At 42.2% G+C, this 72,089-nt stretch overlaps 1 pseudogene; it reads left to right on the forward strand.

The window, feature by feature from the left end:
• The first annotated feature begins 48,837 nt into the window (after nucleotides 1-48,837).
• Gapdh-ps93 (Glyceraldehyde-3-phosphate dehydrogenase, pseudogene 93) lies at nucleotides 48,838-49,800 on the forward strand (annotated as a pseudogene).
• The last annotated feature ends 22,289 nt before the right edge of the window (nucleotides 49,801-72,089 follow it).

Below are 72,089 nucleotides of genomic sequence, written 5' to 3' on the forward strand. Positions count from 1 at the left end.
ATATCTCTCAACATCAATGGACTCAATTCACCAATTCCCACAGATTCACAGATTGGATATGTAATGAGGACCCAGCATTCTGCTGCCTACAGGAAACACACTTCACAGACAAAGACAGACACTACCTCAAAGTAAATGGCTGGAAAACCACGTTCTAATCAAATGGTCTGAAAAATCAAGCTGGAGTAGCCATTCTAATATTGAATAAAATCGACTTTCAACCAAAAGTCATCAAAAAAGATAAGGAAGGACACTTCATATTCATCAAAGGAAAAATCCACCAAGATGAACTCTCAATCCTAAACATCTATACTCCAAATACAAGGGCACCTACATACGTAAAAGAAACCTTACTAAAGCTCAAAGCACACATTGTACCTCACAAAATAATAGTAGGAGATTTCAACACCACACTCTCATCAATGGACAGATCATGGAAACAGAAATTAAACAGAGACATAGAGAGACTAACAGAAGTTATGAACCAAATGGACTTAATGAATATTTATAGAATATTCGATCCTAAAACAAAAGGATATTCCTTCTTCTCACCACCTCATGGTACCTTCTCCAAAATTGACCATATAATCTGTAAAAAACAGGCCTCAACAGATACAGAAAGATAGAAATAATACCATGTGTCCTATCAGACCACCACAGACTAAGGCTGGTTTTCAATAAGACAGCACAGCTAAAAGCTCTAGAACAAAAAGAAGCAAATATACCCAAGAGAAGTAGAAGGCAGGAAATAATCAAACTCAGAGCTGAAATCAACCAAGTAGAAACAAAAAGGACTATACAAAGAATCAACAAAACCAGGAGCTGGTTCTTTGAAAAAAATCAACAAGATAGATAAACCCTTAGCCAGACTAATCAGAGGTCACAGAGTATATCCAAATTAACAAAGTCAGAAATGAAAATAACATAGAGACATAACAACAGAATCTGAGGAAATTCAAAAAATCATCAGATCCTACTACAAAAGCCTATATTCAACAAAATTGAAAATCTGGAGGAAATGGACAATTTTCTAGACAAATACAAGGTATCAAAGTTAAATCAGGAACAGATAAACTGGTTAAATAACACCATAACTCTTAAAGAAATAGAAGCAGTCATTAAAAGTCTCCCGGCCAAAAAGAGCCCAGAACCAGATGGGTTTAGTGCAGAATTCTACCAGAACTTCATAGAAGACCTCACACCAATATTATCCAAACTATTCCACAAAATTGAAACAGATGGAGCACTACCGAATTCCTTCTATAAAGTCACAATTACTCTTATACCTAAACCACATAAAGACCCAACAAAGAAAGAAAACTTCAGACCAATTTCCCTTATGAATACCAATGCAAAAATACTCAATAAAAATCTTGCAAACTGAATCCAAGAACACATCAAAACAATCATCCATCATGATCAAGTAGGCTTCATCCCAGGTATGCAGAGATGGTTCAATATACAGAAAACCATCAACATAATCCATTATATAAACAAACTGAAAGAACAAAACCACATGATCATGTCATTAGATGCTGAGAAAGCATTTGACAAAATTCAACACCCCTTTAGGATAAAAGTCCTGGAAAGAACAGGAATTCAAGGCCCATACCTAAACATAGTAAAAGCCATATACAGCAAACCAGTAGCTAACATTAAACTAAATGGAGAGAAACTTGAAGCAATCCCACTAAAATCAGGGATTAGACAATATTACCCATTCTCCACTCTCTCCCTACTAATTCAATATAGTTCTCAAAGTCCTAGCCAGAGCTATCAGAAAACAAAAGGAGGTCAAAGGGATACAAATTGGAAAGGAAGAAGTCAAAATATCACTATTTGCAGATAATATGATAGCATACTTAAGTGACCCTAAAAGTTCCACCAGAGAAATACTAAGCCTGATAAACAACTTCAGCGAAGTGACTGGGTATATAAGAAATATGGGAAAGGACACCCTTCATAATAGTCCCAAATAGTATAAAATATCTTGGTGTAACTTTAACCAAGCAAGTGAGAGATCTGTATGATAAGAACTTTAAGTCTCTGAAGAAAGAAATTGAAGAAGATCTCAGAAGATGGAAAGATCTCCCATGCTCATGGATTGGCAGGATTAATATAGTCAAAATGGTCATTTTACCAAAAGCGATCTACAGATTCAATGCAATCCCCATCAAAATTCCAATCCAATTCTTCATAGAGATAGAAAGAACAATTTGCAAATTCATTTGGAATAACAAAAAACTCAGGATAGCTAAACTATCTTCATCTATAAAAGGACTTCTGGGGGAATCACCATCCCTGACCTCAAGCAATATTACAGAGCAATAATGATAAAAACTGTATGGTATTGGTACAGAGACAAGCAGGTAGACCAGTAGAATAGAATTGAAGACCCAAAAATGAACCCAGAGACCTATGGTTACTTGATTTTTGACAAAGGAGCCAAAAAGATAGCATTTTCAACAAATGGTGCTGGTTTAACTGGAGGTCAGCATGTAGAAGAATGCAAATCGATCCATTCTTATTGCCCTGTACAAAGCTTAAGTCCAAGTGAATCAAAAACCTCCACATCAAACCAGACACACTCAAACTAATAGAAGAAAAAGTGGGGAAGAGTCTCCACTCCACTCCAATAATGGGCACTGGAGAAAATTTCCTGAACAGAACACCAATGGCTCATGCTCTAAGATCAAGAATTGACAAATGGGACCTCATAAAACTTCAAAGCTTCTATAAGGCAAAGGACACTGTCATTAGGACAAAACAGCAACCAACAGATTGGGAAAAGATCTTTACCAATCCTACATCCGATAGAGGGCTAATATCCAAAATATACAAAGGACTCATGAAGTTAGATTCCAGAGAGCCAAATAACCCTACTAAAAATGGGGTACAGAACTAAACAAAGAATTCACAGCTGAGGAATATCAAATGGATGAGAAGCACCTAAGGAAATGTTCAATATCCTTAGTATATCAGGGAAATGCAAATCAAAACAACCCTGAGATTCCACCTCACACCAGTCAGAATGGCTAAGATCAAAAACTCAGACGACAGCAGATGCTGGCAAGGATGTGGAGAATGAGGAACATTGCTCCATTGTTGGTGGGATTGCAAACTGGTACAACCACTCTGGAAATCAGCCTGGAGGTTCCTCAGAAAATTGGATGTTGCACTACCTGTGGACCCAGCTATACCTACCTCTCCTAGACATATACCCAAAAGATGCTCCAACATACAACAAAGACACATGTTCCACTATGTTCATAGCAGCCTTATTTATAATAGCCAGAAGCTGGAAAGAACCCAGATGTCCTTCAACAGAGGAATGGATACAGAAAATGTGGTACATTTACACAATGGAGTACTACTCAGCTATCAAAAACAACGGCTTCATGAAATTCATAGGCAAATGGATGGAACTAGAAAATATCATCCTGAGTGAGGTAACCCAATCACAGAAAAACACACATGGTATGCACTCATTGATAAGTGGATATTAGCCCAAATGCTTGAATTACCCAAGATGCACAGAGCACATGAAACTCAAGAAGGATGACCAAAATGTGAATGCTTCACTCCTTCTTTAAAAGGGAAACTAAAAATTCATAGGAGGGAATAAAGAGGCAAAGTTTGGAGCAGAGACTGAAGGAACGACCATTCAGAGCCTGCCCCACATGTGGCCCATATATATGCAGCCACCAAAACTAGATTAGATGGATGATGCTAAGAAGTATTTGCTGACGGGAACCGGAGATAGAGCTCTCCTGAGAGACACAGCCAGAACATGTCAAATACATAGGCAAATGCCAGCAGCAAACCACTGAACTGAGAATGGCACCCCCATTGGAGGAATTAGAGAAAGGTCTGAAGGAGCTGAGGGGGCTTGTGACCCCATAAGAAGAACAATGCCACCCAACCAGAGCTTCCAGGGACTAAACCACTACCCAAAGACTATATATGGATGGACCTGTGCTCCAACTGCATAAGTAGCAGTGAATAGCCTTGTTGGAGCATCAGTGGAAGGGGAAGCCCTAGGTCCTGCCAAGGTTGAACCCCCAGTGTAGGGGATTTGGGGGGCAGTAATGTGGGTGGATGGGGAGGGGAACACCCAGCTAGAAGGGGAGTGGGAGGGGTTAGGGGGCTGATGGACAGGAAACCGGGAAAGGGAATAACATTTGAAATGTAAACAAGAAATACCTAATTTAATAAAAGTGGAAGAATAAAAAAGAAAAAAGCTGTGTAAAAAGAGTGCCCTCCAAGTTTCTTCAAGAGAGACAGTGGTAATGGGAGAAATTAGAGCTCTGGTCACCAGGACAGTTGAGCAGTAGGTGGGAAAATTATAGAGCTCTTGTCATGGGTTTATTCCAAAGTACTGAGGAGGCCTGTGGCCTTGGGGAGGAATTAAATTGGGGGGAAGGAATCAAGAAGGAAGGATAGAAGGAAGGGAGGAAGGGAGGAAGGGAGGGAGGGAGGGAAGGAGGGAGGGAGGGAGGGAGAGAAGAAAGAGAGATGACAGTGAGAGCAGGAGGAAACATGCGGTACTCTGCTCAGGGTTGGTGACACTCGGGCAACCAAAGCAAAAGTCAGTGTGTGTGCAGAGCGGGGGCCAAAGTGTCATCCGAGTGATTCTGAGAACACTGTCAAAATGAAGTCAAAGGGGTGTGTCTGGGGCCTTGTCATGAATCGACTCATTTCTTGTGGGCCCAGAGGACTGACTCTCTCAGCGTCGCTCTGTATTCTACAGAGACAGTGTCTGTCTTTTCTCTTCATTCATGTGTTAGGACAGAAGACAGACTAGCTGCAAGAACAGCAAGAACATGAAGGACGCTCCTATTCAGGGGTCTTTCCTGTCTGGATTCCCAACTCTTACATGTCAAATTCTGTCCCGCTGCTTCTGGGCATGATGGGCCACCTGCAGATTGAATCTCAGGAAGGATCCCCTAAAATCATGGCTTCCGAGACTTCAAAGGATTGCTTGAAACAACATCTTAGAACATGGCCTCGGCAGCAGGGAATCCAGGCCACCTTGTGATGACTCTAACATCTGTCCTGGGTTGTTCCAGCTGCTAAATAGCCTTATACCCAGACCTTTCAATATAGTTCTTCCCCCTTAATTTTCTTACAAATGACACATCTGTGCCTTAACCTATTCTATAGGGGATTTAAGATGAATTCTTGACTGAATTGAGCAGGAAATTAAGCCTTCGGCCTTTATTTGAGCAGCAGCAAAAGCTCATCTGTGACGTTGTTTTTGTGGTACTGCAGTGCTTATTGTAGCCCAAAGTGCTGTCCTTATGTAAAGACCCTAGAAGACGCTTTGCCTTTCCACAGAGAAGCACTGGGCTTTTCTGTCACTGGTGGTTTTGACAGACACTGACTCAATAACTGACTGTGTTCATTTGTGTCCTCTCCATGCATAAAGCCAGCCTGGGGCTCTTGTTTATCCATTATACAAACCGCCTCACTCTGTGTTATGGGGAGTTCCTTCTGAGTGAATCATTCTTCCTTCAGTCCTGTTTTCTCTGTACCCAAATATCCCCACTCTGTAAATGTCGAATTAGTCAGTGTAGGTAGTACACTAAATTAAAAAAAAAATGTTAGTTTGGGGTAACAGCTCTCTTCCCTAAGCTAAGAGAGATGAGGCGTTTGGGATTGGACAAGAATCCAGAAAGGATATTGAACCCATTTTCTAATAGAGAAGGAATATGGCCAAACTGCAGACCAGTCATAACACTTTCATCCCTGATAGGGTTAACTTTTAGAGAATATTCTGGAGTGCTTTGTACTCTTATTATTCATATGTATCTTAAAACTAAAAGGCCCCACATCCCTGGCAATCTTCAGTCTCAAGCGAGCAGGGATGATTGGTCATACATTAGTCATATACAAAATTGATGACACACAAAATCCTACTTATTAGTTTATATACTGTTATATAATATGGTGATATATTTACATGTTTTTCTATATTATATTAATATCTTTGCATACTCTACTCCTTTAAACATTACATCTGTAGCATAACATCAGAGAAAATGAGTAATATATGCTTAAAAACACATTTGAATGATCATGTATTTATGGAACAGTTGTTTGTCCTTTTGGTTTCAGGGGATGGGGGTAGTTAGGACAAGGTCTCACTAGCTGACTGGGAACTCATTATACAGACCAGGCTGATTTTGCCTCTAAAGTCCTGGGATTAAAGGTCTGTGCAAGTTTAGGGTGCAAGATTTTAAAAGGTAGGATCATAAACAAATATCAGAGAACTGGGTTATGCTTCATTTCATTTTCTTCCCTTGTAGTTCTACCTGATTCACAGATGCCTGTGCTGCTGATGGGTAGACCTCTCACTTGTGTGTGCAAGATCTTGGGTTCAATGCCCAACACTGGGGCGGGGGACGACTGCTTCATTCCAATGTGTACTCAACCAATAGAGCGTCCAAAATTCCTCCAAAGAACTAAAAGAACAAATTCAGAATTATCTAATTTTATCAAATCTACATCTCCTTTCTCCATGTAGCAAAAAAAGTCAAGAATTTTCTATGAATCATTTTCAGAAAGCAATGGCAGGGGCAATCTCCCCCCCAAAAAAAGACCTAAACAACAACAAAAGACCCCAGCTCTGGTCACAATAAAACCCCTAGTTTTACAAACTAGGTGACCAGATTTTCAACGATCACTGCTGAAACCTTGATGAGCAGGTGAGAGGTTCTGGAAGCATGGAAGGTCTGTGTCGGAAGGACTCGCACCTCACACATCAATCGTTGCTCCTTGTGAAGTCTCTCATTCAGAACACGTGTATATACAGAGATCTACCACCTAGTGAATGTACAGCTTCTGAGAAATCAGTGGGGCAGCCTCTCCTTTGAGCTCACTAAGATGCCTCTGAATGAAGCATTTCCCCTTACACTGTGCCTTAAGGGTCTATACTGAAGGAAGACTTACACCATCTACTGGTGTGGAGTCAGGTAACTCAATGCAGCCCAGAGACAGCCATGCACCTAACGCTAAGAACGGTATGTTCACACGTCCATATGGTGAACACCTAGACAGATCCTGAGATTTTAAGAGACTCTCAAGTCCACCATCAACACCAGTGGCGCTCAACTTTCTTAATGCTGCAACCCTCTAATTACAGTTCCTCATGTTGTGGTGGCTTCTCAACCATAAAATTATGGTCATTGCTACCTCATAACTGTAATTTTGCTGCTGTCATGAATTGCAATGTAAGTATCTGATATGCAGGATATCTGATATGTGATTCCTCTGAAAGGGTCATTTGATCCCCAAAAGGTTCAAGACCCACAGATGGAGAAGCACTGGTCTAGTCTATTCTTGCAAATATTCAGGAGTCTAAATAAAAATGATCCTGAGTATCTGCACTGCAAGACTTAGCTGGGAAATCATCTGCAGGAAAACAGCTTCAAAGCAAGAGCACTGTAATTAATCATGTGTTCGCATTATCTAGGCATAGAAGACCGACAGCGACCAAGCTTTAAAATAATGACAGGGAGAGAAATAAGAAAGCCCCAGATCTGGGAGCAACAATTTATTACAGACATTTGTGAGGAAGGAGAAAAGGTGTCATTTTTCTTAAGCGAGAACTACAGCTATAAATCAGACATGACAAAATGTGTTAGCACTGAGAATGTTGTGCCAATTTAAAAGGAACCACACATTTAAAAAATGGCTTAGTATTTTGAGCTTGAGGGTAAAAGAGATGGCTCAGTGAACGTGCTGGCTAATTTTATGTCAACTTGACACAAGCTATAGTCAGTCATCTGAGAGGAGGGAACCCCAATTGAGAAAAATGCCTCCAACAGATCAGGCTGCAGACAACCCTGTAAGGCATTTTCTTAACTAATGATTGATGGGGAAGGGACCAGCCCACTGTGGGCGGTGCCATCCCTAGGCTGGTGGTCCTGGGTTCTCTAAACCAGCAGGCTGAGCAAGCCAGTAAGCCCCACCCCTCCACGGCCTCCGCATCAGCTCCTGCCTCCAGGTTCCTACCCTGTTTGAATTCCTTCAGTGAAGGACTACAATGTGAAAGATAAGCCAAATAAACTCCTTTCCTCTCCAACCAAATTTTGGTGTTTCATCACAGTAATAGAAACCCTAACTAAGGCAGTAGGTAAAGGTGTTTGGACCTGAGTCTCAGGACCTGAGCTTGATACTTGAAGCCCACACCATAGATGGAAAGATCTGCCTGAGGCGAGTTGTTCTCTGACCTCCATGTGCAGATGCAAACATACACACAATAAATAAATAAGCCAATAGATATAGTTCAGTGTTTTGAGCATTTTTTAATAATTCCCAGAAAAACAGAACTAAAAGCATCAAGATTTACATGTATCCTCTGCCCCACAGAGGCAGAGACAATTTCCCCTTTATTAACCCCCTCAACGCACACGCGCCCACGCACGCACACGCGCGCGCGCACGCACACACACACACACACACACACACACACACACACACGTGAGCGCATGCGCACATGCACGTGAGTAATACATGTTTTATAACTGCTGAGTCTGCACTGACATATCATCATCACCAAAAGGGCAAGCCTTACTTTGTGGGGTTCACCTTTGATGTTCATTCCATGACTTTTTAACAGCGTCTAATGACGCAGACCCACCAGGACAATACCACACGGAGGTGCTTCACGGCCCAAAATTCATTTCTCTCTCTACAGCTCATTTCTGTCCTGTGCCCATGTATAGAAAATACAAAGAAAAATAAGCAGAGATGCGTGTGCAAACGTATGCTACATCTGCTACCTATATGTAAGACCCTAATGGTAGCTTGAGCTAAGAAAATATAGTAGCTTATTTGGGGGTAGTAATTATAACTGTACTATGCAGAGCTTCAGCAGAAAACAAACAGAACTCTTCAACTAAGTAATTTGAGAAGTGTATTAAGGGGCACATTTGCAAGGTTTTGCTAGAGAACACTACAGGTGCTGGGGTGGACCCTGCCAGCCATTGGGGCCATCAATGCCTAGAATGGGAAGCTGCATGGACAGAGTTATGCACAGAAGACTGCTAGACGCAGGCTGGGGCTTCATTCAACAAGTGCCACTAGCCGTCAGCCACCCCATGAGGGAGGAAGTGGGGCATAAACAACTGGAACTCATACACTGACTTAACTCAAGGGGCAATCAGAAGGCAGGGGTGGCGCTCTGGATACAAGCAGCCTCACCAGCTATTCACAAAGATGAAGAAAGATGGACTTGAAGAGACAAATGGGGTGACTTAACTTTTCTCTTTATTTTATTTGAATTTTCTATAATTTTTTCCCAATGATCACAAAACCAAGTAGATAGATCTCATCCAGGGCATCCCATTTCTGCCACTTTTGCAGAGAGTTTGGATAAAAATAAAATGTAGCTGAGAGTCCAAACGCCATTAAAATAAGCAAAGGGCATAGGGGTTGATAAATGTATAGCGGTCAGAGCGGAGGAAGTGGTTGTGGGGAGGAAAGTCATGTTGGTGGCTAAAGCAAATAGCCCCCCAAGTCGATCTGTCCCCCTCCACAACATTTGCACATGGAAGACTTACAAGGGAATAATGATAACTTCTGAAGAAATGTTTAATGTATGTCTCTGGGTCTGCTCAGACATAAACCATCCGCCCTCAGTGAAACACTCTTGCCACGGTCTTTCTCCGCATTCTGCAAACAGTTGGTCTTCTCGTGTCTCTGATCTAAATATATCTTCTCTCAAACCCCAAATGTGATTTATCTTGCAACTGTGCAAAATCGAGTCGAACCCACATCTGGCATATCTCACAGATGTGACCCATTCCAGCACAAGCAAAGGTCAGAACAAGCAACACATGGTCACCAGCTAATTGCCTGCAGGTGATGGGAAGAGTAAGCCGTCTCCACATTCCCAGAGCTGGACTCCAGAGTCTTCATCAGCTGCCCCACTGTGCTGCTCAGGCATGCACACTGATCCAGTAGAGGGCAGTGACAGACCCAGGAGCCTAGCCCTAGGTTAAGAACTGGTGAAGGTGTCTCTCCCTAATGCTTTCTATATGCAAAGCAGGAGAGTCACCTGAGTTCATTTCTCCCAGCATGCTCTGCTCTATGGCTGCTCCCTCAGGAGCCCTGCAGCCATTATCAGCAGTCATGAGAACAGAAATTATGACCTTCACCTCAAGCTGCAGCCCTAAAAACAAACCCAGCAGCTGCTGCTACAACAAGGCTCGATATATGGCTTAGCTGTATATTTCAAGCTTAAGGCACTCTTGGGTGAGAGAGGCAGGAGGTTGAGGGCGGGGTTGGGGGCGGGGATGAGGGGGTGGGGCTGGAGGTGGAGGAGCATTGCTGTTAAAGGGACAGTGAGAGAGTCCCTTAAACCCAAAGAAGATGTCCAAATCTAAATAAGAGGTTAATCTGAAGTAGGAGATAATCTATATTGGTCCTTAGCAAGCCTGCGGCTCTTTAATTAAACAGACCAACACGGTTAACATAAGAGAGATGAACTCAATTACGAACAGGCAAAAGCATGTTTCACTCTGCAAGCGTCGAATAAGCTGTGCGAATTATTTGCATGGCTTATCATTTGGGAGACACCTCTGGAGACTTCGAGCTCTAAGAATCTCTGAACTAATTGATTTAAGACAAGCTGGAGACAAGCATTGTGCAAGAGGCTCCCTAATGAAACTAACTTTTCTGCTGAGGAAAACAGCTTAAGTAATTTGAATTGCACCATGTAGATGCAATCAGGAGTTAGTCCTTACAACGACAGCTAAAAATAGAGAGAGCATTATAAATATAGGAGCTGAAAGAGACTTTCGACACTACTGCTTTTTAATTTGTTTAAGCAGTGGAAACCTTTTAAAAAAATCCTATGTGTATCCTCAACATATCGTAAACATTTGAAAAAAGTCTTAATATAAATGTTTTAGTAAACTAAGTTTTGGTTAAATGCTATAAGCCAATGACTCGGAACAAGGAGAAAGGATAAGATGAAGGTTTGTAGACGACTTGTAAACAAGGTCAGTCAAAATCCAATTTTAGTGACTTTTTTTTTTACAACTACATTTGTAGATGATATCAGTGGTCGCTTCAGCTAATTCACAATAAATGCAGCTAGCTGCCTTGTAATGGTTTTTCTGGAAACCTTGGGATATTCTTGAAGTTTTAATTAGAGACCAAAATGGTTAATTCTACAATATACACTGAAATGAGCTTTTAGTGCTCACGGCCTAGGCTATCTCGAGTTAAAATCGTGTTTGAAACGATTGTGGTCAAGATCATAGATGCACGCAGTGACAAGAGACGGAATAAAGCCCGCCTCCTCTACTTCCTGGATACAAAACTCAACCCTATTTGTCCAGTTGCCTTCTCTGTGAGCATCTGTCAAACCTCCAGCCAATGAACGCCTTCCGGACCCAGTATCTGCAAACCTCCCACAGGCAGTCCCCCAACCCTCTCCTCCACAGCTGACTGGATATAAGGACTCTGGGCGTTTAAACAGGAGCAGAACATTAAAGAGGAGAGAGTTCGTGAAGGCCTGCAGTTCATGGAGAAAGACCATCCACAAAAGACCATCCACAGGAACATCCTTAAATGTTTGGAGAACCAAGACGTAAACCTGGCCTGTTTCAGCAACCAAGGCTTGGGAGTTTGTTATGGTGGCAGTATTAGCTACACTTACTAATTAATATAATATTCAAAGCAACTACAAAAGCACCATCTACTCAAATGTTTGCTAAGCACCTGGATCTTCTATCCCAAAGCCAGTCTTTAAAAACAGAAGAGCTTTGATTCAAACTTCTTGCTACACTCAAAGTCACCCAAAAGGAAGTCTTTGAGGAACCCATCAGGACAATCAAACATAATCAAAACAGCCTCCATTTTTATGCTTCTTATGTAACTGTGTGAGAGGCTGCTTGTGCCCCACTCCCAGCCCACCACCCCTGCTTCCAACCAACAAGTGTGATCACCCTGGCACAGTCCCGTTCCAAAACCTTGGGACACTCAGTCGTTGAACCTGCGGATCCCGAGGGCATAGAGCAGAGCAGATGGGCTCCCTGCTTTCAGTCACTACCTACAAAGGGCAGCTTGCCTGTGTTTCATTCCTGGTGAATTCGCTAAGGTCAGGACAGAAGTTGTGAGTTAGCAGAGAGACCAACAGATTGAGCCAGCACATGCGAATCCAAGCCTGACACTGACTTCTTTCCAGCTCTATGAACGAGGCAAAATAACCAAACCTCGTGTGGAAAATGAAGAAAGGAGGCCACCTCGTGTGGAAAATGAAGAACGGAGGCCGTTGCAAAGCATTGTAAACCATAATAAATAGGACCAGATCACTGTAACCAAGTGAGATCACTGTGGCCAGATGTGTAGGTTTTCGTGCACGTGTGTGCAGGTATGTGAGCATGTGGAGGCCAGAGGAGGACATTGGGTGTTCTATCTGTCTGCCTTATTCTCTTGGGACACTGTCTCTCAGTGAACCCCGAGATTGCTGTCTATTGGGTCGGCTGGTTCCCATGAAGCTCCAGGAAGCCGTCTGGTCTCTGCCTCCTGATCCCTCAGTCCTGGGCGCATAGTCAAGTGTGGCAGAGGCACCTGGCTTTTTAAATAGGGGTTGAGGATCCCCACTCGGTATTAAAGGTGAGAGGTCCGGTATAGGAACACACTGCTTGGAATTGGTTGAATTAGGTTTTTGTGCAAGCGACAAGAATTTGATTTGGCTTAGCTTCCTCATGCGTAAAATCACTGGGAGTCCTCCTGAGGGCTGATATGGCTTCTGTGTGGGGTCTGGAACAGAATGGAAGACAAATCACAGAGCATTCAATAGCATTTGAACTTAAGATAAACCTCGATAATATTTCATTCTCATCACGTCCCATGCAAGTTATTACTAAGCCCGACGGCTCTAACCCAGGCTTCTCTGAATCTATCTGCTCACTTTCCAAATGGTAACATTCATATTCCACACAACATCTACATTTCCAGGAAACATAGATAAAACAGATAATAAAATGCACCTTAAGCCAAAGCTATCATGCTCTATTTACACACTGCTCAGATTTATAACTTAATCCTATGGCTGTGTAGATGCAAGGGGAGAGACACAATGGTGTCTTTATTCTAGGCAGTGCATGCGGTGGAAGTTGTATACTCTGAAAGTAGGAAGGTTAAACAGCAAACTACTAGAGTTAAGTGTAGGTTGGATACGTCTGTTCCTGGTGTTAGAACAAAACGCCATAAACTGATTAGTTTCGAGATAAAAGAACTTTTGTGCGGTTCAGAAACCTAGAAACGCCAAGGTCAAGACCCTTGGAGATGAGTGTCTGGTGAGGGCTTTCATGCTGTGTCCTCCACGGGACAATGGTATACCATCACATGGTCCAGGAACAAAGCTCAGGGTGTGAGACTTCAGTCTATGACCAGGTTGGCCCTGCTGAGCAAACGCAGTATAGCATTGTGGGAGCACATAGCAGAGTATCATACCGAAGACCAAGCTTTAACACAAGGACTCTTGGGGGACATTCCACACCTAACCTGTAGCAGAGATGAGGACGGTTCCTTCTACCTCGCTTGCAATAATCCTTACCCCACTCAGGAGGGCTAACGGTAAAGACTTACCCTCTTCCCAAAAGCTCTCACCCTTAATATGGGTACCTTGGACGTTAAATCCTAACACATGGACTGTCATGACGGATGTTGATGAGCCCCTCACTAAGTGAATGCCTTGGAGAGACACTGGTAGTCTCCAGCCACTCGTTAAGAGACCTACTGGGCAGCTCAGGACTTTCTGTAGCCTTCTCCCAGGTACCCACCCCAATGAGGGGCCTAGCTGTTTCTGCCTTAGGCAATGTGAACCTTGAGGGTCCAGTAGGTCTAAAGGAGGTCTTGACTCCCTGAAAGGCCTAGGGAACTTCAGAATTTCCTTCCTTGCAGCCTGGGGTCATCATCTCAAACCAAGCAGAATTTTGGGGGTCATTGGTGTGCAGAATAGATGTTTTTGAGAAAGTGGTCTAAGATGTGAATTTGCTGGGATGATGGAGAGGCTGGTTGTCCCAGGCTAAGGAACAGAGAAGAAATCCACCCCTTCTTTACTGCATACTACATTTCAGGCATCTGTTGCTATGGACTGTGTATGATTTCTTTCCAACTTAAGAGAGATAGGCATTATTTCATATATAATATATAATTTCATATATAATGTATAATATATATGTTCTTCTGATGCTTGGGATTAATACTCCAGCATTATAGATACAAAAAAGAAATCCTGGTGTTATATAAGGAGAGAGGAATCTGCATTCTAAATTGTTGGGGACCATTCCTCCTAGGAGAAATAGTTTTTACAAGAAGTCAGAAGTCTTGTTCTTGACACAGGTACTTCTAAAGAACAGAAACTGTCCCCTGAGGGTGTCCCCACGAGGTGTCTTAGAAGATATTAAAATTCGCTCAATATTGATAAAAATAATGAGCGTCCTTCTACACCCTCAAATGGTGGGCACCCATTAGATGGAAAGATTTTATATGTCCATGGATCAAAAAGATTCCAGTGTGGGATTTCTTTTTGAACAAGATCATAATGAGAATCGGTGGCCACTTTACTATGGGACCCCCTTCCTCGGTACACAGCGACGCCTGGAAGCAACTGGCGGAGAAGTTGGTGGCTACAGGTGACACTGCTATTACTCAGTAGATGTATAACTATGCAAATATAAAACAACTCGTGAGCCCAAGGCCCTCTGGGTTCACACTTCTGCAGAGGCTAATTCTTTAACCTGGTTGGAAGGGACAGTTTTGGAACCATCACAAGATAAACTTCAGAACCATTCGACTTCAAAAGGAATATTATAATTAGATGGACTGAATACCGATGGAGGTTTTTCTCAACAAATTGCCATTAGAAACGGTGTTTGATATGGGAAAGTACAGTCAGCTCTGATGAGGAGAGTGTTTTCCATTGAGAAATTGAAGTCTGGATAAATTAGGCTTCACTTCAAACATTTAGTCAATTGGAAGTGGTACACAATATGAAGAGTGTTTTACTATAGATGACTTTGGTGCAATTAGAAGTGTTTCTGTACTTACTCTTTGCACTGATGTCTAATTCATCTGACTGTCTCCTGTGCAGTGTGGTAAAACCCTGGTGCATGTGAAAGGAGTTGTATTTAGATCAATAAAATGTGACTGAGCAGTTTCGTTGTGGAACACTGTTCACTCCTTCCCAGTTCACACAGTCCGCCTTGAGCACTGCAGGGTCCACCAGTTACAGTGTCTTCAGCAATGACTTCACTTGTTAAGATTAACAATGGAAAGTGCTATGGGTTTCTTCAGTTTTGCATGCAGTTGTGCTCCATGCATGTGTGTGCACATGTGCACTTAGCATGTACGTGCCTGTGGAGGCCAGAGGTCAGTTTTGAGTATCTTTTACTGCCTCGAGATATAGTCTCTACTGAATTTGGAGCTGGCCATTTGGAAAAGACAGGTTGGCCAGGGAGCCCTTGGGTCCACCTGTCTCTGCTCTTGCCAGCCCAGGGTTACAGGATTGTGCTGCTGTGCCTGGCCTTTATAGAAGGTCCTAGAGATCCAAAAATCAGGTCCTAATGATTGTGCAGCCATTTCCCTACCTCAGTTACTTGAAATATTAATCCAGTTCTATTTATTCAAATCTGTTCTTTTGATATACAGAAAGGAATTATCGGTGAGCCAGTGATAGCTAATCTAACCTTTGGGTTAGTCTCCGTTTTCATGGAAGGAGAAATGAGATGTCCGAAAGTTAAGAAGCTTGCTCCAGATAACAAACTGACCTGAGATTTCAGCTTCAGCTTCCCTTCTCCAGAGTTAGTGTCTATGAGGTTCGGGGGTAGCGCCTGAGTGGGTCCAAGGCCCACAGTTATTAGGCAGCTGAAACCATAGAAAGGTAGGCTTCAGAGCGATGCATTCCTCTCTTAGCTATCAATCTAAAAACTGAGACGTGCAGTGTTCAGAAGTGTTCGGGATCACAATGTCATCACGTGCAGCTTTCCAAGCCATAGGGTGGCATTATTTTATCCTGGCAAGGAGACTTGATATATTGAAGGAGAGACAGGAAAAGTTCAAGTCAAGCCTTAAGATCATAGCTGCCTATAAAAAGCAAAACGAAAACCCCAAGTTTACATTCTCCACAGATGTTCAAGATTCAGATGACCAGCCATAAAGATATAAAGGGAACTAAAGAAAGCTTATATGAGCAATAAAGGGGGTGAGAGTAGACCAAACAACACAGAAATAAAAGTTATGGACTCAGTCTCCTCTCTGCTAGGAGAAAAAACTCAGCTTGAGCACACTGAACATTAGATAACAGCTGTTACCAAAGGCAATAAAAAACAACAATAATAATTACATTGGTAATTGGTGCTTGAAGAGCTGACTTGTCTGTTGTCTGGCTTGAAGTGCATATGGCACACATATTTGTAAAACGAGGGACAACTTTTCTTTTTTTAAGTGACTAGGCTTAAGAAGGGATGCTAGCTTGCTCTCTGTTGCTATGATAAAATACTGACCAGAAGCAGTTCAGGGATGAAAGGGTTAATTTCATCTTACCCTTCCAGACCACAGCCTATCACTGAGGGAAATCAGGGCAGGAACTCAAGCAGAAGCAGAGACAGGAACCAGGAAGGAAACCTGCTTGCTGCTTTGCTGTCTCTAGTTCATGCTCAGCTTGCTTTCTTAGATAAGCCAGGGCCACCTTGTCGGAGGTTGGCACTGCCCACACTGGGCTGAGATCTCCCACATCAATCAAGAACCAAGACATTTCCCTATAGACATGGACACAGGCCAATTTGGTCTAGGGAATCATCCAATTGAGACTCTCTCTCCCCCCTGGTCTCTCTGGGTTGTGTTAAGTTGACAATAAAAACCGAGGACAGAAAGGTTACCCTAGAATGCTCTTGATAACGGTCTCTGTCCAAGATAGACATCTTGAAGTCAAATCGCCACCAGTCGTTCCACACATATATTCCTTCTCTGTCATATGTTGTTATTGTTATTTCTGTTTTGTTTTGTTTTGTATAGGCTCCTATAGTTTTAAGATTTGATGGTAAATATTTCTCCCTTTCAGAAGCAGGCCAGCTTAAGGTACTTTGATTCCTTGAGGCTGTCAGGTTCTATCAATGTATGCCTAGCCCTTCATTTTGGCTCCTTTACCTCTGGGCTGGAAGAAGCATTCATTCTGTTCTTTCTAATGAAGATTGCCTCAGATCAATCAATGAAACCTGGAGGCTCCTGCATCCCTTGCTGAGAGTCCTTGTTCCTGACCCAGATAGCTCTGGCCTTGGAGCAGTAGTGGCGAGGCAGATGGGGCAGGAGATTCTGAGGAGGCCATTCAAATAGAGGAGGCAGTGGATAGGACTATACTCCCAAGGGGTCATCCGTGGTCCCTCAGTTAAAATGGGGAAGACAGGGTTTCATTCTAACATTTATTTCTGAGATAGCCCTAGTGAGAAAAGAATTCAAGCACACCCCAAATTCTCGACTTCTCTGGCATCAGTGACAGGGAAAACAGGAGGCAAGATGTTGAATTTTGGCCGATGCTGCTTCTTTTCTATTAAATCGGAAAGTTCTTTTACCAGAATAAATTGTCGATATTAAACATGCATGGTTATTCTTTTATACAACTATGCCCAATAAAGCTGGCAATGGAAAGAGTCTCTCAGATGCACCAGTAGCCACCTCAGCGAGAGACTCTTCCTCAAACTTCCCCAGCCATTTCTTGGACTCTTTTTCCCACCATGGAAACCACTGACTTGGAAACCACTTTTCTGATTAGAACCAAGATGGCAGTCTGAAAGCACCTGCTTCCTCCAGATCCTATATTTAAGATTTATTTCCAAATGGCTTTTCAGAGGAAAAAAAAAGAAAAGAGCAGAACAGCCTACGCACACGCACACGCACACGCACACGCACACGCACACGCACACGCACACGCACACGCACCTCCATGCTCACCCCAGTGCAGAAACAAATCACAGCTGAGGAGTCCATTGACCCGGCTTCCGAACATTACCGAAAGGAACTGATTCTGCTTGTGATGAGGCAGAGGAGACGCCCAGGAGAGATTCCGATGAGACTCACTGCTGTGCAGCTGGCAAAGTGAGCTTACACAGGCAGATGCTGACCTATGAATAAGTAATGGTCATCGCCACCACGCCAGAGGTGTTTCTGTGAGATATGGGGCTCTCTTTATTTGGCTCCCATGAGTTTTGAAGGGACTCAGTACTACATTTTAAAGGGAAATGAGAAAATAGACTTTGTTGTAGAAATATTAAATCCCGACTGGAGTTTCTACCTCGCCTTTGACCATTTAGTTCCTGGATAAAAGACACACACAACCTTTATATTTACAACAAGCCTTAGATAGCACAAGATCTGGGCAGATCTCTCTCCTCTATGCTATTAGAATCTACTTTCCTATCGATAACCTCAAATTTTTACTTACTATGTTTCATCTGAGCTGCTCTTAACTCCAATTGGCCAGCCCTTAGGGCTTATGTCTCACCTAACCCATGGTGGCTTCCCTTCCTCCTCTAGCACCTTCTTCTCCTCGTGGTCCTCCTCTGACCCCAAGTCCAGGAAACCTAAACCCCACCTATGTCTCTTCTTCCCAGCTATTGGCTGTTGGAATCTTTATTTACCAATCAGAAATAACTTGGGGGCAGGGTCACTTAGAGTCTATGTGCAGACTCCAGGTCTGGGGGTCAGCACTTAGCATTGTAATAGACAGACCGAACCTCAACAGATTTGATCAGGGACATGATAGAAACTCCAGCCTCAAAGATGGCTCTGTGGAACTCATCAGCCCCTGCCATTAAAACAGTTTCTAATACAAAAAAAAAAAAAAAATAGGAGGAGGAGGTATAGTGAGAATTTTGGTTTCTCTAAAATCTGTTATGTTATGTAAATATGTTTTGTTTTAGTCCCAGGTGTGGGATAGAGGGCTGCTTCAGATTGTCCACAGCTGCTAACAAAAATTGCCTTGAGCTCTAGGAGGGGTATGACTTTTGCCAGCTGCAGAGAGTTTGGAATTCTGGGAACTCTTGAGAGGCTATAAATGCAAGAGCCCCAGGAGGGCATGTGGTGGCTGCTGCTTTCCTGCTGGCGGTTCCTGTTGCTGCATTTGCTATTGCTTGATTGCTGGATTGCTATTGCTGGGTTGCTGGATTGCTGGATTGCTGGTTGATTGATAGTTTGCTGGTTTGTTGGTTTGCTGGATTGCTGGATTGATGATTGGAGATATCCTGAGAACAAAGATTGGGCTTGTCCCAAGGAACTTGATGCCCCAATCAGCAAAAAGTAGTCTTATGCCCCCTTTCTCCTCTGTGATGGTTTGATTATACTTGGCCCAGAAGAAAACATTTAACAAAACATATAACACATGTGTGTGTGTATGCATGCATATATATATATATATGTGTGTGTGTGTGTGTGTGTGTGTGTGTGTGTGTGTGTGTGTGTAGTTCAAATGAAGTTATAACACTTGAGCTGACATTACTCCCACCAAGAGCCACAGACTACCCAATGAAAAATCCCAGAAACAGGCACGAGAAACCCCCTTTCCAGTCCAGGAGACTCCCAAAACAATACAGGTGATTGTCATTTTCCTAGGATGCCTCCTAGAGGTTAAAGGTAAGCCCCTATTGCTGAAGACACCGTTCAGTTTGAACATAAGACTTGAAGGGTTCACACTGTATCTGATGTAACAGCTACTTTTAGGACTAGCTTTCAAAGTACTGGAGAGTACTATGTACACTCCTAAGAGAGGAAAGCAGCAATAGTCCTACCCAACTGTGATACCAATGATCCACAACAAAAATCAGCATGGAGGGATATCCTTAAGGGTTCGATGGTGGAGCTCCTGTCTTGGTGTTAACCAACAACAGTCTAATTGGTCTGCTAAATAAGAAGGAAATCACACCTGGTACTAGAAATCCAACTTGTAAGTCATGAATCTTTTACAGACATGGGTCTTAGACGGAACCTTTTACTACCACTCTACTATACCAACAGACTTCCTAACTAGTTTCTGAATACTTACCCTTATACCTACAAATAAGTGTAGCCCTCGCTCCTCATCGAAGAATCTTTTCTCTTTGCAATAGATGGAACCATTACAGAAAACCACCTCTGGTGAAAATTCAGAGATCATGGGGAGTCCAGCCCGAGGGAATAAATCTACAACACAGTTTCTGCACCTCTAAGCCTTGGGGAATGTTGCAGAAAGGGCAATGGAAAGAATGTAAGAGCTCTAAGACTAAGAAATCTGGCATGAAATTTTGTTTCATAGGAATGACCAAGAAGCCCCATCCATGATACCTTAGCATATGGCTGCCCACAACACCAATAATAAGCCTACATAAGGGAGAGAGACCATGAATCCTCACCCCTAACAAAGAACTACAGGCATCTAAGAAATGCTGACAGTGGAAGAAATAGCCTTCTCCAGGGATGAGCCCCTCATCATCACCCCAGTTAATCATGCAATGGTAACCAGTCAGTCCTGGTCAGACTGAGCAAGTTGTTTTTATATATTTATGCACATATGTGTGTATAACAATAATTAGAAAAAACAATAATTACAGAATAAACAAGGTTGGGGAACTATATGTACCTGGTGGCGCTGATACTAAGGTCCTGTTCCCCAATTGGTTCTTGATCTATTAATAAAGATGTTAGGGGCCAATTACTGGGTGGAAGGAAAGAGGCAGGACTTCTGGGTCCCTGTAGGAGAGTGAGAAAAAGAATTTTCACCATGCTTCAGAGGAAGAAAAGGTGACCAGCCATGTGAGATCTTGGGCAGAGCACACTTAGACCTCTTCTCCAGACAGGAGGTTAGGATGTTGAACTGGGACTAAAAGTAACTGAGCAACAAAAGCTAGGGGCAGATTTAGGATGCTGAGCTAAGAGTATTGGTTAGGACACACTTGCTGTGGTAGATTAGAAGTGCTCAGCAATTGAGCCAGTGAGGTTGAAATTGAGCAATGAGTGTGTGTGTGTGTGTGTGTGTGTGTGTGTGTGTGTGTTTGTGTGTGTTTTATCCATGAATCCAAGGGAACCTGGACAGGGGTCTGGTAGCAAGGCCTGTACCCAGAGCTTAAGGAGAGGTAGCAAAACCTAATGCAACAGCTATGGGAGGGGTTAGAAGAAGGAAAAGAAAAAAAAAGATGTAATTACATTTTAACTTTAAAAAAATTATTCCTTGGTATGAATAATTGGAATGTAAAAATCAACACTTGGCCTGAGAATGACTGTTTTCAATGCTAATCAACAGAACATACGAAATAACATTAAAAGGAAAAAGACAAAGATGAAAACCTTTTGGGAAATATTGGCAAGAAAGTCTTCTTAAACATTTTCCATGGTGTAAAATCATATGTCAACAATATTTTCATAATTGTTAGACTAGATTGTGTATTTAAGTCAGATATTTGCATGCTGACAGCAATCTGCTTTCTGGAAAGTTCTATTACAAGGAAAATTTGTATCTATCCCCAGTTTTACCATCAATCAAAGCAGAAGGTGAGTCACTGACAACTGATTTCCCTCAGCCTTAAATATCATACTTTACAGGATAAAAACAGATCTCTGACTCAAAAAGTACATTCAGGATCTGAATATCAGACAACTGAAAACCTAAGGAAATTGCACTCTGTTCAGTAGCATTTTATTATAGCTATCTTAATGTTAGCCGATCAATTATATCTTTATAAATGGCACCTCCCTTTTCAATAAATATTTGATGGACACTACATATAAATGTCTCTTCCAGACACTGAGGTTAAGACAGCTAATGAAATGAATATGTTTTCTCTTCCCAAGGCTTTACAATCTAAACTGGAGGTAGAACTTGGAAAGATGTGAGAAAGCCATATTGACATTTGAGATAAAACAATTATTTGTAGTGGGGACCATACCTGCTCATGAGAGGTAAAAGCCAAGAAAAACTAGTCAGATGTAATAAACTAAACTATTTCTACACAGTCCCAAGTCTTCTCAGGAGTAGAGATGTCTTCAAAGTGCTTGGCTAAGGAAAAGAAGCTCTCTGTGTAGAGTATGCACTTTCTGGGAAGGTCGGCTAAAGCCAAGGCCACTGCAGACTTCAGACACAACCCCAACCTACAGTGAGTGAGTGTAAGAGAAAGGAAGGAAAAGAGAGAAAGAAGGGGGTGGGAAGGAGGGAGGGACAGATGAACAAAAAGAGGGAAAGGAGATAGGGAAAAGGAAGGAGGGGAGGGAAGGAGGGAGAAAGGGAGAGAGGAAAGGGAAAGAAGACAGGGAGAAGGAAGGAGGGAAGGGAGGGAGGGAGATAGGAAGAAGGAAAGAGGGAAGGGAGGGAGGGAGGGAGACAGGGAGAGGAGTTAGGGAGAAGGAAGGAAGGGAGGGAAGAAGGGAGAAAGGGAGGGAGGAAAGGGAGAAGGAAGGAGGGAAGGGAGGGAGGAAGGGAGAAAGGGAGGGAGGAAAGGGAAAGAAGACAGGGAGAAGGAAGGAGGAAAGGGAGGGAGGGAGATAGGGAGAAGGAAGGAGGAAAGAGGGAAGGGAGGGAGGGAGATAGGGAGAAGGAAAGAGGGAAGGGAGGGAGGGAGGGAGACAGGGAGAGGAGACAGGGAGAAGGATGGAAGGGAGGGAGGAAAGGGAGGAGGAAAGGGAGGGAGGGAAGACGGGAAGTAGGGAGAGAAGTAAGGAGCATGGCACTTTTCTGCATGCTTTTCTTATAATCACTCACTCATTCTCCTTCTTTGCTCCATTTCAGGAGTCAAGATGACTGGCATAAAGACTGATTTCCATGCTAAGAACTCCTGAAAGGTAGCAGCTTGCCAATTAGTGTAAATTCAACTTCAGATCCATAGTTGCTTTTATTTGACCTCTGTTTATACATAGCAATTCCTACAAGACTCTTGGAAATGCAGGTAGCAGAATGATGGGTTGGAGTTAAAGAAGTATGTAAACTGTATGTGTACTCCCCCACTCCCCCTGTGTGTTCAAAGGTTCCCAGGCCCAGGCATACAGACACGATAGTCTTATTCCCATGAGGTCCCTCATGCAGAGAGCTGGGCCTCTCCATTGTTCACCTCAGCCGGCAGCCAGAAAACCTACCATCTCCTGCCTCCTGCCTCCTGCCTCCTGCCTCCTGCCTCTTCCTCCCCCTCCTCTTCCTCCTCCTCCTCCTCCTTCCCCTTCTCCTCCTTCCCCTTTTCCTCTTTGCCCTCCTCCTCTTCCTTCTCCTCCTCCTTCCCCTCCTCCTCTTCCTCCTCCTATTTCCCCTCCTCCTAGACTCTCAGCTCTGAAGTTACTGGAGTGTGCCACATCTTTTTCTGTTTGTTTGTTTGTTTAATGTGGGTTCTGGAGATCTGAATTCAGGTTGATCTGAGTTTAATCTGAACTTAAAATGAAGAAATTACATTGTAAATCATTTTGATTCATCTAACTCTTCAGAGCTAACTATTTATTGTGAGCATAAACTAGAAAGCTGGTCTCCTGTACCCTTTTCTCCCTTTCCCCACAGAGGCACACTGGGCTTACATTTACAATTTTGATTTTGTTTTGTTTTGAAATGGTCTCGTTAAATTATCCAGGCTGGCCTCGAACTCACCAGGAAGCCCAAGCTGGACCTTAACTTGTGCTCAGTTCTGCCTCAGCTCTAAGAGCGAAATTACAAGCCTATACCTCCAGCCCAGCTGCTGCTTTGATATCTGACCTAAAAAAAGAAAAGAAAAGCAAAAGGGAAAAAAAGAAAAAGAAAAAGAAAAAGAAAAAGAAAGGGCTGGAGAGATGGCTCAGTGGTTAAGAGCACTGACTGCTCTTCCAGAGGTCCTGAGTTCAATTCCCAGCAACCACATGGTGGTTCACAACCATCTGTAATGAGATCTGATGCCCTCTTCTGGTGTGTCTGAAGACAGCTACAGTGTACTTATATATAATAAATAAATAAATAAATATTTTTTTTTTAAACGGGAAAAAAAGAAAAAGAAAAAGAAAATAATCAGTATCCCCCAAGTCAAACCCTAGCCTTGTAATTAGTTTTTAATATCTGAAAATAATTTACTTGTCCGTTTAAAAAAAAGTAGATCATTTTATTCTTAAAACATGTTTCTGATCAACAACAGTGTTTGTTAAGCTCAGAAGCTGATGTTTTTGTTTTGTCTTTTAAGAATTCTCATTCATTATTCATTACTTAGTACTGGTGAAAACATCCACATTAGAGTGTCTTTTGAGAGTCATAGAACTCGGTTTTTCTTTATCTGCAGTCTCTCTGCCGTGTGATGGGACGCACAGCTTAGCTCTCCACTGTGGTCTAGATGTTCATTTTGTTAAGAAATGCACGACTCAGAGCTTTGTCTGAGAATTCTTTGACACTTTGCCTTTTAGACCTTACATGTCATTACTCCCTCACCCTTGAGGATGGACTGAACCAAATGGCTAAATTGAGTGAAAATACCACGTGCCCAAAATAACTATGTACTTTTCCAGAATAAATCATAAAAGATTATGTGACTTCCTCTCGTTTCTTCCTCTTGGTTCAGTCTCTCTAAGGGAAGCCAGATGTCACGGCATGTGGAGATGGGAGCACTCCTAGTGAGAGGTGCATGTGGCAGGGGCTCAAGGCCTCCTGCTAACAGCTATGCGTACGCCATCTTGGAGGTGAGTCCTGCCACTCTGAAGCCTTCAGATGTCTGAAGTCCTTAAGGAAATCTTAAGTGAAACTTTATGAATTATCCTGAGCCAGATAAATTACCCTGGCCAAACCTCTTCCCCATTCAGACCCGGTTTCTGTGAGCCACAAATGTTTATTGTTTGAAGCCACAACATTTTGACATAATTAGTTTCTTGGAAACAAGTTCATGTTCTTTAAAACATTGCATTTGCAACGTTCTGCATTGCAATTGAATGCAATCCGGACTTCCGTGGGTGCTTTAGGACACCTAGGTATAATTGACTCTACCTGACCAACCGGCTCTACAACTCCATTGGGTGGTGCTGACCTGGACACTAAATATTGACTCTTTCCTTCTCTACATCTTCTTGCCGTGTAGAGGTGTCAACGAGTACTTTCTAGACAAACACAGTCTTCTCTTTTACATGAACTACACAGGTGCAGCGGCAACTATTTTATCAGACTTCAATGTGTGGACTTAATAATCGCAGGATTAGACAGACTGCATTCAGCCTCTCCCAAACACTGACGCATTCCGTGGAGCATCCTTATTCTTCCTACCAGTGGCTAATATGTGCACCAAGCAACTTCTAAGATGACGCCTTTACTTCCCGCTCTCCACAGCCTCGAGTCACATATGCCTTGAGTGTGGGCTTCCTAGCAACCTGTATCTAACAAACAAAAAGTGACAAATACGATGGGATAGTCATTGGAGACGTGGTTACGTAAGGCCGGCTTCCATCTTACCAACCCTTTCTTGTTCCCCCACCTGTTTACATGATGAAAGCCAGTGGCCATGATGTTAAGCTGCCTTACGAGAGAAGGTCCCAGTAAGGAAGGACGGAGTGAGCCTCCCTGCCAGTGGCTGGGAAGCTACTCAAGGCCCCTCTGCAATGGTCACAAGCAACTAAATCCTGCCAATAAGCACTTGCATGAACTTGGGAAAGGAGCCTCCCTGTTGAGCCTGAAGTAACTGACAGCTCCTGTCAATACTTAGGGTGCAGCCCTGTGACAGGCCCTGGGCCAGAGGAGCCAGCTAAACCATGCCCCAGCTCCTGTGAAACAATAAGGTTTATTGTTTGAGCTATTAAATCTGGGGATAATTTTTTATATATAATAGATAAGAAATACAAGGTGGAAATTATCTCTGAAAATACATTAGAGACAAATGTTAGCATGCTCAGAACTGTCAAATAAGACTTGAGCAAGGCTTAATAACATCAGATTTATCCTAACATGCACCCGCTCTATGATGTTAGACCCTTGATTCATCTTTGTTCTCTTCATAACTTATAAGTAATAAGCATGGAAATATAAATAGTATCTTAATTAAACAGAAGTATGTCTAGTTTTTACGTGCTAAACTTCTGCTACACTGAAGTACATATGGAAAGGTAAACTGGGAGGTTCTTTGCTCAAACTATTTGTTTTAAATACCCAATGTAAAGGACAAAAAAATAGCAGAGTTTGAATTTTTCTGCAAATCAACATTTCTCTAGACAAAGCCCATGAAAGGCCAATATTACAGCCTATAACTTTATAGCCTATTTTGAGGTAGTATATATATTTTTTTCAGTTTTCATTGTCAACTTGGTCTGAGAAAAGCTAGGCAAAAACTCAATTAAACTTCCTGGTTGCTGCCGCTGCAGAGAGCCCGTGGGGAGCACCCCACGAGCGAACCTGAGCCTCGGGACCACAGGTAAGACCAAATTTTCTGCTGCAAGAAAGCTGCCTGGTGAGCTTGGGACACAGGAAAGCAGAATTTCTCTAGGACCGGGCACGTTCTGTGTTTACCGGAAGTCCCACACCCGCGGATCCCGGCCCGCAGCAGCTCTCTGCTCCCAGACCCGGTGAGAGAGAGACCCAACCGCCTGGTCAGGTGGGCACTCCTGAGGCTGCAGAGCGGAAGAGACCACCAACACTGCTCACCCCTGCCCACATCCCTGGCCCAAGAGGAAACTGTATAAGGCCTCTGGGCTCCCGTGGGGAAGGGCCCAGGAGCGGCAGGACCCCTGTGCCTGAGACACCGCCGGAACCTGAAAGAAACAGACCGGATAAACAGTTCTCTGCACCCAAATCCCGTGGGAGGGAGAGCTAAACCTTCAGAGAGGCAGACAAGCCTGGGAAACCAGAAGTGACTGCTCCCTGCACACACATCTCGGACGCCAGAAGAAAAAGCCAAAGACCATCTGGAACCCTGGTGCACTGAAGTTCCCGGAAGGGGCGGCACAGGTCTTCCTGGTTGCTGCCGCTGCAGAGAGCCCGTGGGCAGCACCCCACGAGCGAACCTGAGCCTCGGGACCACAGGTAAGACCAAATTTTCTGCTGCAAGAAAGCTGCCTGGTGAACTCAAGACACAGGCCCACAGGAACAGCTGAAGACCTGTAGAGAGGAAAAACTACACGCCAGAAAGCAGAACACTCTGTCCCCATAACTGACTGAAAGAGAGGAAAACAGGTCTACAGCACTCCTGTCACACAGGCTTATAGGACAGTCTAGCCACTGTCAGAAATAGCAGAACAAAGTAACACTAGAGATAATCTGATGGCGAGAGGCAAGCGCAGGAACCCAAGCAACAGAAACCAAGACTACATGCCATCATCGGAGCCCAATTCTCCCACCAAAACAAACATGGAATATCCAAACACACCAGAAAAGCAAGATCTAGTTTCAAAATCATATTTGATCATGATGCTGGAGGACTTCAAGAAAGACATGAACACACTTAGGGAAGCACAGGAAAACATTAATAAACAAGTAAAAGCCTACAGAGAGGAATCGCAAAAATCCCTGAAAGAATTCCAGGAAAACACAATCAAACAGTTGAAGGAATTAAAAATGGAAATAGAAGCAATCAAGAAAGAACACATGGAAAGAACCCTGGATATAGAAAACCAAAAGAAGAGACAAGGAGCTGTAGATACAAGCCTCACCAACAGAATTCAAGAGATGGAAGAGAGAATCTCAGGAGCAGAAGATTCCATAGAAATCATTGACTCAACTGTCAAAGATAATGTAAAGCGGAAAAAGCTACTGGTCCAAAACATACAGGAAATCCAGGACTCAATGAGAAGATCAAACCTAAGGATAATAGGTATAGAAGAGAGTGAAGACTCCCAGCTCAAAGGACCAGTAAATATCTTCAACAAAATCATAGAAGAAAACTTCCCTAACCTAAAAAAAGAGATACCCATAGACATACAAGAAGCCTACAGAACTCCAAATAGATTGGACCAGAAAAGAAACACCTCCCGTCACATAATTGTCAAAACACCAAACGCACAAAATAAAGAAAGAATATTAAAAGCAGTAAGGGAAAAAGGTCAAGTAACATATAAAGGGAGACCTATCAGAATCACACCAGACTTCTCGCCAGAAACTATGAAGGCCAGAAGATCCTGGACTGAGGTCATACAGACCCTAAGAGAACACAAATGCCAGCCCAGGTTACTGTATCCAGCAAAACTCTCAATTAACATTGATGGAGAAACCAAGATATTCCATGACAAAACCAAATTTACACAATATCTTTCTACAAATCCAGCACTACAAAGGATAATAAATGGTAAAACCCAACATAAGGAGGCAAACTATACCCTAGAAGAAGCAAGAAACTAATCGTCTTGGCAACAAAACAAAGAGAATGAAAGCACACAAACATAACCTCACATACAAATATGAATATAAAGGGAAGCAGTAATCACTATTCCTTAATATCTCTCAATATCAATGGCCTCAACTCCCCAATAAAAAGACATAGATTAACAAACTGGATACGCAATGAGGACCCTGCATTCTGCTGCCTACAGGAAACACACCTCAGAGACAAAGACAGACACTACCTCAGAGTGAAAGGCTGGAAAACAACTTTCCAAGCAAATGGTCAGAAGAAGCAAGCTGGAGTAGCCATTCTAATATCAAATAAAATCAATTTCCAACTAAAAGTCATCAAAAAAGATAAGGAAGGACACTTCATATTCATCAAAGGAAAAATCCACCAAGATGAACTCTCAATCCTAAATATCTATGCCCCAAATACAAGGGCACCTACATACGTAAAAGAAACCTTACTAAAGCTCAAAACACACATTGCACCTCACACAATAATAGTGGGAGACTTCAACACCCCACTCTCATCAATGGACAGATCATGGAAACAGAAATTAAACAGTGATGTCGACAGACTAAGAGAAGTCATGAGCCAAATGGACTTAACGGATATTTATAGAACATTCTATCCTAAAGCAAAAGGATATACCTTCTTCTCAGCTCCTCATGGTACTTTCTCCAAAATTGACCATATAATTGGTCAAAAAACGGGCCTCAACAGGTACAGAAAGATAGAGATAATCCCATGCGTGCTATCAGACCACCACGGCCTAAAACTGGTCTTCAATAACAATAAGGGAAGAATGCCCACATATACGTGGAAATTGAACAATGCTCTACTCAATGATAACCTGGTCAAGGAAGAAATAAAGAAAGAAATTAAAAACTTTTTAGAATTTAATGAAAATGAAGATACAACATACCCAAACTTATGGGACACAATGAAAGCTGTGCTAAGAGGAAAACTCATAGCGCTGAGTGCCTGCAGAAAGAAACAGGAAAGAGCATATGTCAGCAGCTTGACAGCACACCTAAAAGCTCTAGAACAAAAAGAAGCAAATACACCCAGGAGGAGTAGAAGGCAGGAAATAATCAAACTCAGAGCTGAAATCAACCAAGTAGAAACAAAAAGGACCATAGAAAGAATCAACAGAACCAAAAGTTGGTTCTTTGAGAAAATCAACAAGATAGATAAACCCTTAGCCAGACTAACGAGAGGACACAGAGAGTGCGTCCAAATTAACAAAATTAGAAATGAAAAGGGAGACATAACTACAGATTCAGAGGAAATTCAAAAAATCATCAGATCTTACTATAAAAACCTATATTCAACAAAATTTGAAAATCTTCAGGAAATGGACAATTTCCTAGACAGATACCAGGTATCGAAGTTAAATCAGGAACAGATAAACCAGTTAAACAACCCCATAACTCCTAAGGAAATAGAAGCAGTCATTAAAGGTCTTCCAACCAAAAAGAGCCCAGGTCCAGACGGGTTTAGTGCAGAATTCTATCAAACCTTCATAGAAGACCTCATACCAATATTATCCAAACTATTCCACAAAATTGAAACAGATGGAGCACTACCGAATTCCTTCTACGAAGCCACAATTACTCTTATACCTAAACCACACAAAGACACAACAAAGAAAGAGAACTTCAGACCAATTTCCCTTATGAATATCGACGCAAAAATACTCAATAAAATTCTGGCAAACCGAATTCAAGAGCACATCAAAACAATCATCCACCATGATCAAGTAGGCTTCATCCCAGGCATGCAGGGATGGTTTAATATACGGAAAACCATCAACGTGATCCATCATATAAACAAACTGAAAGAACAAAACCACATGATCATTTCATTAGATGCTGAGAAAGCATTTGACAAAATTCAACACCCCTTCATGATAAAAGTCCTGGAAAGAATAGGAATTCAAGGCCCATACCTAAACATAGTAAAAGCCATATACAGCAAACCAGTTGCTAACATTAAACTAAATGGAGAGAAACTTGAAGCAATCCCACTAAAATCAGGGACTAGACAAGGCTGCCCACTCTCTCCCTACTTATTCAATATAGTTCTTGAAGTTCTAGCCAGAGCAATCAGACAACAAAAGGAGATCAAGGGGATACAGATCGGAAAAGAAGAAGTCAAAATATCACTATTTGCAGATGACATGATAGTATATTTAAGTGATCCCAAAAGTTCCACCAGAGAACTACTAAAGCTGATAAACAACTTCAGCAAAGTGGCTGGGTATAAAATTAACTCAAATAAATCAGTTGCCTTCCTCTATACAAAAGAGAAACAAGCCGAGAAAGAAATTAGGGAAACGACACCCTTCATAATATACCCAAATAATATAAAGTACCTCGGTGTGACTTTAACAAAGCAAGTAAAAGATCTGTACAATAAGAACTTCAAGACACTGAGGAAAGAAATTGAAGAAGACCTCAGAAGATGGAAAGATCTCCCATGCTCATGGATTGGCAGGATTAATATAGTAAAAATGGCCATTTTACCAAAAGCAATCTACAGATTCAATGCAATCCCCATCAAAATACCAATCCAATTCTTCAAAGAGTTAGACAGAACAATTTGCAAATTCATCTGGAATAACAAAAAACCCAGGATAGCTAAAGCTATCCTCAACAATAAAAGGACTTCAGGGGGAATCACTATCCCTGAACTCAAGCAGTATTACAGAGCAATAGTGATAAAAACTGCATGGTATTGGTACAGAGACAGACAGATAGACCAATGGAATAGAATTGAAGACCCAGAAATGAACCCACACACCTATGGTCACTTGATTTTTGACAAAGGAGCCAAAACCATCCAATGGAAAAAAGATAGCATTTTCAGCAAATGGTGCTGGTTCAACTGGAGGGCAACATGTAGAAGAATGCAGATCGATCCATGCTTATCACCCTGTACAAAGCTTAAGTCCAAGTGGATCAAGGACCTCCACATCAAACCAGACACACTCAAACTAATAGAAGAAAAACTAGGGAAGCATCTGGAACACATGGGCACTGGAAAAAATTTCCTAAACAAAACACCAATGGCTTATGCTCTAAGATCAAGAATCGACAAATGGGATCTCATAAAACTGCAAAGCTTCTGTAATGCAAAGGACACGGTGGTTAGGACAAAACGGCAACCAACAGATTGGGAAAAGATCTTTACCAATCCTACAACAGATAGAGGCCTTATATCCAAAATATACAAAGAACTCAAGAAGTTAGACCACAGGGAAACAAATAACCCTATTAAAAATGGGGTTCAGAGCTAAACAAAGAATTCACAGCTGAGGAATGCCGAATGGCTGAGAAACACCTAAAGAAATGTTCAACATCTTTAGTCATAAGGGAAATGCAAATCAAAACAACCCTGAGATTTCACCTCACACCAGTGAGAATGGCTAAGATCAAAAACTCAGGTGACAGCAGATGCTGGCGAGGATGTGGAGAAAGAGGAACACTCCTCCATTGTTGGTGGGATTGCAGACTGGTAAAACCATTCTGGAAATCAGTCTGGAGGTTCCTCAGAAAATTGGACATTGAACTGCCTGAGGATCCAGCTATACCTCTCTTGGGCATATACCCAAAAGATGCCTCAACATATAAAAGAGACACGTGCTCCACTATGTTCATCGCAGCCTTATTTATAATAGCCAGAAACTGGAAAGAACCCAGATGCCCTTCAACAGAGGAATGGATACAGAAAATGTGGTACATCTACACAATGGAATATTACTCAGCTATCAAAAACAACGAGTCTATGAAATTCGTAGGCAAATGGTTGGAACTGGAAAATATCATCCTGAGTGAGCTAACCCAATCACAGAAAGACATACATGGTATGCACTCATTGATAAGCGGCTATTAGCCCAAATGCTTGAATTACCCTAGATCCCTAGAACAAAGGAAACTCAAGACGGATGATCAAAATGTGAATGCTTCACTCCTTCTTTAAATGAGGAAAAAGAATACCCTTGGCTGGGAAGGGAGAGGCAAAGATTAAAACAGAGACTGGAGGAACACCCATTCAGAGCCTGCCCCACAGGTGGCCCATACATATACAGCCACCCAATTGGACAAGATGGATGAAGCAAAGAAGTGCAGACCGACAGGAGCCGGATGTAGATCGCTCCTGAGAGACACAGCCAGAATACAGCAAATACAGAGGCGAATGCCAGCAGCAAACCACTGAACTGAGAATAGGTCCCCCGTTGAAGGAATCAGAGAAAGAACTGGAAGAGCTTGAAGGGGCTCGAGACCCCAAAAATACAACAATGTCAAGCAACCAGAGCTTCCAGGGACTAAGCCACTACCTAAAGACTATATATGGACTGACCCTGGACTCTGACCCCATAGGTAGCAATGAATATCCTAGTAAGAGCACCAGTGGAAGGGGAAGCCCTGGGTCCTGCTAAGACTGAACCCCCAGTGAACTAGACTATGGGGGGAGGGCGGCAATGGGGGGAGGGTTGGGAGGGGAACACCCATAAGGAAGGGGAGGGGGGAGGGGGATTTTGCCCGGAAACCGGGAAAGGGAATAACACTTGAAATGTATATAAGAAATACTCAAGTTAATAAAAAAAAAGTTTTAAAAAAAAAAAAACTCAATTAAAACAGACCCTTTTAGCATGGCATCTCTAAGCCTTCATTATATTAATTATGGATTTCCCCAGAGAGGAGAGAGTATGTTTATTTAGTTAAAGGGTGGTATTCTCCATGGATATCCCCATGTTTTTTTTTAAACTGCTGAAAATGAACAGATCAGCTGAGTGACGTCTCAGAGCTGCTCTCAGTTTTCACCTGTTAGATTCCCCTAACGGAAGATCAAATGTTTGCCCAAAGCTTTCTCCTTCCATGGAACACAGGCTATACTAAGGAAGAGCATGGAGCTCTGCACGTAGGCAGGGCTAGTCTTTCTCACCAGCGGTCAGTTTATCCTCAGTCACGAGTGACGCAGGCAGCATCACTAACAACACTAAGCTCTTACAATAGAACTCATGAACTGCTCCGGTGAGATCACTTACAATGTCAGCTGTGTTCCCGGCACTGTTTCGATGGAGTTAGAGTTAACCCCAAGGGCTTGTAGCAACCACTGCTTAGTATGTAACATGTCCATATGGAATGAAATACCATTACTGTACACGCATGTCAGCAATGGTTCATCCAAGAATCACACGACCATGTTCAATTCATATGAAAGAATCTTATAATCTAGTGTCTCAATTCAACAATAAATCGTCACTAGCAACCATTATAACAAGAGCACATTTTCATGGCATGGCAAATTAAAATGAATGCAGAAGGATGATCTAATCAATGTTGAGATACCGAAAAAAAAGTCAATTAGTTTTATCGTCTTTTATCTTTTCAGTTGTAGGCCTAGCCTTTAGTGACTGAACCATCTCTCCAGCCCTAACTTTAATACCTTTTGAATTAGGTTGACTGGAAAACTTACGATGCTATTTTTAAGATTTCAATTTTAATAAAAATATTTTTCATGGACGCCTCTGCAATTACAGTAAGTACACAGTGAATAAATGTGAAACGCCAACCAGAAGGAGCATTTGAACTGCTTTCTGCTCCTAATAAATGACCTTTGGCCTGTAGACCCGCATATGTTTTGTCCAATAAACTTGAATGTGTGTAAGGTTATCCGTGTTTTTTAAATGAAGCAACTAAATTTAGGAAGAAAAAGTCTGAACTTTAAAATTATGTAACACGGGGAAGTTTCCTAACTAAAACATTTTTAGTTGGCTTGGTTTCGTTTTGATTTTGGGTTTCCGTTTGTTCTGTTTTAGTTGACTTTCACAGTAATTTTTTGGAATTCATGCCTGTGCTGGCTGGTTTCACGTCAACCTGACACGAGCTAGAATCAGTTTGAAAGAGGGAACCCCAATTAGGAAATGCCCTCTCCAGGTTGGCCTGGTGAGCGAGCCTGTGATACATTTTCTTGATGGATAATTGATGGGGGAGGGTTCGACTCGATGTGGACTGGTGGTCCTGGGGTGTATAAGAAGGCCTACTGAGCAAGCCATGGAGACCAAGAAGTAAGCAGCAGCCCTCCACTGCCTCTGCTTCCATTTTGCCTCCAGGTTCCCGCCCCGCTTGAGCTTCTGCCCTGGCTTCCCTCAACAATGCACTGTGTAAGAAGTAAACCCTTTCTGCCCAAGTTGCTTTCGGTCGTGGTGTTTTATCCCAGCAGTAGAAATCCTAACCCTAGATGATACCAAGTGCATCTGACTGTGGCTGTTTCCTTCCAAGGGGCCACCGCCTCTCTGGCTTTTAATCTGGTGTTTTAACTTAGGGTGACTGATGCAGCTCTTTTTGGGGAAAACAAAGACTGTGAAATGTGCCCTTTGTTATTAGTTTACAGAGAGCACAAAAGCATTCGGAGTTAGACTATTTATAGTCAGATAATATCCATAGATATTTTGCTTTGGACTTGTCCTCACTTAACCAGACCGAGTCGTCTATGGATTAATGCTGAGGAAATGACACTGTAAAGATTAGAAGCAACACATACAGTATATGCTTGATAAAGTCCTAGAAATCCTATCACATTAAAAGAAAGTGGCAAATGCTGAACACCCGTTTTTCTAAGCACTCAGTAAATTGGAAGGAAGGCCTCTGGGGCAGCTGATCATATATCAAAAGTTTGCATATATGATACAGTGAGCCTTAAAGACACCCTTCCCCGAGTCTAAGGAAAAATGGTTAACCTAATCCTCACTGATTTAGGAGGAGGAGGGGGAGGAGGAGGAGGGGGAGGAGGAGGAGGGGGAGGAGGAGGAGGAGGAGGAGGAAGGAGAGGTAGAATGGGGAATAAGAGCAGACTTGGAGACTGGGCAGCACAGAAGGTAGAGATGGCAGAAGGGAGCATGGGCGCATACTGTCCTGGAATTTATTTCAATGCACTGTTTCCTGTTAGCTAGAGAAGAGGTTGGGAAACCAGAAATCCAATGCCTTTGTCTTCTGTTGATCAAAGTCTCCAACACAAGCAAAAGGTTGATGCCCCAGAACTTGTCAGAGAAGTGGGGGTGGAGGGGGTGGGGAGGAAGTGGGGAAGAGAACCTGAGAAGAAAAGTAAAAAAAAAAAAAAAAGTGGGGCTTTAAGAAAAGGGATAGAGGGTGAGCGAGAGATGCAGCAAGAAAGTGGCAGCTTTTTGAAGCAGGAGCCAGAAATGTGAACTCTGTGAAGCTTGCTCTCTGCCACATGCAGATCATTTAGGGGAGAGAAAAGAAACGGTCTTGTGTCAGTTCTTAGGTTCACAAACTAAGACTGAGACAGCTGTGAGGAATTGGAAGTAGAGTCGCTGGTGAGGGCGGCAGCTCCAGAGCGAAGGCGGGATGGGAACCGGACAGCCAGCCTGCCACCATGTGTACCAGTGTACAGCCTAGACCTGGATGTGAAGTCACATCAACCAACTGGACAACAGCTTGTCACTCCTAGGCCACACCAAATGTCTGTGTGTGCAAGTCCTGTGCAGCTGTAGTGTACTGTGCCCACCAGCTTCTGGGGTCCTTTGAGCGCCACTTAATACATAGCTGTGACATTTAAAAGCGAGTTCTCTACTTCATAACCTGCCTTATTTATTTCCTTGGCCCTGGCTTCCTCGCCTGTCGCATGCAGTAGAAGTTGAGTGGATTCATTTTAATTATAATACCAAGAAAGCAAAGGCCAAAGGTCAGGTTCCAGAAAACACTCAGAAATCCTAGAACTCACAAAGAACAGACCATGAGGACATGGGATATAGCCTAGAACATTCGCTAATGCCTGAAACGCTTGGTTTGAACAGGAAAAAACAATCCTCAAGAGAGCCACACTGTAATCTGCAGTATCAGGCAATCCTGTTGAAAACCCTGGTTTCTTATTTTCGGAGTGTAGGAAGAATGTAGTTTCACACATTCTTCAATCACACAGCCATTGACCACTTGTGATTATATCCCAGCCATCACCCACCTGTGGGCTCTCTCTCAGATGTCTCCCTCCACCATTACTTTGCTATGGTTACACTGTGTAGTCGTCATCTTCCTGTGGGCTACAGCAGAGCTGTTACTTCTTATATTACATCACAGCCATCACCTTCCTGTGGCCACACCATACAATCATCACTCTCCTGTGATTACATCACACCCATTCCCGTCCCGTGTTTATATCACACAGGCACCACGACCCTGTGGGTTATATCGCCCAGAGGTCCATATATCACACATGTTACATCGCACCACCATTGTCTTCCTGTGGGTTATGTCACCATCTTACAGGAGACCAGGAAAACTCAGGGCTCTTTTTAGTCCCTTCTGCTGATTGCCAGTATCTTCCTCACTGAAGAATTTATCCTAATCCTTAGCCCATGCAGGCTCCTTTAGTAGACTTCATGTTGAAGAGAACAAAAGTCATGGGCATATCTCAGTTTATGGGTGGGTAGAAGTAAGAAGCAGATGTCCTGGAGACAGATGAAGTCAAGTTACTACTTGGGTAAGCTTCTCAACACCTACAGACTTAAGGTTTGCAGTGGGGATACTAGGGTCTCTGTATAGAAACTTCATGGCAATGATTTGAGCAACTCTGACTCAGTCTCCCTGTGACTACATAGGCTCTTACTTGTGGTATATCCCACCCAAGACCTTTTGATCTCTCATAGCAAGTTTCTTCTTGTTATAAAAGATATACACCCCCCCCATCACAAAGATCAGAAAAGCTAGGTAGGAGTTTACTCATGGATATATAATAATGATATAAAAGAAAATGGCAGAAGATATAAGTTGACACAAACATTTTGAAGGAACTGACCTTGGAGGTATAAAAAAGGAACCGACATGACACAGCCTCACATATACACAAAGAATAGACCAAGAAGGAGGAGAAAGTAGCAAGTAACTACAGATAGCAAGAGGCTTTGTACGAGGTACCTATTTTTAACAATGTAACTACCCTAATTATCTCAGCAAGACTACAGTAGTCACTGTGTAGTGCTTAGAGGCGAGCAGTTGGTAGACACTTTAGCTTGTAGGCCAGTACTACACTTGATATGCAGAGCACTTTAAAGACTAATAATATAGATGGCCAGCTACCCATGCAATCAATGAAGGAACTCAAAAGTCATGCCACTTCCACCCCAGTAGGAAAAGCAAACAATAGGAATGTTGAATCACATAGAAAGAACTTGACTCATCCCCTGTGGTTCCAGCAAGATAATTCTAGGCAATGTCTAAAGGTGTGAATGTTAGGTTAGAATCAAGGTCAAAGGTTTCCAACATCAGCTGTACTGCTTTGTAGAGTTATGAATGCCTCATTATTTGGAGATAGTCAAGCTCAGTCAATAAGCTTTCAAATACTACTTCCGTTAGGCAGCTTTTCCTACCATCAATAAGCCAGTAGTTCTCAAACTGGAAAAGTATGTCACTTACCTATAGGGGAATCATACCCAGTCCCAGAGAGTCTGACTCAATAGGTCTTCAGAGTCCCCTGAGGACCAGCATTATAAACAAGTTTCCACTTAAGACTTGTTAGAGTTTAGATCTCCCACACTCCCCCAGAAGTCCATGTTGCATACTGAATCCCCAACCTGTTCCACCACTAGAGGTGGTGACACCTTTAAGAGGTGGAGCCTACGGGGTACAAGTTAAACCAGTGAAGACATGCTATTGGAGAGTGTATGGAGACCCTTTCTCCACCCACCCTGTCTGCTTTCTAGCGTCAGGAATGAACTGCCCTCTTCTGCCAAGCATTCATGAAATGATGCAAGGCCAAGAGCACAAGAGCCTGACCCCATGACTTGGACCTCTAAAACCATGAGCGAACAGAAACCTTTCCTTCCTTTAAGTTGATTGCCTTTGGTATTTTGTCACAGTAAAGAAAAATAGAGTGTGAGAACTTTGGGGCTAGACAAATTCCTATCAAGGATACTTCTGTGCTATTGCAATTGTAAATGGTTTATCATTAAAGGATGCGGCATAAATCATGTGGTTTATACTAGGAAACATGAGTCAGTGCTGGAAGAAGCAGGATTTAAACCAGTAGTTCTCAACCTTCCTATAGCTGTGAGCCCTTAATACTTGTTGTGGTAATCCCCAGCCATAAAATTATCTTGGTTGCTTCTTTATAACAGTTATTTTGCTACTGTTGTGAATCATAATGTAGATAGCTTACATGTTACCCCCAAAAGGGTCATGACCCACAAGTTGAGAACCACTGATATAGACAAAACAAGTTAGAAAGGCCAGGTCAGAGAACACGAGGAGGATCTGCCTTTTAAATAAGTACAGCCTGAACATTAATGCATTAATGGATGAACTTTCACGTATGTTCCTTCCCACACTCACTGCTTCACCATTTCCTGCATTCAGCTCGCTAGGCTGGTTTTTTTTTTTTTTTTTTTTTTTTTTTTTTTTTTGCCTTGCCTTGCCTTGCCTTGCCTTGCCTTGCCTTAGGGAAAATACTTAGCAGCAGAAAGAAAATACAAAAAGTAGTCACGTCTGGCTTTTTCACTTTAAAAAAAAGTTAGCTTCGCAGAAATAAAGAACTGAGAGGTAGAATGAGAGAGGACAGTTCTTCTGCAAAATGACTCTGCAGGCCACGAGCTGTGGGGAGGGAAGGACATATTGACTAGAGAATTCCAGAAGAAATATGGGCTCCCAGCTGATACCGTGTCGTGCCTGAGACACCATACTGAGATACAGGAAAACCCTAGTTTTACTAAAATCTTGATAGATGAGGGTTTGAAATGGAAGTCAAGCTGTTGGATAAAGGGTAACCCGAGTTGTGGGTTTCATGCCCTGGATGCACAACAGAATGTGTGCGTGGATGAAGAGAAGGTTAGTCTGTTGGGATAAATTATAAGCATATCAGTAATGAAATGACCAAAGGGGGATAACAAGTGAGACTAGACTTTGTCACAGTAGAGAGTTGAGCTCCAAAGCTTAAGGACGCACCCATGTCCTGGTCACTGAGGTCATCCTGAGGCCTACATGGATTTCTAATATCCCTCTCACCTCCTTCCCCTGATTTAAATACATGTTAGCACTCTGGGTTGCTTGGTGTCTTCACTGGGTCTCCAACAGACCATCCTCAGATGGACTCTGGGCTGAGGCTTAAGGTAGGGGAAGACCTTAAGTTTTCTGTCTGCAAACTTACCCTCAATCTGACATCTGGGAAGATTTACCTACTGTGTTGAAATCACTTCAGTCAACTAACACCTACTCATCCCCAGAGATGTTAGTCACAAATGAGGCTGTGTATCTCTTTAAGTGTCTCCTCTCCTTTAGATGTTAGAGGACTTTTGTGGTGAGTCATCATGGCAGGTCTTGTCTTCCAACAAGGATGTATTACATAATATCTTACAGAGCCTTCTCACAAACATCAACTGGATAACTCTCCAAACTATCCTCAACGTTTATCTGAAGGCTTTGTGAGAGAGAAAAATGCCTATCAGTGTGTTCTACAGGCTGACACAAGCAGCAACTGCCACACTCAAAATTTCTTGTAACCCGGAAGCACAAGGAACAAAAAGTACATCAAATTAAAAAGTTTCTTCTCAGCAGAGAGTGAAAGGAAAGAGCAGAGAGCTAAAATGACCCAGAAAGCCATTATGGGATAGGCACTATGTGATCTTTCATCCTGATAGGCAGCATGGCTGGATTTACAATCACCATGCAAATGTGCCTCTAAATGTGTCTACGACAGTGTTTCCCCAGTTAAGGGAAGGGGGAAGATTTACCACAAATATGGGTGACGAATTCACAAGGGCTGGGATCCCAGACTCAATAAAAAGGAGGAAGTGAGCTAGGCATGGGCCTCTCTCTCTCTGCTTCCTGACTGCAGACGATGTGACCAGCTGCCTCGTGTTCCTACGGTCATGACCTCCCTGTCATGATGGACTGCACCTTCAAACTGTGAGCCTACACAAACCTTCCTTCCTTAAGTTGTTTCAACAAGTATTGCATAGCAGCAGAGAAGAAAGTAACTAGTATAGGTTGACATCCAGAACATACAGAAATCTAAAAAAACTCAACAACAAAAAGAAAAAGAAAAGGAAAAAGAATAGTTAAAATAGCATTCTTAAAAACCACTCATCATTTTTGAATGTGGCATCTTCAAAAAATAGGCATACAAATGTTTACCTAAGTAAACGTTTCTCAGAATGCATACAAAATGGATGGCAGTTATTTGAAAAAAAAAAAAAAAAGCGAGGGAGGAATTCAACGTCCCTAATCACAGGAAAATGCAAACCCAAACCAGAATGCCACACCACCTCAGCCCATTAAGGGTGGCCCTTATCAGAAAGGACTATATTAACAAGTACAGGTGAGGAAGCAGAGAAAATGTTGGTGGGGATGTCAGTGGGTACAGCCTGTGAGTGTTACAGATGGAAAGGTATCCTGGCAGATGGGAGCTGAGGAATATCCCGACGTCACACTGCACAGCACACTTCACATAAGAAGGGAGGGCAGGACTGGGGAGGGTGGCTGCCTCTGCTCAGGTGAGAACCAGCAGAGGACAAAGTTGATATAGAGTTTCTTAGGAGATGGGGCTTTCCAGGGTGGGGATTGGTGAGATTTCAAGTCCTCAGCATGGGCTTTTTACTCTGTAGGGCAGGGGCTGGGTCCTGCCATCAGGGCAGAGTGTTTCATGGGTGAAATCTGGCAGTCAGGGATCTTCAGGGAATGGGCCTCATGTGTCTTCAAGGGGCTTATAGGGCCACAATGGAAGAACATGTGAAGGTTTCTCAAAAAATTAAATATTTTTTTCTAAAAGTTAAAACATCGAAATGTTCTTCGCTTAAAAATCAGAAATCTATGTTATCTTCCTATGTATTTGACTCAGCATCATTTGGGTTTCGGAAGTGTTATATAGTAATTTTTTATAGAATAAGAATAAGAAAAGGAGGGTTGGGGATTTAGCTCAGTGGTAGAGCGCTTGCCTAGGAAGCGCAAGGCCCTGGGTTCGGTCCCCAGCTCCGAAAAAAAAAAAAAAAGAACCAAGAATAAGAAAAGGATATATTGTTGGTTAGATATGCCTCACCATGGCTGCTGTGCCATAAGGGTTTGTCTCACAAGACAACAGAGAAAACATTCGTTTCTCTATGCCTAGAGCTACGATCCACTTTGCAAAAAACCAACAATGTTCTGTTGTTCATCTTCTCTTCTTTGGATGAAACATTTATTTACATGGTCCCTTGAAAAGGATTTTCAAGGGCAGAAGAATCACAAGTTCAAGACGAGTCTACAGAGAATTCCGGGCCAACTGAGAGCAACCCCTGTTTCCTCACAGCCACTCACTGGGCAGTTGTAAGAAAACAAGGGCAGGGGAGAGAAAAAGTCAGGCTTAACAAGAGCTGAGCATGATTTCCAGGGTAGTTCAAAGTCGAGAAGAAAGACTCCCTTCCAAAATGGCTTAGGTTCTCAACTTCATAAAAATAAGACAGAGTAAGAGCTAGAAGCTATTGGCCTTGTAGGAGAGGAAGGGAGAGCTGAGAGGAACTGGCAGGGTGGAAGGAAGGCTCTGACAAACAGTAGTGATTCCGTGTTCCTGAAATAAATTGTAGCCAGACAGAATCCTGAGTGGGCAGTGTGAGCCAAGTGTCAAATGTACTGGATGTCCTAACCCTCATGTGCACTTCGCATGAGGCCAGAGCTTAGTGCTTCTCCCAAAATGATCTTCAGATTCACAGTAGCGGACACTGGCAACCTCCTGTCAACAAACAGTCGTGAAAATAGCCCTGGCTTTTATGTCTACTGGCCCATGTCCTCCAAAGAGTCAACATGGAGCTAAAAGCAAACAAGCACAATGCCAAGAAAAATTAAGTAACAGGCTTTTGACACATTTCAGGACTTCCCGTGTTTTATATATTTTTAAGAGAATAATCTACTTTACTCATAAAAAGCATTTACTGTTCTCCAGAAATAAATTTCTAACGTGGTATATTCATTTAGTGAAACAGCTTTCAGCCTCATAATACATGAGTACTTGCAAATATTTTTTAAATATTATTATCAAGTTTAAAAGTGGCTGTTATATACCAGTGGGAATTGTCAAATTATATTTTGAAAGGGAAAAACAGTTAAGACTTTTTTTATATATATTCAAAATAAACACATGTCAAATATGCATGTCTAATGTATGACTATTTAAAGAAAGCACGTTACAATAAATTGAGAGAGAAAAATGTTTTAAACCTTTACTTTTAAAAAAATTTAGACATTGAAAATCATCACACAGCAATACTAACCAGATCTAAAATCTATGCGTCTCAGTGAACGTTTATGCAGTTAGAGTAGACATGTGAAGCAATGGTGCTTCACAGGAACTTCATGTTCGCCCCTGAATATATATTTTTTGTGCATTTATCTACCACCAAAAACTAAAAATGCATGGCAGAGTTAGAACTAGAGAAACAACTAGCTTTGCGTCCAGTTTATAACAGAGTCAATTAGCTGTCCTTCCATGTCCTTCCATGGAGAAATTAAAGAACCATAAATGCACATGGAAGAAGTGAGTGTTGGAGGACATTTGCCCAGGGACAGAACCTGGCTTTCTTCTGGGGACAGAACGAGACTGCCTATCCAGTGGACAGAAGGCACTGCGAGTGGAGATAAGAACTGTTTACATTTGCAGTAGTCAGTTATCTGCAGAGTACAAAGTTGAAAAATGGCCCAAGCACAGACAAAAGGCCACGTTTGAGAGCCACATTGTTCCTGTTTTTCATTCTTGCCCTCTAAGGATAAGTTATAGACATTTTTACCCGTTCCAAATTCCACATGCAAATGATATTTTGTCAGATAAGAGATAAACTTTGGAGGTCCACATGCCATTGGAACAGCTAAAGGTGGTTTTCTACCCAAGATCCAATCTTTGTTTCCTTTGGGTAATTGTGAATTCCATGACTTAGAGGAAACAGGGGATTTCCAGAGAACCCCAATATTCGATTGAAAAAATATCTTAGTTATCAGAAGAAATGATACCCTAAAATACAATAGCTTGCTGTGTGTATGAATGTGTGTATGTATGTATACATGTATGTATATATGTATGTAATGTGTATGTATATATGTATGTAATTTGTATGTATGTATGTATGCATGCATGTATATATGTATGTGATGTATATGTATATTTGTATGTAATTTGTATGTATGTGTGCATTTATGTATATATGTGTGTAATGTGTATGTATGCATGCATGTATGTATATATGTATGTAATACATATATATGTATGTGTGTATGTATGTAATATGTATGTGTGTACTATTATGTATGTATGTATGTATGTATGTATGTATGTATGTATGTACGACTCAGTAAACTGGAGCCTGCAGGCAGAATCTTCCCAATTTTGTATATCCTTTCGATGGAAACGCAGCCACAGATCTCCTTTTCCATGACCAGTTTTATGCCACAAGAGCAGAGTTGTGTGCAAAGAGCCCAAAAGCCTCAGCAATCCCAAAGCCAGAAATATTCACTATTTTCCTCTTACTGAATAATGTATACTGAGTCCTATCTAGACTATGCTAGACAAATGGTAGGGGTCGTTTAGAGGTTAACGGGTATGAATTCTTTTATTTTGGGGCATACATGTTTCTTACAAATGTTTTACTTATCTATGAGGCAAACTCTTCCAAGTTCTTTCTTGTCACATATCTGTCACATACAAAACACTCCTGAGAGACGTTTACAGGGCAGCTCCGCCCCTGTGCAAAGCTCCAAATCTGTGGAGCTGAGAGAAAGCCACTCACATTTGCTGTATGGAGTTTTCGAACTCTTTTCCTGAGGTGAGCTAAAATTAGTCAATACAGGCAGGAAGAGACAGGCAGGGTGATAACTTTAGTGACAGTGTGCCAGGATGGTGTAAAAATTTAACCTAGGCTTTAGCCTTGTGAATGTTAAGGTTGAATCCAATTTAATAATTTACCACGATTAACACATTTGCTTCAATCATTATAGAGACAAATTTAAAGAGAATCTGCTTCCTTATCATTTCTATATAGAAGAAAGAGTGATCTCTTCATTCAGATTTTACCATCACTGAGGTCATGAAAACTTACATTTAAAGTCTTCATGAAGTATCTTCCAGATGTAATATTTCAGCACTAAAGCTACCCTAAACCTCACACAGTTCTAATGTTTTGCTAAATTTCAAGATTAACCAAGCAGCTCCAGGAACTGTGGGTGATCTTTGCTCCCAAGAAATGTGCTTTTGCAACGACCTCATCCTGAAAAGGTCTCTACACTTGCAATGTCTTCCTCACTCAGAGACTGTCCCTTATAGTACAGGACTCTAGAATATTTAAAACTATCAAGATTCAGAAAATGCTTTTTCTCACTGCTTGACTCCGTAACATAATTCAAAATATTTATAGATTTAGAGTTTCTAACCTATTTGTGAGATAATAGATAAGTAAATGAATTTAGGGTATTAAAATTACTTTTTTGAATCAAGCTCTCCAGGAAATAACTCTCAGACCATTAATATTCAATCCAGAACAATCCAACAGCCTCTCAGGGACCTCACCTATTAGCCTTTCCCAACCAACCATATGGTTGTGGCAATCTTAATGTACTCCAATCCAGTAAAAGGTGTGTCTCCAGTTATCTGTCACTAATAAAGGTTAAAGTATCATAGCTGCAAGTTTATTAGCTTTTTTTCTCAGAAATTAGGTCTAGTTTCAAAGTGACCTCTCAGGTAACCACTCTCAGTCACTTGTCTTCACATACATACCCCTAGGTAGCTATCGGGAAGAACTGAAAGCAAGAACTGTGTCCATGACCCTAGGAGACACCTGGCAGGTGAACTGTGTCTGCCATTTTGCACCACAGGGGGCCAAAGAGAGTTCTAAGTTGTAAGCCAATTGGAAGACTCAAAGAGAAAGGAGAAAGAAAGAAGGGAACAAAAGGGGAGTAGCAGAAGAAGAGGAGGAAGCAGCTATAATGATCTGAGGAGTAGGAAGGAAAGAAGAAGGTGCCAATCACAAGCCAGAAGAGGGCAAGTAAAAGGAAAACCAAGTGAGGGGCAGGTTGGCAGTCAACAGTGCTGGGAAGTATTAACCCCATAGCTGTGAGACACGTGTGTGTACTGTGGCTGACAGTGATACCAATCCTGAGGATGTTTTACTGTTTCCCCCCCCAGTGGGGGGGCTAGGGACTGAACCCAGGACCTTGCACTTCCTAGGTAAGCGCTCTACCACTGAGCCAAATCCCCAACCCCCCTGAGGATGTTTTAGAAATGAGGAAATGGTTGGAACATTTTTAGACCCTTCCTCTCAGAAATGGATGCTGGCTGGAGAGTACACAGCCCATAGCCAGGCCCTTTAAAGACTGGAAACATCTAAGAATGTATGGAGATCCTAAACAGTGGAAATATCAGGCAAAGGAGAACGTTAAGGAGCAAGCTTGTGTTCTCCAAAAGGAAGGAAGGGGCAAGATCATGAACAAGGCTGGTCTTGAAGAGGAGAGGCACACCTCTTCCATATAATCTAGAAAGGAGATAAGAGGAGAAGTGCTTCTTGTTTAGTTTGTTCCCAGTCTTTAGATCCCTAGGAGGGCACGGTCACCCACAAGGAGGGAGAGTACAGGGTAGGTGTAGAAGGTGGGAGAGGAGAATGGATTAAAAGGCTGAAATTATGATGGAATGTCGACAATCAAAGCAAAGGTGGCCATAGGCACCACCTTAGTGAATGTAAACCTTTTCCAGAAGAAACAGATGAGGGAACGATCACAAGGGATGGAAGCGAACTGCATTGTCACAGAAGACATGTGTGACTATTTCAAAGGCTAACTGGAAGAATGGTGAAGCTTATCCACACACAGATCAGAAACTACAAAAAGAATAGTAAATACAGACTAGTATCTAGTGGATTTGGCCACAAGGGCTATACCATTAAAAGGAAGTTTCCTACACACATAGACTAAATCGGGTTTCCTAGGCTTGCAGCAAGGAATAAAGACAGCTGTGGAGAGGTGAACCTTCTCAAACATGTTAGAAGGAAGAGCGTAAGGATGTAGCTCAGTTGGTAGAGTATTTGTCCAGCATACACAATGTCACGTGTTCAATTCTCAGCACTGAATCGACAGCATACATGGGTACATGTCTGTCTGTAACAGCACGCAGGAGGAAAAGCCAGAAGTGTAGTGGCGAATTGGCTATGCCACTTTGGCTCCCACCTGTCACACTCACACACCCTCCCAGGAGCTATCTGGATTCAAGAATATCTCTCTCTCTCTCTCTCTCTCTCTCTCTCTCTCTCTCTCTCACACACACACACACACACACACACACACACACACACACACACACGTTAATTTTAATATGCCTTGACTAGCTCAAAGGCTGGGCAGTTCTAATCCACCACCTGGCTAGCATACATTTTCCTCCAGTACTCCTGGCTGAATACCTTCTACATCTGTTTTATCTTGGCTGCCCTATTGCCTTCTGGGCAGCCCCTCCCATAGGCCCATTTTCCTTTCCACCTACATTTTGGATGAAATTTCTGCTGCAGCTCTAAATCTGACCTGTCTCCCTCTGAGACATGGTGATCTCCCCCTCTTTCTTATCTTCCAGTTCCTAGCCCTTGAAAACCTAAAAGTTTTGCCTCTCACTCTCTACCCAGCCATTGGCCATTGGCTCTTTATTGATCAATCAAAAACCAATTGGAGACAAGGACCTTCAGCATCTAGAAATGCAGATTCCCGATTTGGGTGGCTGGATTAATTTAAAGCATTAGAACCAATCCCCAACACAGAAGGATCAGACATTCAAGGTCATCCTCAGTTACTTGGTGAGTTCAAGGCCAACCTTGAACACATGAGACCCTGTCTCAAAACATAAAAAGGAAAACTATAGCAAAAAAAAAAAAAAAAAGTAAAAAAGCAAACAACAACAACAGGTTGTTGAGACACAACAGTTTAATAAGTCAGAGAATTTTATTTGTATTTTCTATACAAGAGAAAATGACATACAGGAGTAGGTATAGAGTGGTGTGTGTGTGTGTGTGTGTGTGTGCACGCGCGTGTGCGCGTGTGCACATGTGTGTATATCAACAGCTTGGCTATCTTATAGGATTAGTGCATGAATTAAATGAAACTATTTTGTAAATGAAAAGAGTTACGTTGATATTATTTTCATTAAATAGAACGTCTCATTAATTGAATGTGCAAGACTTTTACAATTCCATCTATTGTTCTCTACGAATGCAGTCAATGAGCCAATAAATGTTATCTCTGGGGTCCTCTCCTTGCAGTTGATAAAATCCTTGATTGTTCTAACTGATGAGATCTAACAGACTGAAACCAACAGTTTCCACCTCCGAATTAAACAAAGAAAAAGGCAAAATTCACGGTGAGTTGATTTAGTGGTCCCGGCACGTCTGTACTTTATAGAGACAAACTGCTGATTTAAAGGATTGCCTTGTTTTTCCTGTTAGTTTAATGAAACATGTATTTTTGCTCTGCGTGTCCCAGGTAACTCTTGGGTCAAACAGTAAAGTCAAGCCTTTTATCACACTCTGACAGCAGGGAAAATCTGAAAAATACCATTATCAGAGGGGGAAAGGGTGGTTTGAGCACTTTGGCTTGAGGTTTTCTCTGTGATTTAAAAACCACTAAAAACCCTGGCACACCAGTGGGTAGAGATCACAGAACTCTGGAGTCAATGTAGAAAGAGAAGCAGTTGGAGGTCAGCCTGTGAAGTGAAATCAGGTCCCAAAACAAAACAACAGTAAAGAGATCTAAAAAATGTTGTAAGTAATAGTGAAGTCATTAAATTGTGTCCTGGCTAAAATACATAAAGCCTACTCCATTCATGATAGAGTTTAGCAGTGGCATGCATGGCTAATGGGGATGAGACTCTGGGTTGGAGCCCCAGGTCTGCAAAATAAATAAAACAAAATAAAATAAAAAACAAGCCCATCAATTATTAGAATGGCACAGCCTAAGATTTTATCTACATTTTCTTTGTATTTTTGGTTGTGAGCCTAGCCTTTAATGGCAGAGCCATCTCTCCACCCCCGAATTTTCTTTGTAAATATAGATTTTTTTTCTTCCAGCTATCAACATGTGATATGAACTCGGACCTGTGCACTGGAGCCTTCTTCCTGTTTTGTTGTACTTTCACATGTTCTAGAACAATGAATTGAACATATCTATGTCAATTTCTTTGGCTAAAGGGTCATCTCATGAAAGTACCATTAGCACCCTTGTTGATCACAGTAAGCACTGCTCACACTGTCCTTGTTTTTGAGGGGAACTGTGCCTGCTCAAGAGTCCGTGCTATGAAATAGCTTCTCCATCCCTTAAACATTAAAAATTGTTAGTGCCAGAAGATATGGGCCTAAAACAGATACTGTGGACATTTTGAAATAAGAATCCAGGTCACAGACCTCTGCTTCTCCCTGTTCCAGAGACACACTCATCCTCTCATGCATCCCTTAGACATGATGTTGACACGAAGTGAGTGGATTCAACCATATAAGGTACCTGGTTACCAAGGCTGCCAGCTCATCTGGCAAAGTGGAGATTGTTGTCATCATTGACATGTGGTCTACGTGTTCCAGTATGACTCTACTCATGGCAAATTTAACAGCACAGTCAAGACTCAAAATGGGAAGCTTGTCATCATCAGGAAGGCCATCACCATCTCCCAGGAGCGAGGTTCCACCAATATCAAATGAGGTGATACTGTTGCTGATTATGTTGTGTGGGCTACTGGTGTCTTCACCACTATGGAGAAGGTTGGAGCCCACTTGAAGAGTGGGGCCAAAAGGGTTATTATGTTTGCCCCTTCTGCTGATGCCCCTGTGTTTGTGATGGGTGTGAACCCAAGAAGTATGACAACTCAAAATTGTCTGTAATGCTTCCTGCACTACCAACTGTTTATGCCCACCCCACCCCCACCCCCAGCTAAGGTCATTCATGACAACTTTGGTATTGTGGAAGGATTCATGACCACAGTCCATGCCATCAATGCCACCCAGAAGACTGTGGATGGCCCCTCTAGAAAGCTGTGGCATGATGGCCATGAGGATGCCCAGAACATCATCCCTCCATCCACTAGTGCTGCCAAGGCCATAGGCAAGGTCATCCAGAACTGAATAAGAAGACAATTGGCATGGCCTTTTGCGTTCCTACCAGCAGTATATCTGTCGTAGATCTGACAAGCCTCCTAGAGAAAGCTTCCACGTATAATGACATCAAGAAGGTGTTGAAGCAGGCAACCGAGGGCCCACTAAAGGGCATCCTGGGCTACTCTGAGGACCAGGTTGTCTCCTGCAACCTCACCAGCAACTCCCACTCTTCCTCCTTTGATGCTGGGGCTGGCATTGCTCTCAATGACAACTTTGTAAAGCTCATTTCCTGCTATGACAATGAATACGGCTACCGCAACAGGGTGGTGGACGTCATGGCCTCTAAGGAGCAAGAAACCCTGGACCACCCACCCTAGCAAGAGCAAGAGAGAGGCTCTTGGCTGCTGAGGGGTCCCTATTCCAACTCAGCCCTTGACACTAAGCATCTCCCTCAGTTCCCATCCCAGACCCCCAAAAGAATAGGAGGGATCTGGGGAGCCCTCCTCTCTCGAATACCAGCAACGAGGTTTACAAAAGAATCCAGGCTATACAATGGTGAGGTGAAAGTGAGTAGACTCTTGGTGAGGCTCCTGCTGGGGTAAGGCGGGGACAAGATGGAAGTTAGAATGCTTGAGCGTTCTTTTAGTTCACTTGTCATCATCCTGAAAATGTGGTGTTTGGGCAAGTTTGAGTGTTCTAACAGCTCTCCTTCTATCCCCTTTATTCCTTTTCATAGAAATTACCAACTAATCATGAAACCTGCATTGTAGGAGTCTGCAATGAAGCCTACTTCCTTTATACCTGTGTTGGTTTGACTGGGTGGCTTTAAGTTGGAAACTCTAAATAAAACGGTCAGACTTAGCTATTGTATATCTCATATCTAACAAATTTCCTAGGCATTCTCCCCCCTCTTCTCCTTCTTCCTCTCTCCCTCTCTTTCATTCTTCCCCACTCTGTGTGTGTGTGTGTGTGTGTGTGTGTGTGTGTGTGTGGTGTGTCACATCTAGCCAGAGCCAAAGAATTCTTAGTACGAAGCAATCAAGAGCAATCCTCCCTGCTCGTCTTACATAAGAACCACACAGTAGCCAGTCTCCTGAGCCATCCCTGTCACATTCTGCCGTCTGCTGAAGACAGGAACATCACCGAGAATTGCTGGAAGAAGAGTGACTCACCGGTGATACCCGCCACACACGCTATCTTCAAGGTAAACGCAAGTCAGGAGACAAGGCCACAGAGTCCCAAAATAGTCTGAGCCTGTCACTTAGTACCCAAAATAATTACTCAAGAAATAGCTCTTTCTGAAGGGAGAAATTACCCCATCAGTATAAAATGACACTGTCAGGAAATTGCTGGATAATGACTTTTTAACAACTTCTTGGTACTCCTCCTGACAAGAAAATTGCAAATTAAAATTATGTCAGCTAAATGGAGCCAAGAATTGTTTTCTAAAAGCTTTTCTTAGTTTCTGTCTAGGTTCGAAATAACCACCAATGAAGGAGCCAGTCAAGAGAATCCAATGTAAACTAGAAAGCAAGTGACCAGTAAATCCAGAAGACCAGGAGTTCCCATGGGAGGAGGCTCAACACCCAGAGCCCCAAGCACACGCATGCTGGAGAGACAAAAACGTCCTAGTACAGAGTACATGACAGCGCTTGCTGAACTCACGTCTAAATAGGCCAGGCACACTCATCTCTCACAGTTGAAGATTGATGGGTGTATTAGTGTCCTTGCATGCTGTAACAAATGTCCACACACTGAGTGGCTTAAGGCAACTTAAAATATTTGCCTAGTCCTGGAAGATAGACATGTAAATCAAGGTGTGAAAAATGTTGCTTGCCCCTGTAGATTCGGAGTGAGATTCTGGGTGGCACGTCTCTAATTTTAGTTTCTTTCACGTGCAGGCAAACCCTAGGGCTCCGGCTTTCACATGGGTGTAGCGCTCCAGTCTATCTCCATTGTCACATGGTGTCCTCTCCCTATTTGCGTCTCTAACAAAGTTTGCTCTCCTTACATGGACTCCAGTCATTGGGTTAAGGTTCATCATAATTCAGTGTGCACTCACTTAACTTGATTACATCTAAAAATGCTACCGGGGGGTGGGGTTGGTACCATAGTTTAGAAGGGGTCCCCATTCACTCCATAATGCCAGGTCTCTCAGCTATGCCATGACCATTCATCTCTGATGTGATCTGGAACCTCACTATAAAGTGAGGAAAACATTGGCTACTAGGGCTAAAAGCAGCTAGGCAGAAACCTAACTCTCTTTCTTCACAATTACCTAACTCCCAAGCAACCAACCACTGAGACCCAGGATGAAGTCATGTTTGGGGTGCTGGGGTAAGTAAATCATTGCTTTTTTTATTAAAAAATAAAAGTAAAAACTATTAGCCAGGTATAGTGATCAACAGGACTGTAACCCCTGTACCCTGGGTATATAGGAACAAGGATCAGCAGTTGAAGGACAGCTTTTGCTGCATAACAAGTTCAAGTCCAGCCTGGACTACATGAGACCCTGACTCAAAGACAAAAACTAAGAACCCACAAGGCTAAAGCGAGAGAATGATTTGCTCTCCTTATACGGGGTATAAAGACTGTCCATAACACCTTGCCCTCATTCATAGGTGGTTTTTCTGTGGAGACTAAGAGTCACCCATACTTCGTAATCTATCTCACCTCTGCCTTGAAGGAAGCACATCAAGTATGATCATAGAATATAGCTGTGCGCTCATCTAGCTCCGAAAGAGCCTTCATTCTCAGAACCCCTTCAGCATCCAACAGTGGGCGATAGATCAAAAAACTTCCCAGCCTCTAGACACAAAGACATGCTAGTTTCCACTCAGTACCAGGTTGACCGTCTTCCCTTATTGCTTGTTGTTTGGTTTTGTTTTATTTTTGTTTTTTTTTTTTATATAACATCCCTTGAACTTTATCTAAACAGCAGAGAAATGAGCAATTAACAAAAAAGAAGTATTTGGAAGAAATATGCAAATGTTCCACTGGGCACAACCTCAAAGCATTGTATTGGGGAATCAAAGAAAATGTCCAGACTCCAGTGAAGGGGCTGCACAGACTGAACACGGTTGTTCTGGGGCCTCTCCTTGCAGCAGCAGAGGGGGGAAGAAGTAAGAAGGATAAGGAAGATGCAAATGTATGTGAATATTCGGTGTTATTCCACTGAATACCAGAAATATGCAGAATATAGAAGACCTCCCTCCCTTCATCTCTACAACCCTAAGACTTAGGGTCCACTATTCACAGAAAGGAGGCTAAGGATTAGAGCGCTGTGCCCATGTTCACACTGGTAGTCATTGATGAAACTACCATGACACCTGGGACTCTGAACCAAGATGGCGCTTACCAACAGGAAGAGTGACAAGGAGTAACGGAAAGTTGTTTTCAGTTGGTTCTTAGTGACACCAAGCTCCCAGACTTTCGGATAGAAAGACGGTCTTTCAAAGAATAAAACACAGGACCCAGGACCTATGGAAAAATGTGACTTTGGTGCTGTTTTTGATTAATGCCCTAAGCTGAGTACGGAAAAGCGGCCTAAGCAAACAGAACAATCTGTGGTTAGTTTAATAAGAGATGGGGGCTGAAATTCAAGACTTTAAAAAAAAAAGTCTTAATGAAACAGAATTCAACCAAGCACATCCTTTCTTCCTCCCATTTTGTTTGCTGCCTTTTAAGATGCAGGCAGCACAGCCTGTGTCCCAGTTGGGGGTAGGGCCCGGCTTTTAGCAAGCCATGACAGGGATTTCCCAGGAAGCACCAGGAGAGGACCTTCCTTGGAAGCTCATACATGATCAGTTTGCAAGACGAAGCTGCAGTGTCTGGACAACCATGAATATAACAGGTAATCTGACCTGTTATGTTTGACCTTGCTGGGTCATAGGACTGGAGACAGACAGCTTTGTGGGTATAGTCTAAGTCACAGTGTGATGTCATCAAAACTACTAGAACAATGCATGTGCCACGAAAGCAGACTGGAGACTCTTTAGAGAGAGGAAGGGGATGAGAGGGAGTAGTAGAGAAGGGTGAGTTCGGACCAACTCACAGGAATGGACGGGCCACAACAAAACCCTTTACCCTTTAAATTTTAATTTTAAAAACCTTTTAGTGAGAATGCCTCAATTTCCAGAACTGTTTTACTCCATGGGTAGCTTCTTAAGCATATTCTGTGTGCTAATTCCTTGTTTAGCACATTCTGTGTGCTATTTCCTTATATCTTTTTCTTTCACTGTTAGTTTGTTTCCCAAGACAGAGTCTTCTTTCTATGTAGTCCAGGCTAGCCTGAAATTCACAAGTCTCCTGCCTTGGTCTCTGAGGTGCTTAGATTATACCACCACCTCCATGTCACCACCACCTCCATGTCACATGACTTAACTGACGACTAAATTTTATCCAGCCTTAAGTTATTCTAAGAAGTCCTAAGACTACAATCTAACAGCATATCCTCATGAGTCTAGGTATGACCACAATAAACTCATCTGTGATGGGTGACTAATGCTTTCCTGCGTCTGGACACCAGAGTCCCAGCAGGTCTTTGCCCTCTCTGTCATGAAGTATATCACCCCCCTAAATTCCTCCAGAGTGAACAGTTGTCACCGTCTTCCTTTCAATTGATCTCTAACTCAGAGCCACTCTGCTCCATGATTATCCCTGCTGTCACCTCTCGGTAAGGATCCCACACTTGGGTTTTTTAAGCAGGTTCATGGGCATCTCTACAGAATCCACCCACAGGCATCTGACAGGCACCAGCTCAGGAAAGCACTCCCTCGTTACAAGTGGATCTAATGTCAAGCTCTGCCTCTGCCTGCCATGTAGCTTTGGTTACTGACTCCCTCTACTCTTCTACTTCCTCATCAACAGAAGGGGAATAAAACAGGGTTGGCTCCCAAGGATGATCAGAAGAATCAGCAGAAAATAATCAGAGAGTGCATGGTACACAGTACAAGAGGCAACTCCTACAATCCGCCTGCTTCTGCAGGACCCCATCCTCCTTCACTCGCCCTCCATCCACATCACACCCATGGGAGAGCGTTCAACTCTGCACCTCCCCTCTTCTCATTTTTAGTCATTGAGCAAAAGAATAATTAAATGGAATTGAACACAATTATTTGTTTCCAAACAGAGTCTCTCAAACTGAATGGGTAACACAGGAAAGACAGATTCGCAATGGAAGTCGCCGGAATCAAAAACAAGATGTGTGGCTAGCAAAGGCCCAAGTAGTTGAACATTTGCCTGGAGGTCATAGCACATCGTTCCTAGGCCTAATTGTTCAACTTGAAGGTTCAAACTGAGTAGTCCAGACATGGTCGGTAAAAATTCTGATCCATTTTAGGTAAAAGGAAAATCTATCTTGATTTTTGCCCAATACCTTGAGAAACATTGTATCTCATCATGAGATATCCCTAGGTTCAACTGTAAAGTGCTTCTCCTGGCTTTGAGACAGATGCTTGGGTAAAGCAGGCTGTGTCAACAGCCGCAGTAAGAACAAGCAAACCAGCAAAACAAAGAACAACAGAGATAAAACAAGAACAACCTGTACGTGCCCTGCTCACAGGACAGTACGGCAAATGACTGTAGCTGAACTTAACCACTGTGTGGTCAGAGCCAGCAAGCTCTGCCCCCTACACTAGGTGACCTTGCTCTATTTCCTGATACCTTGGCCTACTCCACATAAAATGAGATTAACAATAGAAACAACAATGCGTTAAAGATGAAGTGAGTAAAGGCTGGCTCAGTGACTCAGGTGGCAAAGTCCTTGTCACATAAGCACAAGGAACTGAGTTTGATGCCCAGAACCCAGTTCTAGCACTGGAATTAGAGATAGGTAGATGACCTGGATTTGCTGGCCACCCACCCTAGCCTAATCAGAGAGTCATAGGTCAAAGAGACCCTGTGTTCAAGAAGAGTGATTCTAAGGTTGATCTCTGACCTCAACACCAACATGTGCCCACCTGTGTGTGCACATGTACAACACACACCTGCGTGTGCATGCACACACACACACACACACACACACACACACAAGATAAAGTTAATAAAGCTAGACAGGTAGCTCTTAAGGCTACCTTGGGCTACATAGTAAGTTCTGGAACAGCCTGAACTACTTATACTATATCTCAAATATAAAATTAATAAATACATAGTAATAATAGTAATTACTATTTTATATAAGTCAATTGAAGCATTTGTACACTGTGAAAGTGATTTCTGAGATTGTAGCATCGGTGATGATGAGGATAAATGAACTTTAATGAAGTCCACTTCTTCAAATCTGCTTCAAATCGAATTTGTACTTGACAAAGATTTAAGGGATTCTTTTGACATATGTTCTCAAATTTAAAATTCTGCTGTAAAAGACAAATACTGTTCTCTGTAATTTATGTACTTGTAGATTTGTTATTTCAGAATCTTGGGGTCTTTCTAAATATCCTCTAAGTTCAAGATGGCGCATTGGATTGATAACCAGATTCCAGTGTCCAGTGTTTATATTCCAAGCCAGTAACAAGGTAAATATTTACAGGCAAGTCTTTCAGCCTCACAGCCTTGGTCTTCTTAGACACAGTCATGCAAACCACAGGATACACACAGGGAACATACACGCACCCAATGCACGGGTCCGTGAGCCCTGTGGGTCAAGACGCACATCATCCTCATCTACTTCCTGTGTCCATACATCTAAAACGTCACACAGAACAATTCTCTTGGCCCCTAGGCTAGACTTTCAGTCTAGTCAATAAAATCAAGATGCTATGGAATTCCTTTCTGAGGGAAGAACAAAAATAAAGACAGTTGAAGCAAAACAGAGTCCATAGTTCTTAATGACACTATCCAAAAATACTTTTTGTCTTAATCTTTCTTGGACAAAAGGCTGTCTCTGCAGGAGACCTGGTAGGCCTTTGTGCTCACAGATAAGCACTTGGGAAACCAGGAATGTTAAACACACTGGGTTGTCTTCCAAGGGAGAGACTATCTAATTGATTTCCACCCAGAAGGCTGGGGACAGAGGTGGTTAATGGCCTGGTGACCTCTGTGTGTCCAGGACACAAAGGGTTCCTCTGGACCCCAGACCCTTACCCTGAGTCTGTTTATCTCAGTCAATTGAAAGCACTATCCTCCCCTAAGTGTGTGCATTGTTTCCTTTGAGCCTGCTCTATGGATTCTATAGAACCTTTCTTTGTGGAAGATGTCACATGTACTTTACAAAGACTTGGATGTAGCCATACCTTAAGTTGATTGTGTCCTTAGGACTGAGTTTATTATCACCAGGAAATTTTTTTCAACAAATTGACAGCTTTTAAGTATGCCTAAAATAAACCACCTGGAGTCAAACTCTAAATTGTGTTGGACCAGATTTCCTTCCTGCCTCTCACCTATCCACACTCCGCTGGCCATGTTGTTTGCAGAGACTACCTGCATGTCCCAACTGGATCAGAAAAAACAAAGATCAAAAGAATATTTCCAATCACAGAAAAAGTCAATTCATCCTATTTTCGCACAGCTTGAAAGCAACTAATGACTCTTTTAAAATATGTTAGTTGAAATGGTCACCTCATTTCCCAAATCATTTTCTCCCTCCAACCCCTCCCAGCTACTCTCCCATACCCCAACTCTAAGTAGATAGCTTTCTTTATTCATTCTTATTAATGCATACATATGTATGTATATATGCATGTATATATATGCAAATATATATAAGTACAACATGCTGTGTCCATTTTTGGTGTGTGTGTGTGTGTGTGTGTGTGTGTGTGTGTGTGTTTTCAAGGCTGAACACTCCACGTAGGACAACCAGTAACGGGTCATATCTCTGGGAAGGCTAATTCTCCCTCTCTTTCCAGTTGCCTATAGTTCTTGGGGTAGAGAAGGGACCCTGCGAATTTTCCCTCTCCTATGTTAACATGCCCATTGATATTGTCATTCTTCCATATTGTTTATGCTGCCGTTTCTAGAAGGCTGTTTCATAGTAGACTTCCTAGTAGTCTGGCTCTTCCGATCTTTCTGCCCACCCATCCTCAATGTTCCCTGAGCCATAGAGGGGCTGTGGTGCAGATATAGCCGTTGGAGCTGGGCTGCCCACAACTCATAGATCTCCACATTGTATATTAATGACAAAAGGGTATAAAAGTAACTAAACTTAACAATGACTCCCAGGATGATATTTGCTCAAGATACTTTCTTGGGAGTTCTTCTAAATAAGATGACCCCTTAATACACTGAAAATACTATATCGAAAATACATGATTTTTAAGTTTTTAAAGAACATCCTCTGCAAAAAGAGAACATGCTCAAAAACTGAAAACCATTTTAGTCATCTAAATCCTCAAAAGTCCCTCAAGCATTTGACTTACTTCCAGGAGAAACAGTTAACATGGGACAATTCTCCACACTCATCAGAGCAGAGAAGGCAGTGGATTCACACAGCCTTTGAGGGCCTGTGTAAGTCTTCTTAGCACATAGGGATTGGGGGGGGGGTAGTGCTCGGTTAGTTCAAAAGAGCCGTAAGAAAAAGATTTTGCAATTCCAAGCCAAACTGTTTACATGTGACATTTTCCTGCATGGGCAAGCCTCTTCAGCTTTATCTTGACATATCTGCTATCTCTCTTAAAGATTTTTCACACTAAAATATTCCATTTCACACATGCAAAACACTTAACTCTCTCTCTCTCTCTTCCTCCCTCCCCCCATGCCAAAAATCATCATAGGATCTCCGAGAAATTAGTTATAAATTTTCATGAGCAAAAACTAGAAAATTTATGTTACTAAGTATGTATGAGTCTTATACATTATCTTATTAACAAGCCATGATAAAGATTTTTTACATAGAGTGCACACAGCATAACTTAAGGATAAACACACATATACTATAATTTATACCTATACTATATATATATATATATATATATATATATATATATATATATAAAAGATATATAGGTTTGGATCTTAAAAAATTAAAAAATTTTCATTTATATCCTTAAAAGTCTATTTGATGGATCCTGAAGCCAAGTCTGATGACCTATGATGGATCCCCAGGACCTACATGGGGAAAGGAAAGATTGGATTCCTACCAGTTGTCTTCTGACCTCCACACTCATGCCATGTCATGTGGACACATAGACATGTGCATGCACACATACACACAATTATTGAATGAGTTAATGAATGAATGAGTGAGCATAAATAAATGACACTTTTAAAAACATTTAAAAACTTTTAAAAAGCTATTTAAATAGTTTTTGTTTGGCATTTTTAGTCTCCTCACACAATCCACATCTGCCAGAGCATTAGTAAAACTGCAATTTTGAAAACTAGGTAAGACCAGTTACACAAAAGTGAGTCTAAGTTCCTTGTGTATCTGAATTGTACTAATATACTAATATTGGCTGTTATTTCCTACAAGACACTCTCCCAAGTTCATTAAAGGTATTGCTCATATATTAATCACAATTTCATAAAATAGTTACTATTCTTACACAACAGAACAGAAAATCATAAAACCAGTAAGAGGCAGGAAACTAACCTGACACCAAGACCAGGATTCTTACCTTCGAGTCTCCTGACTTTGCGGTACTGGTGTATAACTCTGCCTGTGTATCTAGCTGTGGCTAATGGTGTTCCTACTGTAGCTTATCACCTCACCCTTCTTCCCATTTCCCCCATTCCTTTGATGACAGAATTGGCTCGAGGGGCTGATGACAGTCCCTTTCAGAGACTGAAATATACCCTCAGAGACAGATAATCCCTCACCATCTAGGATGCAGGTATGATGGCAGACTGTGTCATTTGTTTCACTGACTTGACATCTGAAACACCTTATGTATGAGAAATCTACCACTTCAGCAGTAAAGTATAAGCCCATTCAACAAGACAAGCATTTGAAAAGTGGTGGGGATGGAAAGGGTTCAGTGTTTAAAAGGGATTGTTGCTCTTTTAGAGGTCCTGAGCTCAGTTCCTAGCACTTATGACACACAACTCACACATACCTGTATCTCTGTCTCCCACTCCCTTTTCTGGCAGCTTCAGGTGCTCGCATACTTAGAACTAATACATATACACACATAAAAATAGTTTTAAAAAAAGGAAGACAACTCCACCAGTGTTCTATAACAGTTTCCTCTGAGACAGAACCATTCCATCCTGCAGGCAAACTGCTTAAGCAGGAAGGTAAACAACTCAAAATAGCTTCAGGAAGTCCCTGAAACTGATCAGATTCACTAGGCCTGTCCCTGCCAGAGTAAACAATAAAGCCAAGAGTTCTTCTCAGAAGAGCTAAGTCAAACTGCAAAGAAGACTCTGAGGCTAGACACCTGCCAGAAAAAAAACAGACACCAGCCAAGCTGCCTGAAAGAAGTTTAGACCAACTGAGTCACTTGGAAAGGATACTCTCTAACCTGCTGAGCTGATTGCAGACTGCACAGTGTGCTCCAGGTTCCCAGCTTTGTGAGCTGTCACCCGTGCTGGGATGGGCTTTGATGATGCAGCTGTCTTACAGTCATTTCTGCTCCTGTAAGTAAGCTCTCACCCATACTCTTGTAAGTAACTCCAATAAAGCTCATTGGTTCACAAAGTTGGACTTTGGTGATGTCTTAGGGTTTCTACTGCTGCAACAAAGCACCGTGACCAAAAGCAAGTTGAAAAGGAAAGGGTTTGTTTGGCTTACACTTTCATCATAGTCCATCATTCGAGGAAGTCAGGACAAGAACTCAAGCAGGACAGGAACCTGGAGGCAGGAGCTCATGAAGAGGCCACAGAGGGGTGCTGCTTACTGGCTTGCTCCCATGGCTGGTTCCCTCTGCTGTCCTAAAGAACCCAGGATTACCAGCCAGGGATGACACCACCCACAACGAGCTTGGGCCCTCCCCCATTGATCACTAATTGAGAAAATGTACAACAGCTGGATCTCATGGAGGCATTTCCTCCTTCAGTTGAAGCTTTTTTTCTCTGTGATGACTCTATCTTGTGTCAAGTTGACACACACACACAAAAAAAAAAAAAACCAGCCAGTACAGGTGATAGCAACACTTTGGTATGTCATATGATCCCTGTCTGGGTGAGTAGACATGTATGTTGCTTCTGCCCAGGAAACATTTTGTCACACAGCAGATAGTCACTTTCAAAGTCCATTGTAGCTACAGTACAAATGGAAACTCAAGTCACACAGACTCCTGGTGTTTATTAGAAGTCCGTGACTCATAATATCCTACAGAGCCATGTTGTTGCAAAGGAGTGTCCTTGCATTTTGAAGGCTGCTCTAATATCCCCTTTAAGATATGTGGACCATACCTTAGCTATTGACAGATGTGCAGGTTGCTTTTAAATTTTCATTCTTGTGAATAGCATTACAATGAGAAAGCTGTCTCTTTGACACACTAATTTCATTTCTTTTGCATACGTACCCAGAGGTGAGATTGTCAAATATATGGTAGTTTTATATTTAACAATCTTCGTACAGTTCTCCACAATGGTTATATAAATTCATATCCCTATAATCAAAATAAACATACACTAAAACATAAAATTGTAACTCAAATGTGTACAGTTACTGTTTGTTTAATAAAATGACTAAAAATAAAAAATTTTGAAAAGGCACCTGAGAATGCTGAAAAAGAAAAGAAAACCAGGTTTCATTTGGACCCAAAGAAGTAAAGACAAATCTGTGTCTCAAGAGGGTGATATGGGGCAGCATCTACATCCAAGAAGAGAAGGGGGCTATAGGTCTAGTCACACTGTTTAATATTAACATCCAGTGTTGGTCCAAACAGAAGAGGGTACCATGACCACTTCCATGTAGAAGGGTCCACAACTCAGTGAAGCAAGCCTGAGGGAAAAGCATGGTGTGACTCTAATGTGTATTGTGCAACACTTAACTTACCCCAGCCCTCATGGCCAGCCCATGAGCTGGAGAGACCTTTTTTAACAACAATCTTCTAATTAAAATGGCCATTTATTTTCTGGTGTTTGAAACTAAAACCCTGCCTTAGTTTTCTGACCACTGCCCTCTTAGCAGCTGAGCACAGATGGGGTAATAAAGATCAACACTCACTAGTACTCTTTCAGTTGAGGAAGCCTGAGCCCAAAACTCAGATGTCATGAGAGCCGAGTTCACTTTGGAGAGTTCTCCAGGAGAATCTAGGGTCCCCGCTTTGGCCACACATGAGAGGTTTCTTCCTTCACTTTGGAAGCCAGCAACAGTATACATCTCTCTAACCATTTCTCCTCCATTGACTCCTTTCTTTTACATTCCCTTTCCACCTTTGTGAATCCTGGAGAGTCCGTCTGGATAATCTACTTACTCTAGGTACGTTTACTAGCAATCTTAATTTCAGTTGCAATTCTAACTCCCTGTCCCGCACTCGACTTCCCGCCAGGCAAGAAACACGCGGGTACATAGAAATCCTTACTGTGACCAACTTTATTAATCTTAGAAGAGGAAGGGCCCGCTGCGCCAACATGGCGCGCTTATAAACACCCTAGTGCGGCACACCCACACCTGATTGGTTGTTACCCATGATCTCATAAGGCACGCCCCGGAGTGGGCAAAGACCTGGCACGAAGGCACTCTTGCACATGCGCACAGTTAACTTCCTGAAAGGGAGCCGGCTGGCGCGGCAAAGGCTGGCGCCATCTTGTAATGGCAGAGGCTATCCTGGCCTTCCACGTGGGGCGCAGTGGAAGCCAGCGCCATCTAGTGGTGGCGAATGTTATTGCGGCCCTCTACAACTCCCCTTTGCTGAGTAATCTAATTCACTCATAGATCTTAGCAATTGGGATGTAGATGTCCTTGGCAGATATAAGATTCCTGCACCCCTAAAGTACGCAGTCATATGAGGTATGCTCACTCTACAAGTATGGACACTTACGGTAATGGGGCAACTTAGAAATTAGAATCTGACTGATTGAACAAAATAACAACCCCGTTGATATTAATGAATGGAATTCTCATGGTCACTTACATGGGGAGTTCCTTGTAGAAAAGCTCTGAAACAGCCAGAATCACATGAAGGAGAGGGGTACCACAAGGACAGTAAACATGAAGAAACTATTTTTTCTGGCATTGGACAGCCCAAAAGGAAAGAAAATATTGCAGTCAGAATGTCCCCCAAAGGGTAATATGTTTCAACTCTTGGCCCTACTTGGGCCTGGAGGAAGGATCTAGCTAAAGGAAGTGAACAACTAGGGGTGGGCCTTGGGGTTTCTGAGCCTGGACCCACTTTTGGTCACCTACCTCTTTTTGACTACACAAGAATATGACAAGCTACATCAAACTCCTGCTACCATCCAAACACCTCCTGCCATGGCTTCTGCAGCACAAGGCTGTGTTCTCCCAGATTGTGAGTTTCCTTTTCTACACTGCTTCCTGTTGGGAATTTGGCTACACCGATGAGAAGAATGCTTAATACAGAAAGATGTGTATAAAATCCCAAATGACTTGTTACAGCTACAAATGATCAGTTACCTCCGTGCATATCTCCTAGGAGAATCTCCTACTGTGGGCTATGACATTCCTCACAGTGCCACCTCCACCAGAGCAACCCAAAGATTTCCCTCAGATGTTACCAAGTTGCAATGTGATGAGATTGAAAGTCTAGGAAAATTCCTTGGATAAAACTAAGGACGGTGATGATAAAAAAAAAAAAAAAAGTCAGAGTCCCAAAGGTTTAGAATACAGATACCTTGGAAGATTCAAATGGTTCACACTATATCAGATTTAGCCCCTACTGAGGCTAAGAGAAGCCTTCAGCCCCCCCCCCCCCTTAATAAAACTGCTTCCTCATTGTTTAGAAGTCTTATGAGAGCTCACTGGTTATTTTCCGAAAGCCAGAAATTGATACAATAGAAACACACTTCCCTAACGTCGTAGGAAATGTCGGCCTTTTAGAGTCATAAATGTTAGTGTTTAATAACCAAGTTCAAGGTAGCAGATATATAGCAACATAACAATAGGATCAGCTGCCTGTCCTTGATCATGCCAGGAACTAAGTTCAAGCCCCTTGCATTGAAATAGTGATAGTTGAAGGTCCTACTAGATTTTTATAATTAAAAAATAAAATTCTAGATCTGAGATATAAAAGGTCAGTCCGAGCCACGGTAAGTCAGAATCCACTCTCCTCATCAAGTGGTGTGGCCTGAGGCATTTCCAGTCCTGGAAGGAGAAAAAAAAAGCCACTTTTGAAGAAGAGACATGCAGCAACATGAAAGCAGGCATTGCATATCCATCCCCCTACATCCTTCCCCAAGGGGAAGCACTGGACGGGAGATTCTGTCAAGGTAAGTAATGCATCGGAGAAAGGAAAAGGTAATCCTCAGCCTGTTAGACTTTTACTGAAAATGCCTCTCTACTCTTAATTCCTGGAAACTCACCCCATGATACACAATGTATTTATTTATTTATTTATTTATTTATTTATTTATTTATTTATTTATTTATGTGTGTGTGTGTGTGTTGTGTGTGTGTGTGTCTGTGTGTGTGTTTTACAGGTACATATATACCACAGATCATGAGAGAGGTCAAAGGGCAACTATGGTTAGTCCATTCTCCCTCCCATAGGTTCTAGGGATCAAACTCGGGTTGTTAAACATTCACAACAAGTACCTTTACCTGCTGAGCCATCTCACTGGTCTGTGTGCCATAGAATTTATAACTGACGCTAATAATATCCAATATGTTCAGCTGCCCAAGGTAACTCCTAAGCTGCAGTGTGGTGATTTTATGGGGTCTTAATGTATAGTTAGAATATGTCTGTATGGGCCTTGGCTGATTCTCACATTACATAGCTCCTTGAACTGTGGAGAATTATTGTGGAAATATCAAGCAAATCTCTGGAATTCCCATGACTAATACAAAACCTTGCTCCACCATCAAAGACTTGAACCACAAATGTAGCACATCTTTCATCCCTCTTTAACTTGCCTCTTTAGAGTGCCCCAGGCAGACGCATCTGACAGAACGGCAGCAGATGAGAAGCAGAAGCTGGCATTCAACCGTACCTATTGTTCCAGTGGTAGCCATTTCACGTTGAGCAAACAAACGTGGCCTGCACTTGGTGATAGACAGTCACTAATCAAGAAAAAAAATGCTCTTATGATTAACCACTACACAGACACCAAACCCCTGCTTTTTCCCAGTGGGTGTGGTAATACATTTCCATCACTATTCTTAGCTACGCCAACCTTCAGGACCTGTGCTAGAATTGATCCTTTGAGGAAATCCTACAGGATTGATCTCATCTGTCACTTTTCCAAGAGAAGCATTACCCAGTGGATGTGAAACAGTCCTGTATCCTTTCCAGCAGGTACTAAAATATCTTACAGTTCTTTCTCTAAGCCTTTGTGTCAACTATTTGCAGGTTAGTCTCCTTGATTCAGTGAGGCTTTCGGAGGGGTGGCGGCAGGTCAGAAGTAGCTGTACACAGTATGAACCACTTGTTTACAAAACTACAAAACGTGTATGTGACCAAAAATAAAAAAGAATGCCATGGTAAGATAATGTGCAGAAAAGGGGAGTGGGGGAGTGGAATCCAAATTGATGTCAGGATTTATGACACTAGTTTCTGAGGACACAGTGTTATGGAGAGATTTGCAGGCACTAACTTTGTATTCTTCCCACTGAAAAGAAGACAAAAGTGGTCTGGGCATCTATGGACTTGGAAAGTGGCTTTTCTATATCTGTATGCTACTGTGCTGCAACTTCGAGTGAGCCCCTAATCAACAAAACTCCCCCACCTCTAGGAACCACAGCTCCACCAGCTTTGTTTCCAACCTTTACGACTCATCAGGACAAACTGTAACTCAGATATCCAGGATGAGTGAGTAAGAGTGCTAAGTCAATCCCACAGCAAGTGATAATACAAAAATCTCCCAGAAGCCCCTAAGGTTTTGGATAAAAGTCATGCCCTTTTCAGCAAGTCATTGTTCCCCTCACAAGAAACACCTAACTACAGAAGTTTGATAAAGACCAGCGGTCAGGTCATGGGACACCAGCAGACCATCATGAGTGGGTTATCTCAGCTGCCTCACCACTGAGTGTGCCCTGTTGTGTATTAATCTTAGAGGGAAGAGTTTATCTACAGGCCAGAGTACAAACTCATTCTGGAAGCACATTTTGTAATTTTGTAAACAAGTGGTTCATACTCCCTGCACAGCTACTTCCCCTCCGTAAGGGACACTGAACCAAAGAGACTGGCCTGCAAAGCAGTCACCACAGAGGCTTAGAAAAGGTACCATAAGGTATTCTAGCACCCGCTGGAAGGATACTAGAGTGTTTCACACACATTGGGTAATACTTCTCTTGGAAAACAGAGAAGGGAAGCCTTGTGAGTAAAACCTAGAGATCTCTTTAGTCAATTTGCTTGTCAACAGTGGTAGTGCTGAGTTCTAATCAGTCAAGAATTATTGGAATGTGCTGATGGTTTGGTCTAATATTAGACCATTTGTGAATGAGATTAGAGATTTGTGGGTAAGGTTTGGAGAAAGGTCATAACTCAGCATAGACACAAGTGGTGAAAATACCTGTGGCCTAGATCAATCCTCACTGAAAGACCTCAATGGGGAGGTAGACCAGATGGCAGAACCTTTTCCCACTGCATCCCGTGTTTGCAGAGGGCTGCATAAGCAAATTACCACATTGATAGGAAATAAAATACATATGAACTCAACTTAAACTTATAGTAAAGCTACCTTGCAGCTGCCCAGTCAATCATAATTTGTAACACAGAAAACATTACCTCCTAGATGAGCCAGGAGATACTTGGGAGCTAGCTGACTCCATGGGTACCATTGATCACAAAGCAGGATGTGATTTGCTCACTGGACCAATGAGTTGATATAGATATTTATTCTCTTCTCCTTTATTCTGTCTACAGTGTTGTTGAGCTGAATGCTTCGGTCACTATGTCTATCTCCATCAGAATGTTGCTCTTAATTAGGAACTCACTTTGTTACAATGCAAAGGTTTCTCCCACTTCTTTTCTTCTTTAAGGGAAGAATTCAACTGAGGACCCTAGATAGTTTGAAGTAAAAGTTTATTTAGTATATCAAAATCTACTCCAGAGAAAGATTGAAAGGGAGAGTAAGCACGGATAGCAGCACACTAAGGTGCCTTCGTGGATTTTTTAAATCTCAATGAGTACTTTTGAGACTAGTGGTATATTCGTGGGAAAAGGTGACCTCTTTCCCCATTCTCAAATCATGAAGTACTGGGGTCTCCCTTTTAGGGTATTTCTAAATCTTTTAAAAGCCCAGAGTTAGGAAGGCAAGACCATCTTGCAGGCGATCATGTAAGTAAACTTCTTTTGAGGATTCAGACTTTTCTTTCCTTTTTGATTTCTTTTTGTCTTCCTATTTTTTTCTTTTATTAGAAACAGATCTTTCAAAAACTAATACATTGGAAAAGAACAGAACAAACAGAAGAAAAAGAGCCCAAGAGAATGCACTAGAATAGAGATCCATTTATTCGCACACTCAGGAATCCCATAAAAACACTAAGCTGGAAATCATAATATATATATATATATATATATATATATATATATATATATATATATATATATACTCAAAAGTAACAAGAAAGGAAAAGAAAAACATATGAGTAAAACAACAATAAAATTAAAAGAGAAAAAGGCCTAACATGACATTATGAGACAAGGAACTTCCAAAGATGCCACTGAGTTTATTTTCTGTTGGCATCTACTGCTAGGCATGCAGCCCACCCCCTTAAGAATAGTTTGTTTCCCCAGTGAGACTCTCTTGGAGAAAAGTAGATTATCATTTGCAAGTGGTTATCAATTAGAGATAGCTTCAGGGAGTCCATTTTTTTTCCTTTCAGTTCTTGGAACCCAACTGGTGAAGACCCAGGCAGGCCTTGTGCATACTGCCCCCATCTCTATGAGTTCATATATGCGTCTGTCGTGTTGATTTACAAGGCCTTCTTTGTTTGGTGTCCTCCATCCTTCTGACTCTTACTCTCTTTCTGCCTCCTCTTCGTTAGAGTTCCCTGATCCCTGAGGGGAGCAATTTGGTGGAGACATCCTGTTTAGGGCTGTTTCAAGGTCTCTCGCTGTGCATAATGTCTGGCTATGGGTTTCTGTATTCTGTCTCATCTGCTGCAGGAGGAAGCCTCTCTGAGGATGGCTGAGCAAGATACTGATCTGCTTCCTTTCCCTGAGTCAAGACAGACTTTTCATTGGTGTGCATGTGACTCAATTAGGAAAGCCCTGTGGGGCCTGCGTTCTCTGATATAGCAGGAAGAGCCTCACAGGAGGCTCACAGGAAGTTGTAAGGTTGTTTTAACCATAGAAGCATTCTGGCCATCAGGAGAGACCCAGCTCCAAGATACAAGTACAGATTCCTTGATTACTTCATGTTTAACTTCTTGACTACCTGGCCTTGACTTTCTATCAAAACAATACAACAGTACAAGTTAACATATGCATGTGATTGAGATTCACTGTCTTGCCTTTGCCCATATCCTCAGAAAGGTCTGACCTTATTCTGATCAGTTATGGTGTCAGCAAACACATTTCATATTTGGGATTAAGTCAGAGGGGTTTTCTGTATATGTTAAAAAGTGACAAAATGTTTGGAGTCATTTTTCTGCATGACCCTAAGACCTAAAGAGTGAATATGTCACTTTGGAATCAAGTGATTCCCAGAAGCAGGGACAGCAGAGTCTGTTCTATCAATGGTGGTGACAGTAACCATATGAAGTGCATTCCCAGAGGCAGAAATGGCTGCATTCCCAGTGGGAGCAAACCATGTCCTGTGTTGGTATCAGTAGGAACTGTGGCTTTCTATTCTGTTTAATTTGATAAAAGCAAGCTTTCATTATCTATGAACTCAGAAACTTAACCGAATCAAACACTAAGATTACATAAGTCTTGTGTACTGGGAGTTGTATTTTTCCTTTACCCTATAAGTCCTGGCTATAGGTAAAGTCATTAGACAAGGCAGCTAGGAACCATGAAGACCAGGAGGAGCCTTGTGCTTCACCCCCTGATCAACTATGTCAGAAATGCAAATGTCTCAATAATAAGAAAACATATCTTCAAATTCCTCTGGCCAAATTGGTTTTTCTGAACCATGCTTCCAAAATACATTCTTTTATATAACCATTAACAGTCTCCTTATTTTCTTAAAGATGTATTTATTTTGATTTTATGTGTATGGGTGTTCTCCCTGTAATGCCTGACAGGGCCAAAAGAGGATGTCAGATTTGACATCTAGAACTAGAGTTATAGACCATTGTGAGCTGCCTACGTGTACAATCATTTCTTTCTATAACCATGGTGTTAGCACATCAGTCAACTTATGGAACGGGAATTTGACAAAATGTTTCTGACTCTTGTGTGACACTGTTGATAATTTCCTCCCTCCCAGCAATCATAATCCTATCACTAACAGAAGCTAACATTTATTACTAAACATTGCTAGAATGCTGGAGTCCTACCATGATAATTCTTTTTTTAAACATATTTTGCTAAACATAAATATTGCCTCACAGAGAAGGCAGCTCTTGAGACATTAATATTTACTCCTCAGTTGACCAGATAGCATCTATTTTCAACCTCACGGGCAAGTAAGCTTTTCACAAATGAATCCATTTGCATACTATGTATGCCAGCAGTATACTATGATGACATTGGATATTTCATTGGAAAATAGTGGATTTTATAGCTTAGAATGCTGTGATATTTTAATTATTAGTCAATGCCTTTGATTGTTATTTAGGTCCATCGTATTTATGTTTTTGATAGCCCTCGTAAGCTTTGGGCAACCGTTCATTGCTTAGATCTTTTGTGATTGGTCTATTAGTCAAGTAACTATGGGAGCCTTCAACCTCTACCTCATTTATCCCAGCTTCGGTGTGAAAACCAAGCTCAGAGGGATATTTGCCCTTTTATCACACCCTTTCTACTGTAATGCTTAAATCAGCTCAAAGCCAGAGAGCTCGTTCACGGCTGCAAAGCACAGACAGTATGTTCAAAGGCTCTGGCAGACTGGTGGAATCGAAAGAGTAAAGACACCAAAAAAGATCTGTAATTAAAAGCACTCTTCCTGGGTCAGAAGTGCAGCTCATTAGTGTTTTGCTGAGCAGATGGCATTAATGAATGGCCAAGGAGCTATGCTCGTTACCACTGCTTCCTCCAATATTCATTTGGTACAAACAGCCCAGTGGCCAGGAGACGGGGGGGGGGTCTCCCCAGATGATTAGATTTGATAATTAACACAGTACCGGACTTCTACCAACATGCTCGGTGGGGTAACTAAAGGGAATGTGTGAAATTCGAGCCCAAGAAGCATTCCTTCCTTATGGGGAAAAAAAAAAGATAACACACCTCAACATCATTTACAATTATACAAACATTGGAAACTTCCAGTAATGTAGTAAATGGTTAACTAAATGACTGTGCCACCCCTAATTAAAGAAATATGCTACCTTTGAAATATCATTCCAAAAACTTATTAGCATGAGAAAATGTTCCTGATATGTAAATTTTTAAAAAGCAGTCAATTATGCATGCACTAAAACTTCAGTTATGTAAGACATGTATAATTGTAAAAGCATGCCTGATAAAGGTTAATAGGAACTACAGTGAAATATTAACTTTGTCTCCAAGTAGCATGATAATGAGAATTTTTTTTCCTCTTGGCTCCTGTAATGGCCACGTACTACTTTTATAATGACATAAAAATACCACTGAGTTTTTTTTTTTATTATTTTTTAGGAAAAAATACATACCAGACTCCTAACAGCAGTTACCTCCATAAAGTACAGCAGGCCTGAAGACTTGCTTTGTGTGCACTTTTAAGAATATATTCTTGGATAGGAAAGACGTCTCTATGGTTAAGATCAATGGCTCTTCTTCCCACGGACCCAGGTTCAATTCCTAGACCCATGTGGAGGTTCATAGCTGTCTCTAACTGTAGTTCCAGGAGATCTAAGTCCTTTTCTGACCTCTGCAGCATACCAGGCATGAACACAGTGCACAGACTACGTGCAGATGACAGCTATAACACATGGGTGGGTTTTTTTTTTAATTTTTAAAGACTATATTCTAAATTCCCAAATGTTATTGAAAATAAAAGTAATGTATTTTTTTAACAAGAAGGAAAATCATGGAACATTTTTCTTCCTTTACACTTGACAAAGAAACAAAGCCTTCCTTCTCACAGATCTAATACACTCCAGGCCGTCTGCCTTGGTTTTAAAGTAGGAGGCTGGAGTTTTTGGGCCACATTTATCATTTACTACAGGCATGGCCATGAGCCAGTTAATTCACCTGTCTGTATCCCAACAACTTTAGAATGGTGGTGCTTCCCTGCCCATCGATGTGAAATGATTCACAAGAAATTATTTGTGAGTTTAAAAAAGTTCCTTTATGCAATGTGTCTTTGAGCAATAACAAATAGACACGTTTCTAACAGAAAGGAAAATTTTAAGCTATCTATTTGACAGTGATTTCTGAATGGTAAATTTTGGAGGTGTGAGCATTGAAGATGTATAGAATGAGACAGCATGATGTTCGTAAGTGATGGGACGTAAATAGTCCTCTACAAATCAGGGAATTGTGGAGAAGCAAATTCTCCCTCTCTCCCCCCTCCCCCTCTCCCACTCTCCCCCTCTCCCTCTCTCCCCCTCTCCCCCTCTCCCCCTCCCCCCCTCTCCCTCTCTCCCTCTCTCCCACTCTCCCCCTCTCACTCTCTCCCTCTCCCCCCTCCCCCCTTCCTCTTTCCCTGTCTTCCCAGATGAAGATACTGTTCAAAGAAATACACTCATGAATCTTCCCAGAACTGCATTTTTAGTGACTTAGAAGCTGAGAGCATCAAAGCCATATTAAAATGTCAGATCTTGGTTAGCCTCACAGAAGTTCACAGTGAGCCAGCAACCCTGTCACATTACCACAGCAGCCACAGCAGCACAGTCTGCTCCCTTGAGGAATGACAAGACTGCAACCAGACATAATGGCTTCTCTTCACACCAACAACCATCTGTCCCCCTCTGCTACAGGAGAGGAAAACGATCAGCCTGGAGTTCGTGGTGGTCCTGGGTAGCAGATTCTCCAGGGAGGAAGACTTTATCTCCAGGTGTGTTCTAGTCTGATCATGTGTTATTCTAGCCAATGGATAATCACAAGTGTGGCTACTGAGAGATGATGTCCCACTCACTGTCACCAGCATAGAGGACTCAGAGGAGGAACAGGGTCAGTAGCTTCCAGCCACTTCAGCTGCCAGTGCATTGTGAGAGAAGAGTTAGAAGTGGTCCTCTTGTCCCTGTCTTGCTTTGGGCTCTCACAGTCTCTCTCCCCCAAGTCAGACTCAGACAATGATTCCCCAGATTGACCATTACTTTGCTCTCTACCCAGTACCACATTCCTAGAACCACAAATAAAGTCCTCAATCAGCCCAACTCAGACTGTGTAGTTAGTTGTACACTCTGCTCTTCCCTCAATCACCAATGGACTTCAACTCCAAGTCCCTAAGAAATACTAATAAGGCCTGGGCCCTAGATATGGCAGAAGGTTTAGTTGGAAAGTCCTCCACAGAGCTTAACTACCTCATGCTCTTTTTCAGATCATGAAGCTTCCAGATTTGCTCTCAGTCAACACAGCTTCAGAAAACCTTTTCTGGCATCAACCCTAGAAGGGCATTTCCTTCTCTTGCTACAGGTCCACCAAGCCTTTTATCTGTGCCATTTGTTCAATAGCCTCACCACCTGA

Source organism: Rattus norvegicus, chromosome 13, assembly GCF_036323735.1.
Source record: "Rattus norvegicus strain BN/NHsdMcwi chromosome 13, GRCr8, whole genome shotgun sequence".
Lineage (NCBI taxonomy): Eukaryota > Metazoa > Chordata > Mammalia > Rodentia > Muridae > Rattus > Rattus norvegicus.